The sequence below is a fragment of the Accipiter gentilis genome, chromosome 34, assembly GCF_929443795.1.
Source record: "Accipiter gentilis chromosome 34, bAccGen1.1, whole genome shotgun sequence".
NCBI classification, from domain to species: Eukaryota; Metazoa; Chordata; class Aves; order Accipitriformes; family Accipitridae; genus Astur; species Astur gentilis.
In genome coordinates this window covers 3,445,822-3,517,314 of record NC_064913.1, presented here as the reverse complement: position 1 = coordinate 3,517,314, position 71,493 = coordinate 3,445,822, and the positions used below count along the sequence as shown (strand labels likewise).

General features: G+C 38.7%; 2 protein-coding genes across 7 annotated transcripts in view; one reads left to right on the top strand and one right to left on the bottom strand.

The window, feature by feature from the left end:
- The window catches only part of TMEM19 (transmembrane protein 19), an 18,093-nt gene extending 9,795 nt beyond the window's left edge, over positions 1–8,298 (bottom strand). The window contains exons 1-2 of one of the 3 annotated variants that reach the window (XM_049792065.1): positions 8,189–8,298; positions 5,108–5,258 (exon numbers count right to left, since the gene is read on the bottom strand). In XM_049792065.1, coding sequence (XP_049648022.1) covers positions 5,108–5,258; positions 8,189–8,191 — 154 coding nt within the window. In that variant the 5' untranslated portion in view covers positions 8,192–8,298. Of the gene's footprint in view, positions 1–5,107; positions 5,572–8,188 lie in introns of those variants that run through there. The other 2 variants (XM_049792066.1, XM_049792064.1) reach the window with 2 other exon arrangements.
- A 19,370-nt stretch (positions 8,299–27,668) lies between these two features.
- On the top strand, positions 27,669–71,260 carry ZFC3H1 (zinc finger C3H1-type containing). Of its 4 annotated transcripts, XM_049792003.1 has the most exons (36): positions 28,462–29,673; positions 29,856–30,023; positions 32,288–32,728; positions 35,746–35,810; positions 36,074–36,272; positions 36,467–36,693; positions 38,310–38,433; positions 40,082–40,179; positions 40,737–40,940; positions 41,673–41,837; positions 45,578–45,715; positions 46,148–46,266; positions 46,605–46,751; positions 47,818–47,992; positions 48,176–48,304; positions 49,023–49,571; positions 49,655–49,764; positions 51,031–51,162; positions 52,242–52,363; positions 52,952–53,053; positions 53,427–53,543; positions 54,434–54,617; positions 56,414–56,600; positions 57,046–57,237; positions 59,202–59,439; positions 60,589–60,694; positions 60,770–60,968; positions 61,454–61,548; positions 62,514–62,624; positions 64,912–65,016; positions 65,115–65,280; positions 66,016–66,116; positions 67,287–67,388; positions 67,987–68,026; positions 70,221–70,283; positions 70,409–71,260. In XM_049792003.1, the coding sequence occupies exons 2-36, from the start codon at positions 30,011–30,013 to the stop codon at positions 70,544–70,546; spliced, it is 5,403 nt and encodes a 1,800-aa protein (XP_049647960.1). In that variant the 5' UTR covers positions 28,462–29,673; positions 29,856–30,010; the 3' UTR covers positions 70,547–71,260. The 4 variants fall into 4 exon arrangements, with proteins under 4 accessions (XP_049647958.1, XP_049647957.1, XP_049647960.1 ...); XM_049792001.1 differs by lacking the exons at positions 28,462–29,673; positions 29,856–30,023 and adding an exon at positions 27,669–28,421 and having other exon boundaries at positions 32,309–32,728; positions 36,077–36,272; XM_049792000.1 differs by lacking the exons at positions 28,462–29,673; positions 29,856–30,023 and adding an exon at positions 27,669–28,421 and having other exon boundaries at positions 32,309–32,728.
- Positions 71,261–71,493: the final 233 nt, after the last annotated feature.

The window sequence follows — 71,493 nt, the reverse complement described above, 5'->3', positions numbered from 1 at the left end:
TAATGCTTTTTAGCATTGTAATGGAAATAAAATTAGAACAATATATTGGAAGCTTTACCTTGTTTTTCAAGCCATCCCAAATACCAGTGTTTTTAGGAAAAGTCATTCTTGTTTATCAAAAGCTTTAGCTTGGTAACTTTTGGCCATGAAAAGCAGGCAACATTTTCATCATCTGTGTATTCTGAATTATTCCTAGGATATGTCTAATGTTGTCACTTTGTTGTCTTATGCCATCAATTAGAATCTTACACTATGTTAACAGAAGGACTGCTGGTAGTTGGCTGACAGAAGACTTCAGAAGTAGTTTCATGTTTATGTGGAGAGAAGATGTCACCACGCATATAAGCTAGCTAATGGCTGCGTTTCTATAGCTTTAGTATTACTACCCCATCTTTTTTATTCTAGTTTGGAAAACTTACATATTCTGTAGTATCTTTAAATGCTTAGTTGAGCTACAGTGATACTTGATGTCATCTAATAAAACTAGCAGGAAGTCCCATGGTTCATACATACTTTTATTTTGCACACCGACTCTGTCCTGCTGCTGGTCTGTGAACAAATCATCAGTTGAATCATAGCATCACTGATAATTTACAATGATGTGAGAAAGGAAATTTAGATGCTTGGCCTTCTTTTACAGTTTTAAAAAAGAAATACTCCTCTTTTGTTGGTATCCAAAACATTCTGATTGTTTCCACACTATACTTGGTTGAAAATATGAGAACTTCCAAACTGGATCAAGCCAAACATCTGTCTGACTCAGAATCCCATCTGGCAGTGGTGAGCTGCACATGTGCAAGAGAAGGGTATAAGGAACAGACACAGGCAGATCTTCCCTGTTTTATTGGGAACTTCTATGTTGGCATTTCTAAAATGCGCCATGTACTTGTCCAGTCCATTTTTAAAAACAGTTAAAATTTTCATCTCCACAAGCACCCACAGAACCAAATTCTCGTTTTAGATGCACTGAAAAAGGCCTTTCAAAAAGCCAAACCACAAACATCCTGCTGCCTCAAGTTTCATTGGACATCTGCTAAATTTTACGACAAGCTGAATAATGATTTCCTATTCACACTCCTCCTGCCATTCATGACCTACATAGATGTCCCCTTTTCGTGCTGAAATATCTTTACCTATTTAAGTCCTTTTCAAATGCATGCTGTTACCTGCTCTGACCATCCTTGCTGCCTTCACTGTTCCGTTCTAATTCTGCTATCGACATTCGGAAATGGGATGACCGCAAGTGCATGCAGCACTCAGAGTGGAGAGACACCAAGATTCTACAATTTCCATCAATCTACTGATTTTTTGGCTGAGTGAAAGGTGTTTCATTTCCAAAAAAAAGATTAGCTTATATTAAGTAACCCAGAGAGTGGAATTCCCCTCTGCCAACTACGTGCTTGTATTGAACCAGGCTACTTATCTCTTTAGTCACACAGTATATTAATTACAGACAGCTGTGGTGTAAAACATGCATTTGCCCTGCTGCTCCCTGTTTTTCTCATCTTTTCTTGCATTACCATCTGATCACCTTTATCCTTGGCAACCAAGCTCTTGGGCACGTCTCTCCACCATATCTCAGGGAGAATTTACATCCCTCAGGACCTGAGAACACATCCATTAGCTTTACAATGGATGTTCTTAAGACTTGATTAACCCTAAATTTTTCACCAAAAGGGCTAGTCCTAGAAACGTGCAAAGGAAACTCAGAACACTTAAAAAATTAAACTTATTTCAGCAAGCTACTGGGTTCCCAAAATCACGATTTTTAATAAAGAACAACATACACTATAAATTTTGCACTTAAGGAAGGACAGCCATGTGACATACAAGTCGGGTGTTACATAGTCTGGTTTCCACCCGAGTACTTATCCTCAAGAGAGGATAGTTATCTAGTGCAGTTCTTATCCTGTCCGTTTCTCTCACCTACAGAAAGTTTGGCTTAGCTGAGAATCACAGATGATTTAGCCTTCTTACTCTTTGCTTTGCATAGTCCCTCTCCACTGCACACGCATGCACGCATAGCCTCTTCCCAACCTGGCAGCAGTACACACAACTAACTGCACACTTCGTTCTGGAGTGTTGCAGAGACTTGTTGAAAAGCAGGCTGCATCCAACAATTTCATGTCCTCTAACACATATTTAGTCTCAGAAACTTTTTCTTCTGAGGATTCTCTAGACTAATCCTTTTCCACTTCTACGTTTCAGCACCCTCCCTGTTATTTTTTCTCAATTTTATCTAGAACTGCGCAACCAGCAGATTCAGTGACAAGAGAATGTGTTTTTGTTTGCACAACAGGTTCACGTTTTCTTTGTGGCGTGGTATATTCAGCATAGACTGAAACCACACATTTAAGCTAGGAGATACCCTTCTTCTTCTATGAGATCATGTGCCCCACATAGCAGGGGATTTCTTTCCACTGATTTTTGTTCTCTGACACCAGCTGCAACAGAAATGCCACATTACTCAAGTCTTGTCTTGTGATTTCACATGAGTATGGACCTTCGGTTTACATATTTGCTAAGTAAACAGTACATGTGAATTTAGGGATGGCAAAATTAACAAGACAGCTCTGAGCTTCCTCTTTACTTTCTCTACCGGTCAACATAATTGAATTAGTCTGAGCTTCCTGCGTTACAGCTATTCAAACAAATATTTGATTGTGGCTCATTGTTTTTCTCACAGAGCTAACAATTGCAATGCATTGCATAGTTTAAATCTATCGATCCCTTGCTTTCACATGACAGCAATTCTACATAATCAAAACTTCTGTATTTGGAAAGTATAGTGCTTTTTGGGAACTGGCAAGAAATAAATAATTTCAGGTCTAGTACTAACATCTATGCAAAAATGGCTCACCTGTTATCCTCCTTGTTATACAGAAAATAAACCCGACTCAGAATGTTTTGAAGTATTTAACTGGAAATTAGTCAAACCCAAAACTTTTTACAAGAAAGGATTGCTTTAAATTATATTCTTCACTGACAATTATTAAACTGCCAAGACAGACCATTTGAACAACTCGCAAACAAAAAAATGCTGGTTGTCAAAACTACAAATGGTTTGCTTTTACAAACAAAATTGAATACAAAAAGCAAGCTATTTTCTCATCAAAATATCTATGGAGTTTCTAAAAAGCTTTTTCTTGAATTCCCAGTTTGTTCCATTTCCTTAGTCATTCAAGTCACTATGATCTGAATTTAAACAAGCTTGCAGAACAGGGAAACAATATCCCACTCAGCTGTCATAATTCCATGCCATTCCATAAAGCACGAGTGTCCTTAGCAACTTATCTTCTAAAGCAGACAATTTATCAATGTCCTAAACATACTCGTTGCCTTCTAAAATTCCAGAGCACATACTAAAATAAAAGCAGTTAACAAAATAAAGCAGTTGTTATTGCCCAGTTAAAAAGTATATTATTTTAATCATAAAACTGACTCAATGAATTACTGCCTTAGCAGTAAGATTCTTACAGCCTTTATATTCTAACACCTCATTTTCAGTTTCAATTGGACGACAGGAATTTCACTGCAAAAGACGCCAAAAGTACACCTTATATTGAAATTTAAAAGTCTGAAGAAATTCTTCTTTAATACTATTGTTTAAAAGTCTTCCATCTTTGCAGACAGAGACAAGAAAGCTATTGATTATATCCCAAACTACACTATTTATTCTGACAGAATTTCATTACCAAAAAAATGACAAGAAAGCCAGTTTACTAGGTGAAAGTGGTGTGACTGCTTTCTGAAACATCAGCCCTTTCAATTCTTTTGAACTTGATGTAAGGCTCTCAAAAATGTACTTTAAGCTCTTGACTATCTCAGCAAGATTTTAAGTGACATTTTTTGTTTAAAAAACCCCAGAAACTTTTAAAAAGTAAAGCTAATAGTTAATGTAGCTAATAGTTAATAACTCTCTACAAAAAGGAGGATTCGTCGCAGCCTCCTCCTTTGTATCAGTCCCTATCCTGGATCACCTGGTATCAGGCCTCTCCACACTGTCAATTCTCAATCATGTGAGATAGCAAGGACTGGAATACCCTCATTAGAGGCAAAACTGAGAGCGCTATACCTATAGAGACCAGACACGCACAAATTAAGTCGTGTGTTTAAATCCAACCTGGCTAGCTCTAAATGACACAAACAAAACCTGGTTGTGAAGCATGCTTCTGCGGATCACCTATCTGCCTGGCATCGCACTACAAGCCAAAGTAGAGGTGTCCAAACAACACAGATTTAATGCTGTACCAGGACTAATACCCCGTCCTAAAACCCAGAGCACTGAAAAACACTGAGCAGAGATATCCAACTGCCACGCAGAAGTCAGCTTATACTGGTGGGATATTTATTCTAGCTTCTTCTGGATCCAAGGTGACCCTAGGCAGTTGAGGGTGTTCGTACTGCATCCCTAGGCACTCTCAGCAATGACACTGGAGCTTCTCCTGCATGAAATTGGCTGGGGTCTTAAGGACAGGTCTTCACCTGTCCCGGGAAAGCAGTTAAACTCTTCTAGGCTTGAAGTGATGCTGAAGGCAGTATTGCTGCTTTTGGACACTGCTGTGAAAATGGTCCTAGAACTGAAATGATAGACCACAAAACGCACTAGCGTCCCTGCAACTACATGCAACTACGGCACAGCCTGCCTGAAGAGAACGCAGAGCTGACTGTACACACCCATGCCAGAGACTCCATGCACACATCCCTCTCTTCTTGTACTATTTCCTCTGTGCTTTGACCAAGGAATTCATCTTGCATGCCCTGTTCAAAGGCTGCATGTGCATTCCTAAAACTGTTTTGAAGGCTGGCACGCCCCTCCCATGCTGTCACTACTTCCCCTGATAGAGGAAGACATCTAACAGCTCCCTCTTCCTTTTCACTTTTTCATTTTTATCTTATTTGCTTTCTTTTAGGGAGATAAATCACAAAGGACAATGTCTCTGGCCAGACCTGCAAAGAAGGGTACAGTGGCCGTTAACACCTTCTGAACCACTATCAGCTCCTGTCAGGACTGAGGTTTTCCCACTCTCCTGATGACAGCAGGGGTGGGCGGCTCTGTTCGCCCCTCGCCCCGCCATGCTGGCCTCTCCCGGGCCTTCGGACTCACCGTAGTACGTACTGGCAGTCATGGACACGATCCAGAACACCAGAGAAATACAAATGAGCAAGTTCAGGACGACGATATTGACCATCATCTTGAGGTACTCTTTGAAGAAATCCTCCTGGTAACAGGACATAGGAAGCCAGAGGGAGAACACCTGGCGGGGAAGCACAAGGCGCAGCGCATCAGTGACACCGCTACCTCCTCCTCCTCCTCCTCCTCCTCCTCCTCCTCTTCTTCCTCCTCCTCCTCCTCCTCCTCCCGCCCGGCCCGAGCCGCGGCCCGGCCCGGCCCGCACCGCCCCCGCGGCCGCCTCTCGCCCCCGGCACCTCGGGGCGCTTCCAGGAGCCACCAAAGCCTTCATGGGTGAGGCGGCTGCGCCCACCCGCCGACCCCGGCCCACCCGGGGCTGGGCCGCGCCGGCTGCCTGCCTGCTCCTTCCCGCCGGGCAACCGCCACCGCCCCGCTCCCCCGGCTCGCCGCCGCTCCGCGCATGCTCCGCCCGGCCCCCGGGCCTGCGTCTCCGTCGGCGGGAAAGGGAGAGGGGAGGAGGCCGGGCCTGGGCCGGAGCCCGTCGGGCTGAGGAGGTCGGCCGGGCTGTGCTCTCTCCTCCCCGCCGCAGGGACGCTCCCGCGCTGGTTTCCCCACACACGCAACGGAGACTTTTCCCCCTCTCCGGCCCTGGGATGGGCCCACAGCGTCGGCTCCCCCATCCCCCGAACCGAGCCGGCCGGGCTCCCTCCCCAGCCGACAGGGCCGTGCCCTCCGCCCCGAGCCGAGGGGGCTCCCGAGGGACCAACGCCGCTCCTCCGAACCGGCCTCTCCCCGCGGGAGAGCCAGGCCGAGGCGCCGGGCCCTGCAGGCTCATCGTCTTCCCACAGGGCCTCAGTCCCCAGCCCAGAGCCCTTCCCAGGCCCGGGTGGGCTCCCCGGGAGCAGCCCTTGGTGAGATCAGGGTTTGCCCTTGGCAAAACCCCACAGTGTAAGCCTGTGTCTTCTGTGGCAAGCCGCCGTGGCCGAGGCAGCTGTCACCGTGCCGGGCTGGTGGGCCCATGGCTGCCGGCCTGTACACCAGAGCGTTCAGCGCTCGACGCGGTGGGCTCGAACGGCAGCAAGTGGCGTACGTGCCGAAGGACGTAACACGGGTTACATACAAATCCCATCTGCAAAACAAGGTACGTGAAGTAAAAATGGGAATGGCGCCACTGGGAAAAGTATGAAATGGGTTGATAACTTAGCGATACCGATGAGTATCTGTATGAGGTCTGAAGCTTGTCGGAACACTGCGAGGTTCATGAGCGCCAGAAGAAAGAGACTTGAAACATTGCTGAAAGTTAACTTGGGATGAAAAGAAGCCAAACCTGCCTGGTAGCTTTTCTTCTGGCATGCCAGAATTGCTCTCAAAACACCCGACTGTAAATAAAGATGCTAACGTGAGTTACTAGAAGGACTCCACGGCTCCCACTTCCACATACCAGAGGCTTTTGTCAACAAAGCACAGGAAAACATGTAACTCCCCAACTTTTCAAAGACCCTACCTTCATTTTGAGGCAGCTGCCTATGAAATCAACAACACTTTAGGCATCACAGAAGGTAATTTTGAAGTAGCGTCTATCTATTCAACATTTGTTCAGTGGAAGGTAGACCAAAAATCTTCACGTTTACCATATGGTACAAATGAGTCACCTCATGAACATCAGTAACCTCGGGTGCTTGTTTTCATGGACTTGAAGCAGCAGCAGAATAGAATATTTATTTAAGTATTCAGTGAGAGGCAGAGTAGTAGTAAAAAGTGAATTAAAAGATCTTTTACATACAACAAAAGTAGTTTTTAAGCTCAAAAATTCAAGTGAGTAATCTTGCTGTAAGAGCTGATAATTTCCCTACTGAATTTAAGACTAGTTCTGGCTTGTTGGCACCCATTCATCTTTGAGGCACGTTCTATTATTTTTCATTCAGCATCTGGATTAAGTTTCTAACAGGATGTGAACACAGTCCAGGTTGTGGATTCTTTTGCAACAGAAACTTAGATATATTTTTGTGTTGTTGTGAAAGAAATACTCAGTTATCACTCAGAGCTGCTTCTTCAGATGTTGTCTAAACTAGGGATCACAGTCTGCAAAGATTTACGGGCACTTGGTTTTAGCTGAAGACAGTAGGCCTATTCCAGAGGTTGACATTAACACTTGGGTGTTTACAATGTATTGGCTCCAGGCAGTGGGAGCCAAAATTTGGACCAGGTGCTTTAGACAGCGGTGTATTTTCTGGTATATTTATAGATAATAAAGACTGGGAACACCCAAATTCTCTCTCAACTAGAGATCCCCAAAACATTAATACTAATGTAGCAGGACTGACTTGAGCCTATATCTGGTCTTCATTCTTACTTCCCAAATTTTCATTAAACCTTCAGCTGACATCTGGATTTGAAATCTAAAAATCAGGGGCTCAGTAGCTGGGCTGCATTGTAAGAACAGGATACCTTTCAAAGGATAACACCGATATGACACTGCTTAGATGCTCCTGCCAAAATCTTAAGTAACTGAATTTTTCAACCAGAACAAGATCAACTCTACTTAGACTGGTGGCTGAACAAGCAGCTGCTTGTTCAGGTGTAACCAACCCCCATAATTTATTCATTCAAATACACCCTTAACTGCAATAGGTTGCTTTATTTAATTTATGGCTTACTTTTTGTTTTCTAAACTATAACAAATTGATACTGGAATTTCTGGTGGAGAAACAAAGGTTTCTGCAGGAGTCATACAGCCCTAGCCGATATCTGTGGGACTGTGATTAATGGTAACGCGCAAGCTGGTGTGAAGAGGGGGCAGGTTTGCAGAGCTCTAAAGGACCCTTCAGCTTCCTTCATAGATCCCATACCTCTCTTAAGTAGCACTTGTGCCAATTCAGAGACATGCCAGACTATTGCACTGGCTTATCTACAGACCTTGCATCTTGCCTTAAAGCCACAGATGCTGATGCTGATGCTGGAGTTGCAAGCTTACGTGAGCAAGAAAAGCAAAAGAGTACTGCTCTCAACACCTGGCGTGAGAAAGGTGGTTCTAGTCCTGAAATCTGTACTAACCATTGCATGAATAATGTTGTCTTTGACTCCTCTTTCAGCTCCAAGTCTTTCGTTAAATGTGGCTTCATACGTCCCTCTTCCAATGTTTTCGGTTCTATGAAACCAACAAATTTTCCTGCAGTTGCTTGGTACTCAAGTAGATTAGAAAATGAAAAAGAAAGGAACCCAAAGTTAGACTTCTTTCTATGTTTAGAAACTGAAAGAAGTAGCCACATTTTTGAAAGTAATGTCTACAGCAGTTGCTGTCATTGGCCCAAATATTATGTTTCAGGTCCTCTTTTCTAGGTGTTGCCCTTTGTTTTTACTAGGTCCTGCAATAATAAAAAAAATCATAACACTTTTAATGGGCAAAACTGATTTTTTTAAAATTTAAATGTCCATCTAGGTGTTTACAATATTGTGAATTTAGAATTCATGTACTTAAAATGCCATCTTGACTTAAAATGCCATCTTGATTCAGTAAAAAGAGTATTATGCATATTTAATACATGCAATAGATACATTGCATAAACAATTTTTACTTTTAAAAAACACATTTCCTCATTCACACCTAATAATATTGATAATTAAAAAAATGGCAAGTAACAGTTGCTTGAGACAAAAAGACCCAACAGCTTTTCCCCACAATTTCCCATACAAATACATACTTGAAATAAGAAAAATCTGAGAAGTTTAAATAAAAAAATAATTGTTAGAATTATAAGCTGCCCAGTATTTAGTAGAAGAGTTTCTTCTTACCTTTTACCTAGATCTGTAAGATGCAAAGCACGACCAGCGCAGAGTCTAGAAGTAATAATACATATGATTTAATAGGAGACAGGAATGTGAGATAATTAAAGGCAGTGTGACAAACTGAAGATAATAGCATGTTACTGTACATAGCATGCTAATCACTCTTGTACATTCATTCTTTCCCTAGGAATACATTAGAGTGTAGTAGATTTGCCATAATATAGCATCAAAGTTCCAATTTTTCATTATTTTAGAAGCAGACTTTCTGTTCTGCTTTGCTTTTCTGCCTCTCTTTTTTGTATCTCTGAGATAGTACTCTCCATTTCCCTTCACTGCTTAAAACATTTTTCAGGTTTGTAAGAAGTCTGTTTTCGTTATACTATTCATTTTTCTTAGTGGTATAAAATTAATAGGAAATGCTGATCTGACCATGGAAGAATCCATTTCACCTCCCTCCGTAGTCTTTTTTACAGGGTAAGAAATACTGTTTATAGTAGAGGAAAAAAGAAGGATAAAGGGAGGTGGCCATAGGTTTTTAAAAACAGATGAAGCTATTAAAATTGTCTTTGGAGACAAGTACTGTTTGTCTTACAGTTAATACAACAATGAAGGATAAAGAACCCCTTTGACGATCTTGATTTTTACTATTTTTTTTTACTTGGTTATTACAGGAGAAAACACCATACTTGGACATGAACTTTTATGCTGTATTTTCTTTGTAACACTCCACAAAAATTTATATATAGACATATATTTACTTAAGGGAATAGTCCTGCTTTTTATCAGTTGCCTTTATAGTTTTTGTGCTTGATAGAATGCACTATGAATAATATAGCTTGAAACTTAATACTAATTTAAACATTTTTTATTCTTCATTGTTAAACTTGGCTTTTCAATGATCAAAAACCAATTGAAGATCAAATACTGTTAAATACATGAAATTAAAAATCTGCAAACATTGTTAACACTGTACTAAGTATAGCTACTCACAAGGGCCTTGAATAATATTCACACTTGTAGAAAAGACAAAATAGTAACACTGTAAAATTCTATGCTGATAGTGTCATTAGGTAGTCTACAGAAAACATAAGGAAAAGCATAATGCTGAAGAGAAATATCCATCTTAAGTAGAGCACCCAAAATTAGTAGTCATCTGTGAAAATACCAACCAAATTGCTAACAATCCTTTTCATACCACAAGAGTTGCTATACAGATGAATTAGTAAAATTTTTGAGGCAGTCAAAAATGTCAGTGTTTAACACTATAGGAAAAACATTCATAGCAGGATTTGGACTGTGGACTATAAAGCAACAAATAATGAAGAGTAAAGTAAATATCCAGCTGCCTCACTGTAAAGAACATAACACAGAATGGTTGAGTTACATACATTTTTAGCCTGTGAAGACACATGCCCTTCCACGTCTGCCTCAACACAAGTGGGTGTAACTTGTCATACATAATGAATCAAATTAGCAGTTTGACCTGTTTAGGCAGACTGAGGAGAAGTGATCAACTATGCGCATATATATTTTTTTCTACATAGATCACAGTTAAATTTTAGGATTTTCAGAAAAAGAACTACACCACATTTAGCTTTAGGGTATTTAGCATAATTGGACAATTCTGGTAAATACTGCAAAAGATTTAAGATGACTAATTTTTTACTGCGTTTAAAATAATTTGTAAGAGATACTGGGGGGGGGGGGGGGGGGTGAACCAAAGCTAAATCTAGATATGGAATAAAGTCTTAATAAAAAATATAATCCTCCAGGTTATTAGTGAGTACGCCTGGATTCTTACAGGTTTGCCAAGCTCCTATTGTTTAGTCAGAAGTGGGTGCCCAAATATCCGTGAAGACATAAGCTGTAGTTCTTTAAAAGGAAAATACTTGGAAATGCAGTCCAGAGGAAGGACAGATGGGAGCGATGAAATTTTTCAGCTGGGGCTTCATATAAAAGAAGATCGGTGGCTTCAGGATAAAAAAAAAATAAAATTAAAAAAAGTCTAGGGCCAAAATGAGGATTGCAAAGAAAAGAAGGGCAGGCAGAATGCCTGGGAAACACTTGTGGAGATAGGCTGGAACGTGGGAAGAACCCTCAGGCAGAACAAGAGGTAGAAAAAGCTTTGCTGAATGACGCCAGCAAGAAGAAACACACAGGTAGGAAAACAGAAGTGGTAACGTAATGGCTGGATGCACAAGTGCAAAGTGGGTGCTCCAGCACATCTCGACACCAATTTTCAGACGTAAATGCGAACAGAGGAAATCCCTTTTTTTTGTCTTCTTGTCAGCAAGATCAAATGAACAGAGCTTGGAAAGAGATTTTTGGCTGCAGACATGACAGTTTCATAAAAAAAAATAATAATAGAGTGCATTCACCTTCAAATGATTTAGTGGCTTGGAAATCACTGGGCATGTAGAAGACCAACGTTTACTGTTCTTTACTTGTCTTCACAGAACTAAGCAGAACAAGGATTGAAATTGGGTTTACTATTTTTAACTGGCTACTCCAACCATCACACTACTGGATTTTCTAAGGGATGTCCGTATTATAAGAGTTTTGTCCACATTCTGTCCTGACTTTCAGAGCTTTCCAACAAAAATATAGTCAAAACTAGTGTGTTTTGATTTTAGCACAACAGCACGTCCCAAAAGGAAAAAAAAAGTTTGTAAAATTCTTAAGCATTTCTTCCTGATAGAGAAACCATGCCAGTGGGCTATCAAATCCCACTATTTGTTGACTTTATGTTTCATTGTAGAGGTTCAAAAAGTGGACCACTCTCTAAGCCATTGGAAGATGACGAGCTACAGGGAAATACATGACTCACATTTCAAAAATAATCTCCTTAATAGGACGGTAAACTATGCCTTCCTTGAGCAGTGCCTCAAGTACCTAAATGCTGTGTCTGTGTCAATAGCTTTTAACTAAGACTTTTCAAGCAGTTGCTCATCATGTCTTCATCTGCATCTGAAATAAAACAGCATTGAACTACGCAATGCCTGTTTGCAGGGGTAACTCCACCAGTGTAATCAACACGTGGTCGTGTTTCACCTGCCAGGTCTCCGGTCAGGGCATGACTTCGTATCTCCTCCTACTCCCTTTTTCCAACATTTTTTCAGTTGCTCGAAGCTATAGTGACTCCAGTTCTCGGTCTTTTCCATGTGAAGGAGGGCGGGATGGTTTTGTAACAAAACAGATTTAACATAAATTCTGGGATGAACCTTTTGTGGCCACACAAGTCAGTGAAGATGTGGTGATACAATGTGTAGATCTGACCCTAAACCTCAAGGCAGATGCTGTTAATACCATCAAATGGATGTGTTTTCTTACTAATTAGTATTTCAAAAGCAGACTTACAGTGAGAAATGCTTTTTATTAAAGGAGAGATTGGTTCTTAAATACCACTTAAATGCATTTATTTTCTTGTCTCTACTTTTTTGCTGCTTGTTCCTTATTAAATTTCCACTTGACAATTTTTTTTAATTGCTTCTGAGAAATAAATACAGGAAGTGGTATTTTTTATTACTGACAAATATTTTCAGAGTGGTGAATCACAAAATGCCTGGGCTTTGGGTTACCTCTGCCTTGTAGATATATCTCCTTTAAACCAGCAGAAGAATTATGCTCAGGAACTCACTAGACAGCAAAGCTATGGGCCACAACAGCAGCCTTTGCTGAGCTGATAAAGAGAGATGACAGCGAAGAACAGATGATGAAGGCACTGTCTCTACTAGTGTATTTTGCTTTAGTTGCCTAAGCCATTACAGTTTGGACTGATATTGGACGCATGGATGAAAGTCATACAATTCATATTTCCAGTGATAAGTGCGTTCATTTCAGTTGAATTGTATGATGAATACTGATGTGCTCCTGGGAGTTCTGATAGAAGAAATAAAGTAGTCATCACTTCATCCATTATTGAATGTAGTCTTCATTTGTATTTGTTTCAGTTGATTGAGATTAGAGGCACAATAGAGGTTACTGCATATGTACTAAATTCAGGTCTGACTAAGTATAGAAAAATTGCTTTCACAATTCTTTTCTGCAGTTATATATTCTTACCTTAAATTTATAATCCATTATATAAAATCTAGTGAAGCATGTAAAACACCTCTTAAATCAACTTCAAAGCAACTTTATTTCACTTTTTTAGGTTACTAAAAGCATGGGATAGCTGAAAGTTAAGTATGAAAAACAATGTGAATTTTAAACTGAATGAATTGTGGTGTGAAGGCACTATTAGCATAATATTATGGCTATGGTTATATGCAACTGAGAGGCAGGAGCATCAGTTTTGAAGACAGAGTTTAAGTACTGAGGGTATTCTGTCTCTCTGAATTAGTAACACATACTTTGCATTTCTATAAAAGTTCAATCATAAGAGGTTAAAAAAACTTCACAAACATTACATTTTGGTGAAGTTTAAGGAAGGGAAATGATATTGGTAAATGTCTTGTTCCAGATTCCATGGGAAACTTAATCAAGAACATAAAACCAGATGATCTGAAATGTTATATTAAACATTAAACGTTTGTAAAAGATGCTGTGAGCCCTAAGCAGAGTCTCTGGGTCCTGTAATAAAATAAATGATAAAATCATCCTTCAGTGCTTATCTGTATAACTACCAAAGAAACTGTAAGGGAAGTTCATGAAGGAATTATCCAGCTGAGGGGTGTACCGGAGTTCAAATCCACAGCATTATGGGACCTTCCACACATTTCATACATTGTAAAAGCGTTGTATTGGTTTGGTCTCAGAACACAGAAAACCCTACACATTAGTAGTAGCCTATTAAAAACTAGTACAGACAGCAGTGGTGTCTCATGTATTTTTCAAGAGGATTATTTTTCTTACCTACACTGCAACATTATTATAAAGATATAAAGTTTATAATAGAAATTAAAAACCATAATTCTTAGATTTACAGTAGATTGTACGTATGTACCTGTACGATTGTATCTGAAAAGTTATATGTTGCATAGTACCTGGACAGATGTTCAGTTTTCTGTTAAACCACATAAATATTATTTCCTTGGAGAGATATATATTAGAGGATAACACACTTGTTAAATGCACTACAGATTTAGCTACATTTTGCAGGTAGATGAAAGCAGCAAGTTTTCTGTGGCCAGCAAACTGGATTTCAGGAGATTTGCTTTTTACTAAAGAACAATTTTTGTATCATTAAATACCTTACTCATGCAAATACAATACTTTTGATTTTGGCAATACAGAATTTTAGTCCTGGTTCACCCAGGACAAACAGCTGCACATCTAACTTCAAACACTGCTAAGGAGCTGAAGACTTTTTCACTTTAGAAACTGGATAATTAAGTACAAAATGTGAAGAATTAAGTATGAAATGTGAAGACATCCTGGAAAACTAAAACTACAGAGTAAGGAAGGAAAGTTTTACCTAGAAGAGGTGGCTATAACAATGTGTGCTCAAAAGTTAAGCAGAAATATCCCTTACCTTTCAAGACTTCTGTCTGGTCCAGATTCAGTAGAACTGGCGCAGAAGAAATATTTCAAAAGCAAGATGAGTTTAAGTCCTATGATGAAGGATTGCAGATTCCCAACGTTTTCAGCAACTGGAGTTTCTCATCAGAACGAATATTTAACTGCCTATTCTGCTGCTTTGCCGTGACAATTTATTCCTGTTCTTGCAGTCACAAACAGTAAAGTGATGCCAAAGCAAATCATCTGGTCATAAAGCAGATGAAAAATGGAGCAATCAAGACGCTAACAAACAGGGTGGAGCCCAATCCACTCTCCTCATGCCAAGACAGTGTCAATTAAAGATTTCTTTTCTTGTTCTCCTGACTTCAGAGATCCACCCAGTGTCATAAATTGGTATTGAAGTTGCAGAGCACCCTATCACTGTACACAACACTCTAAGGTACCACTGTTTTAGTCTCAGAAAAGATTGGTTTTTTGACTAGCTGTGAAAAAAAGAAAAAAGATGCATTCTCAATCTGTGAAAGGAGTCTGTATTTACTCCCTAGAATGGTAATAACAAAAATAAATAAAAATTGGTGCTCTGCTTTTCCACATAAATCTGAGATACTTCAGTTTTAGGAAGTCTAGGACATCACTGTAACAACAGGAGATTATCTCACAGCTGCCACATCTTGCTACATTCGATATTTTTTCTTGATGACATAGGCATTGGGTAATATGAATGCAGAAAGGAGAATAACTTGGATTCAAACAAAATCTCAAGAGAAATCTGAAGACATAAATAAAAAGTTAATATTTTTAACATCCATGACTATTTTAGTAGAATGGATCATGATTTTTTGATATATTTTGCATTATTTTGTCTTGAGACTTCACTCAGCCTGCTTTTATGTTAATTATTCAAGCCTCCCACCTGTAAGTCTATTCAGCTCTCTGGAATTCATCTTAGATGTTTAATTTCTCTTATGTCAGCCACTGATTTAGTTGTAAGCCTTAGGCACACTGGAACTGTTCCAGTCTTTGTGAGCAAAGTATTTGCATTAAAAAAAACAGCTTTTTTGCCTAAAGATTCAAACCCCAAAGAACTTTTGTTAAAGGCTTTAGATTTGTGTCTTGCAAATGAGGAACTCAGGAACTCTTCCAGAGTAAGTACTGCTCACATCCAAAATATAGCTAGTAAGGAAAAGTTCTCTATACAATAATCAGGCCACTAGTAGCTGCTGGCTGATGTAAGGTACTGAAACTTTTGCAGAAATGTCTCATGGTATGATGTTCAAGGATTCGTTGTCTTAGGACACCTGTGTTGTATATATAAAAGTTAAGTTCAGCCTATGGAAGCCACTGTCCTCCTATTAATTAACACAAGGAGATTTCTGCAATGTCCGCCCCCCGCCCCCCACCCCCAAGTCATTTGACATTAGGTGAACTAAAACAACCAGTAAAGAAATTTTTATTTCTCCATTAACTAAGAGAGAAGACCGACGATAAATTTATACTGCTAAATAAATAAATAGCACCTGTGTGTAGCTTAAGCACTGACCTCCCCGTAATGGACACTGCTTAATTGTAAACTTACTCTCCAGCTGTATTTTGACTGCTCCAACAAGCTGTTTCCAGGAGGTCCCTAGAGAGTGGGCTAGTCCTAAGGACCAGTTGGCCTTGAGGTCAGGGATTGGACCCGAGCCCACTTATTTAGCAGCACAGGCAAAGTCAAACATTAGCCTTCTGTGCTTTAAATTGGGGCTTTTGTGAATATCATCCCCTTCCACTTCTGTTTTGTTGCCAAGTTAAGATTCCTGAGCTTTCCTGAAGATAGTATTAAAAAAAGATGTCTGCAGCTGGACAAAACACTTCAGATTCTTTAATTCTTCTATATATTAATAGTTCAGATTAAGTTGAAGAATAACCGTAAAGTGCTGCAAGAAAAGCTGAAAAAATTTTCCTGGCACTGAGGGTCACGTCACACCTCTTTACATATTTTAATTCTCCAGGACTGCAATCCCAACACTTATCACAGCTACCAGCTGAGAAGTAACATGCATACTTTTTTTTTTTAATTTAACTTTTATAAGGCATTCATTTTGGAAAGTCTGGCTCCCTTGTTGATATGTTTAATAGTATAAATAATCAGACAACTTAGTGGCCCAGGTCCAATGGGATGTCTTTTTCAGCTGGCACGGCAAAACATCCAATGGAGAAAACAAAACCCAGACAAAAGAAATCACACAAAGTCACTGCTGCGGGTTTTTTGATTAAAAAAAACCAACCAGATACTCTGGTCCTGAGTCATCCCTTAACTGTTGCTGTTCCCCACCCTGTTGCAGCCCCCCTTTTAAAAGGGAAAAGCCAGCGTATTTCCAACTTGCAGAAACATATTTTCTAATGAAAATGACTCCTGTCAGCAGCCAACATTTCTCTTGCTGTTCTGTCCTTAACCCTGCAGCATTACGTCCTGCCCCTGCCTATGGAGACCGCCACGACCATCTCTGTCACAGATCAACCCTTAGCACCCCTCCATGACATCAGAGATGTTCCCCAGCAGAAGCCAGACATGATCCTTTTTGTAGATGGGTCCTGTCCCCGTGGCTCCACAGGGCATCCAGCTTCAGGGCGTGCTGTCTGTACTTCCACCAAAGCTCTAGAAGCTTATCCATTGCCAAACATCTCTTCAGTACAAATTGCAGAACTTGCTGTCCCGCGTTGCACCTCTGCGCTTGCACAAGAGCAATCAGCTCCCCTGCGCAATGTGTGTTTACACCGATTCCTGATACGCCTTTGGGGCTGTGCACGACTGTAGGCAACTTTGAAAACAACTCAGCTTCTTGACATCACCTGGCACTCCTATTTGAAATGGCTGCTATGTCGAAGCTCTTTTAGCAATAGTACAATGCTAAACTCATGTTTTTCCTTGCGATGATACCATGCAAGAAAATGCCTTAACAGATCAATCAGCAAGGACAGTCAGCCTTCCTGGCCGGGACACTCTTGACCGTGCTCTCATCAGCCTTTCCAGAGAGCGGTCACCACCTGCTTCTCATTCAGAACTGTCTATTTTACAGGACCCAGCCCCAGGAGATGAAAATGCTGCCCGGCTGCCAGTTACACCTTGATTCCTTGAGGCACTCCCCTGACGGCCGCCTTGCTGCACCTCAGGTGTGATACCAGCAAGCGGAGGGCGATTGCAACCGTAAAACAAGATTGGTTTGCCTCAGATTTCTCTGTAAGAGCACAAGAATACTGCAGCACTTGTCCTGTTTGGTCCATAACATCAGATGAAGGGTCAAAACCAAAGTTGAAGCACACCCAAACCCATGGGTTTCCTTTGTAAATTTGCGAATGGATTTTATACGGATGCTCAAATGCTGTAACTACAAATACATTTCTGTAATCGTAAACATTTTCTCAGGATGGGTAGAGGCCTGCCCATGTAGAAATGCAGATGCTGTTACTGTCACCAAGCAACTTTTGAGAGAATGCCTCATTTTGGAATACCCCTTATACTACACAGCATCTGGGGGACTCAGTTCACAGGACAAGTTGTCCAGGGGGTCTGTAAACCCCTAGGAATCCAACAGCATTTACACTGGGGAGCTGTTGAAAGGAAGATTTCTGTTTAAGAAATATATGGGCCAAAATTTGTAAAGAAACTGTCCTAAAATGGCCAAATGCTTTACCTTTGGCCCTAATATACATCAAGAGCACTGTGAATATAAAGCACGCATGTCCTGGTTTCGGCTAGGATGGAGTTAATTTTCTTTCTAGTACTTGGTATAGTGTTGCGTTTTGGATTCAGTATGAGAAGAATGTTGATAACACACTGATGTTTTCAGTTGCTGCTCAGTAGGGTTTGTACGAAGTGAAGGACTTTTCAGCTTCTCATGCCCAGCCAGCAAGACGGCTGGAGGGGCACAAGGAGTTGGGAGGCGACACAGCCAGGACAGCCGACCCCAACTGGCCAAAGAGGTATTCCATACCATGGGACGTCATGTCCAGTATATAAACTGGGGGGGGGGGGGGGGGGGGGAGGGGGGGGGTTGGTCTGGGGGGGATCGCTACTCGGGAACTAACTGGGCATTTGTCAGTGGGTGGTGAGCAATTGCATTGTGCATCACTTGTTTTGTATATTTCAATCCTTTTATTATTATTATTATTATCATTTTATTATTATCATTATTATTAATTATTATTATTAGTTTCTTCCTTTCTGTTCTATTAAGCTGTTCTTATCTCAACCCATGAGTTTTACTTTTTTTTTCCTCCCAGTTCTCTCCCCCATCACACTGGTTGGGGGGGTAGTGAGCAAGCAGCTGTGTGGTGCTTGGTTGCTGGCTGGGGTTAAACCATGACAAAACACCTATCCCCATAGGTAATTGGTAAACCCATAAGGTTACTGCATACCCCACCTAAGCCACTACATAGATCTAAGCTATAGATGACTGATGATGTTATGTTCAATTACTGCAAGGCTCTAATGAACTACATGAGGACTATTCACTCACAGGTAAAAAAAAACCTTCCAGAACGTGCCTCTGAACGTGCCACTGTTGAGAACCTGTAGACTTGGGTCTACACTGAGGTGACACACAGATGACTCGAGATCAACAGAATGGAACCCGTAAAGATGCTCTGTCTTCTAAGAGTTGAAAGTCTTTATATCTTCACATAAACTATTAAAATACCTTTCTTCAGTTGCCCTACCATTATGCTAAAGATTTAGATGTTTCAAAATGTTGGGTGTGTTCCTGTACCACTTGTCACTCTAGTGAAGGTGTCACCATGCTTCCCATAGCATGTAATTTGTCAGTAAAAAGACTAGTCTGGAATCCCCAGAGGGCAGAAATTCCTTCTCCAAGGTCATCCCCACTGACAACAAATGGGAACTGATCGAAGTTGATCCAATACAGATGTGCATGAAGCTCCAACTCCTACCCACCACCTGGGATTAGTTGCCCATGGGAACACGTGTTCCTTGGAAGGAAATGCAATATGCTACATGGAACAGAGTAATTGCACCAAAACTATTAATTGTCAGAATGATACTAGATGTTTATTTGATAACTCACAAAAGTGTGAGCTGACATCATCTTCTATACATACTTCCTTGGGACCCTATTTAATTTGGTACATTAGCATGCCTGTGGCTCTCACAGGACTGTTTTGGATCATGTTATATCGGGTATATGAGACCAGCTGTTCCGTATTTGTCATCTGTCCCCTCTGAATATTCTCAGAAAAGGCAAGCTATCTCAGAGCCTGAAAAATTGGGGACTGTTATGCTTCCCATGTATGAGGTAGCACGAGACACTAAAAAAATTATTAGCTATTATTTAAAGCAAATTGGTAATAACCCTGCAGATTCTTCTTACCAAATGACGACTGAAATGACCACTATCTGTACAGTCACCCTTCAAAACAGGTTAACACTTGACTTTATGCTGGCTCATAAGGGTAAAATATCCACCTTAATTGGAAAATAATGTCTTATCTCTATCCCAGACCATTCCGAAATCATTCGTGATTTGAGTGAACACATTAAAAAAGAGGCAGCCAAAGCAAAACAACCCAGTAACTGGAACTCTTTCTTAAATATGTTTATCACAGAGGTGCTACCAACATCGCTCAGCTTTGGCCAGTGGTGGGTCCATCTCGGAGCTGGCTGGCACTGGCTCTGTCGGACGTGGGGACAGCTTCTGGCATCTTCTCACAGGAGCCACCCCTGCAGCCCCCTTCCCGCAACCAAAACCTTGCCACGTAAACCCAACACCACACAACACCAGTGAAACTGGTTTACTTGAAAAGCATTTTGTCAAAATAAGCAAGAAGTGGGGTAATATATTCTATAGTATTTGCACCTGAAAAATTACTATTTAAGTAGTATGTTGAAATCACAGAAAGTGAGATGGCAAGTCATTTATTTCCTAGCTAACAAAATGCAGTCTCAGTCATCCAGAAATACAATTCCGAAGGGCAGGTTAAGATGAAGAAAACTTAACTGTCTTTCCTAGTCAAAAAGGAGGAGTTATTACTGTTACACTCTGTGTCTCCAACAGCCCAAATCTTCACTTGTGACAAGTACAAATAAACAAGCACCCTCTTGTAATCCTTCATTCTCCCCATCCAAAAACATGTTTAATAAAGGCTCCTTTTATTGTTGCAACAACTAACCTGTGACTTCTGTCCAAGACCAATTTCGTTATCCTCTGCTCTGAGTATATGCTACAGGAAATACTACTTTAAAAATGTTTATATTGAGGAATTTTAAGAACTCGGAAAAACTGCAGGACATGATAGGATATTGCTTCTGTATGTTTCTAAAGTGCTTTTAACAAAAAGAAAGGTATTGTACCTTGATATAGATGAAAATGCTATAGTACATTTTCACCTACCTCATCAGGGAAAAAAAAAAAAAGTCTTGTGAAATTAATGTGAGGTTTATTTTTTCACTTCTTTCTCCTTCCAACATTCTGTGTGCAACCCCTCCCATGGCAATATTTACCTGTCACAAATTGCTTATATTATTTTAAATCATGCTAATTTGAGCCCTTAGTTTCAGATTTTCTGTTTTAAAAAATCTTTGAAGTATTTAAAAAGCATTTAGGAAAACCATGAAAATACCAAAATAATGGAAAGTTTTGCACTTAATCATCTATATATGTACTGACATACCTATCAAAGTCTAAAAAGTGACCACAGACATTTGAACTGTTAAATATCTCTAACATAAAATTGGCTGTAGCATCCACATACTATAAATCACGACTCTCTTAATCTTTTATCTGAAGAGGAATTAAACGCCAAGATGTTTTTGATTAGCAAGAATATATGCATATGGTAGAATGGGAAATGAAAGGAAAACACTACAACATCTTTCTAGTCCCTTATTTTGATCAACGATGTACACAAGTTGGAAGAATTAAGGAACAGCAATCATCCCATCTGTATTGGTTTTGTTTGGCAAGGTTTTGGTAGCGGGGGGGGGTTACAGGGGTGGCTTCTGTAAGAAGCTGCTGGAAGCTTCCCCTGTGTTCGAGAGAGAGCGAGCCCATACCAGCCGGCTCGGAGACGGACCCGCCGCTGGCCAAGGCCGAGCCAATCAGTGATAGTGGTAACGCCTCTGTGATAACATTTTTAAGAAGGGAAAAAAAGTTGGGACGGGGAAAAACTGCCGCCGGAGTGAGGAGTGAGAACATGTAAGAGAAACAAGCCTGCGGACACCAAGGTCAGTGAAGAAGGAGGGGGAGGAGATGCTCCAGGCACCGGAGCGAAGATTCCCCTGCAGCCCGTGGTGAAGACCCTGGTGAGGCAGGCTGTCCCCCTGCAGCCCAGGGAGGTCCACGGTGGAGCAGATCTCCACCTGTAGCCCGTGGAGGACCCCACGCCGGAGCAGGTGGGTTCCCGAAGGAGGCTGTGACCCCGTGGGAACCCCGCGCTGGAGCAGGCTCCTGGCAGGACCTGCGGATCTGTGGAGAGAGGAGCCCACGGAGCAGGTTTTCTGGCAGGACTTGTGACCCCGTGGGGGACCCGCGCTGGAGCAGTGTGCTCCTGAAGGACTGCACCCCGTGGAATGGACCCATGCTGGAGCAGTTCGTGAAGAACTGCAGCCCGTGGGAATGGCCCACGTTGGAGGAGTTCGTGGAGGACTGTCTCCCGTGGGTGGGACCCCACGCTGGAGCAGGGGAAGAGTGTGATCAGCCCTCGTCCTGAGGAGGTGAAGCGGCAGAAAATAACGTGTGATGACCATAAACCCCATCCCTGTCCCCCTGTGCCGCTGGGGGGGCTTGGTGGTGAAATCCGGGAGGGTAGTTGTGCCCGGGAAGAAGGGAGGGGTGGTGGGAAGGTGTTCTGAGATTTCATTTTATTTCTCATTACCTTGCTCTGGTTGATTTGTAATAAATTGAGTTAATTTTGCAAACTGAGTCTGTTTTGCCCGTGACAGTAATAGTGAATGATCTCTCCTGTCCTTATCTCGACCCGCAAGCCTTTTGTTATATTTTCTCTCCCCTATCCAGCTGAGGATGGGGGAGTGATAGAACGGCTTTGGTGGGCACCTGGTGTTCAGCCAGGGTCAACCCATCACACCATCAAAGGGCAAAAAAAGCATTACGCACTCCCCACAGTCTTTGGGGTTAACCTTGGGCTAGATGTACAAGTACAAGCTTCAACTACAATACAAACCCAACAGAAAAAGCCTACAGTCTTTGCCTTAAAGAGGGCACGAGTTCTATGGTTCGGTTTCTGACCTTGCTCGCTTACTTCTCCTCAATGTGCCACTCATTCTATGAGTCCTTACAGAAAGGCTTGTGTAGAGTCTCAAGTACCAGGGAAGGATCCTCAGTTGTAAATCTTTGGGGAAAAAGGAAGTTTCCCTAGAGGAAACTGCCATTCTTTTTAGAACCTTCTAACAGAGGGAAGTTAACTGCTACTTGAGTAAGGGTATTCCATCTGAAGTTATCTGCAGTGATCATTTTATGTTCCTAAAAATAAGGCCTCTTCCAGAAGAAAAAGCTTGTACGCACTTTGGGAAAGACAGAACTGACAAAACCAGCTCTTCCATCAGATGCTATTATTACCTGAGGTGAAAGCCTAAAATCACATTTTAACGTCTCCCAGATTTTAAAGAAGTCTTCATTAGTAACTGATAGGTACTGAATAATTAAACAGTCATAAAAAGGAGATTTTTCTCATCACTGAGTATCTGAGAGCATATCAATGTGACTGATTAATATTTTAGCATTAACTCACCATAAATACCAAACTAAAGATTACAGACTACTTTTTGATTTGAAAAGCTTTTAAAAATAGTCTTCTGCAAAATACCTCATTTTCATCTCCTATCTCATATAAATATCTCATATTTATGTCTTGCATTTTTAACTCACCCAAGGGAAGATTCCTTAAGGCATTTAATGTAATTTGCTCAGACGTATCTCTTGGTGAAATATTATTTGATTGGTGTGGAAGATCCCTTTGGCCGGTTTGGGTCAGCTGTCCGGGCTGTGTCCCCTCCCCATCTCCTGCCCACCCCCAGCCCACTCACGGGGGCACGGGCAGAGTGGAAAAAGGAGCGAGCCTCGAGGCTGTGCCGGCAGGGATCAGCTGCAGCCGAAACACTGGTCCGTTATCTACACTCTTAGCCACGGACCCGAAACACAGCACCATACGGGCTGCGATGAAGAAACTCCATCCCAGCCAGACCAAATAAATCAATACAAGTTTCAATTTAATGTAAAGTGAATTAAGCTTAAACTTGGCTAGGCTAAATCTTGTATTGGTATCGGACAGTCATAACTGACACTTAGAAAACAGGAACGGAACAAAAATAACCATATAGTTAGCCTCAGCCAAACATTATAGTACCAAAAGATACTGAATGCCTTTTATGTTCTGAAATGTGGCCCAGTCCTTAAAGCTCAGATTGTGCTTCTGAAAAAGAAGATTCCACTTTACTTGTAATAATTTAATTTATGTGGTAAACATGTTACTAATTTTCTGGCTCAAACTTTGAAAATTTTATTTTTCTCATGTTTTGTGGATGAGAAATTAGGTCAGCTCAAGCAAAAACGTTATTGAGACCACTAACTCCAGTATTGTTTTTCAGCTCTGGATAAAGAGCTTGAGACGCATATTATGAGCAAATAAGACTATGGTAATTTTTTGTGTCAGGGATATTTAAAACCTTAACAGAAATAATACTGCTAGGATTAGGATAGCTGCACTAATGGTTATAGTTCACATTTGTAAAATACGTAAATGAGTCTTAGTTGCAGTAAAGGTGTGTAACCACCCTGTGACCTTTGGTATTTAAGTACAAACTTGTTACCAACTGCATGAGGTGAGTAACAGGAAGAGATCTTGAAGATATCTTTTAATTCCGTCTTAGCTGCTTATGTACACAAATATCAGTAACTCAAATACATCTTCACAAACATGCTATTTCTCCAGTGCTTTTTTGCCCATGTCTAGAGGTGCAGGTAATATTCAGGGAACATGATAAAGAATAAATCAAATTCTGCATTCCAGTATTAAGATGTATGCTTTCCTGTAATTTAAATTATTCCATTTGTACTTCACTGAAAACATATTCAGTATTTAACACACAAATTTGTTCTCCAGCAGCAGTATCATCTATTTCAAAGGCAGGAAGTCAAATGCAGCTAAGATAAAATTTCTTTTATTTTTTGTCTTTGTCTTATATTTACCCACTGCAGTGAAACCTCACAAAAAAATTCTTCATCTACTACCTGTGCCATAAGCAAGGAAGTTTCTTAATGTCTTCTCTTTGAATGGCAGCTCCCTCGCAGTTTTCAAATGTTTATGGCCTCTTGTTCAAATGTGTAGATACCAAAACCATCAGATCAACACATTCTTTTTACACATGCCATTTTATTCCCTTTACAGAACAGAATTTAACACTAGCAATTTCCCTGTTTATTAACAGTGATGAATACAGTTAATGAATCTGCTTCTTCCTGAAAATTTAGACATAAAATTACTTGCCTGATAACCCTAGATGAGAGAAAAAAGCAGGCAGTATCAGATAACTGAAATAAAAGAAGGGAACATGATAACATAGGATACACAAAACCACTGGAAGATTCTCAGCATCTTCTTTTTCAGATGGTTAAGTATCTCAGCTAGAAATTTATAATACAGCTCATACAGCATTGTTGAATAAATTCAGCACACTTGTTGGATGAACTGTAGGCAAACATACAGTAACAATCAATAGAGTGGGAATACGCACATCAGGTTATTTTCCCATAGAGTTGCTGCTTTTTTGCCAATACCTTACATTGCTATAAACATTTTCCTTCCCACTAATAATACTGATTTCTAATTTCCTACTGGTGTATGAAAACACTTAGAAATAAAGGTAACTGTACAAAGGAAACTGGAACCAGATATATGCATAGCTCTGGGATGCCCAAGTAAGCAAACATCTGCTGGGAGGGAAATTTCTGCAGCTGAGATGCAGTGATATTGAAACTTCTCTGTAACTACAGTGGATCAGGTTTCAGACACAGACGTAGGCACCTAGCACCTGTTTAAGAAAACTGCCTGACCTCCAGCTGCTACTTCAGAAAGTTTTCAGTAGGTCCTGTGTCATATTTGTGGATGTTTTTAGTAATGTGGGATAAGTAAAATAGTATAAGACACCAGTGAAGCATGATTTCTAGAGATAACATCTATTTGAATAGAAGAACTGACACAAACAACACACTACTGTAGTATGATGGACACCTGTAAAAAAAAAAAAAAAGGCAAACTTTTAACTTGCTTCATTCTTCCTTATAAATATCTTAATAGAATCCACAGTTTTAAATAGAAGAAATTAAAGAAATCTGGCACGATAGACACATTCCATTACTCTGAGTTTTGTATGAAGTCAAGTCACTGGAATGGTATCTATTCTAAGTCATGTAGTTTGTCCACTTAGGCCAAAACAAGAGGATGCAAAGTGTTTTGAGCAAAGAAAATAAGTTTTTTTGGCACAACATTTTGGACTTTACAAAGCATATGCATTATCCACTCTCCCTATTCTTGTGGGATCTAAAGAAAATCTAGAGAGAAAGGCAAAGAAGAAAAATAAATAGTAACATGATACTGAATTTTATTTTTGATACTTGTGCTTTTGTAGCACATTATTCACTGAAAAAAACAAACCCCTTCATAATTCACCCTCAGGAAAAGCACAAAAAGGCAGCAGTCTATCTCCAAGTTTGGGAACTATGGGAGGTCTGCAAAGACATTTAGCATGCATGATCATGGCAAAGGAGCTCTCGGGGACTGTGATATTAGTTTTGAAAGTCAAGTTTTGTGAGTTTTCCAGGAGATGCCAATTTGACTTAGAGAGGCTGAAAAGCTTTATTTAAAATAGGGTTTCTCCTTCTGCCCAAGAAAGCCATCACTGCTCACCTGACAGCACCCTGTTAGTGTTGTCCCACAAGTGAGGCTGTTTACCTGGTGCACATGCGCAAAACGCCAATTACACACCACGCAGAGGTATCTTATTCCAATTCATATTTGCGCAAAGATGGGGGCTAGGTGGTAATCCACATACAGTTCAGTTATACATATTCCATTTCCAAGTTCTTCCCTAAAACTGTTACTGGGAGTCACTTATCTAGTACGGTTTCTATTGGGTTAGTTTCCCTGATTCAAATTAAAGGTAGTGTTCTTTTTTTCCACAGCGCAAGCGTTTTGGTCTTCAATTGAGTCGGTGGTTGTGATCTCCCCCTGCCGCCTTTACCTTTCCTCCAGTTATCAAAGATGTTGGCTGACTTCATGCCTATTAGCAATTTTTCAACTTCTCTGCACCTCCTGGGGTAGGATGTTCCTTTCTTATCAGTCTTTGAGTTCTCCTTCAGGGGCTCAGTCGTTAGCAAGGCATGCCTTGTATATACAAAGGATATCTTATTTCACAAGACCTTTGTGGTCTTCTTAAGTAAATCACTCTGTAAGTGTATCACTTCTCAAGTACATCTTTTCTTAGGTACATCAGTAGGATGCCAAGCCCCTGAAACAGATGAGGTAGTACCAGAACACTCAGAGAAGTGAAATTAAAAGAAATTACTTAAGGAGTTTATGCAACCGCTTTACCCTCTCCGATGCTCACTTTCCATTACATTCACAGAAGCCATTAGGGCCCATCTGAACTTCAAGGCAATTACAGGTCAGGCGGGCTACCCTGAAAACTCCTTCTTAAAAATTTTAACAGCAGTTGAGCTACTGGGAGGGAGCTGGCGGGTTACCAATGCCTACCAGGGTGCCGGGCACTGCCAGAACGCCCGCTGCTTTTCCTTCTTTAGAAGCTTGTGCACCGTTTGGGGGGCCGCACTACACGGGCCCCACTGACAAGAGAAAGGGTCTGCGGCTCGGGGGAACGAGCACCCGGGAGGACCCGCGCCGTAGTCGGCGCTGCCCCGGACAGTGCTACGGGAAGTTGCCATTGACAGTCTTGTAGCGGAGACGAAGAGCACGGCAGCCCGCCGCTGCCGCCACCACCACCCTCCACCACACAACCCGCCTCCCTTCAACAAGATGGCGGCCCTTCCCACTCGCCTCCTTTACCAACATGGCGGCTCGAACCCCCATTGGCTCCCGCCCCCCGCCACCGCCCCGCTATAGGCTGAGCCACCGGCTTTCCCCCACCCCCTTCACTGACGCGGCCTCGCCCCGAGTTGGGAACTACGCTACCCAGGATACCCCGCGCCGATCTCGCGAGAGTTCCCGACGGGCCGGGGCGGGGCAGGGCAGAGGCGGGCGGGCGGGCAGCGGGGAAGGGGCGAGGCGCGGCGCCGGGCCGCCCTGCGCAGGAAACGAAACCGCCCGAGCGGCTGAGGGGCCGGGCCGCGCTGTGCCTTGGCCGGAGACCGTTCGGTCCTGGGCCCCATGGCGGCCGCGGAGGCGGCGGCTGCCGCTGCTGCTGCGCCTGCGGAGGCGGCGGCGGCGGCGGCGGTGCTGGATCCTAGCGGGCTTTCCCCGAAGGAGGAAGGGGAGCTGGAAGACGGCGAAATCAGCGACGATGACAACAACGGCTTCGGGCCCTGTGGCGGCGGCGGCGGTGGTGGCGGCGAGCCCGGCGGCGGCCTCGTCAGCAGCAGGCCCTACTCGAGGCGCAGGCCGCCTCCCGGCCTCCGCGGGGGCATCTCCCTCTCCTCCTCCTCTTCCTCCTCCTCCTCCGGCCGGCCCTTCCCCCGCTCGCGGCACCAGCCCCCGCCGGAGATGGGGCACCTGCACGGCCACGGCGGGTATCGGCCCAAGGACTCGTTCCGCTCCCACCCGCCGCCCATGCCGGCGCCGCGGATGCCGTCGGGTTCGCATTCCGAGACGGGCCCCCGGCTCTCATTTTGGGAACGCAGTCACAGTGCCTTGGATCGATTCCGCTTCCGAGGCCGGCCCTACAGGGGAGGAGGGCGCTGGGGTAGGAGCCGAGGCAGCGGCGATCGGGGAGGCAACCCTCCGGGGAGGCCGCCCGGAGGGGGAGGAGGCGCCGGATTCGGTGGCAGCCAGGGCTGGAGGGAGCCCTCGCCTCGAAAATGTATCCTTGAGACGTGAGAGGGAGGGGAGGGCGGGGAGGCCGTGCTGCTGGGGTGGGCCTGGGGGTGTTGGTGCCGAAAGCCCCGGGAAGGGCCGGTTTTCCTTCCCGTCCCGGTAGCAGGACTCCCGTAGGGGTAACGGGACGGGGACGGGGCTCCCCTTCCAGGCCCAGGATCTGGCTGGGGCAGCAGGCCCTGCTTCTCGAGGAGAGGCTGCTGGGAAGCCGGATTTACTGCCGTGACCTGGCTTGCGACCTGGCCGATCAGTCCCTTCTAGGGAAAAAGTGTAGCCTGAAACAAAGCCTTAGTCGATTGGATCCCAGGTGGCTGCTTTTCTAGCCCGAAGTGCGAATCTTGTGAAGCGGGGTCAGTCTTTGGTGCGGCAGTTTTAATGTATATAATTAAACCGTCACAGTTGTTAAGCTAAAACCCTAAGCTTGTTAATTTCCCTTATTGGGCAACGAAGGATCCACTGTTTTTTCATTTTCGCTTCCAGCCCTTCAGAGGCTCTTACACATAGCTAAAGCTAACTTTAAAGCTAAACCTAAGTTGAACTGGGACTGTGTGCACAGAATGTGGTTTATACTGAAGTTTGAATAACATAGGAAAGCTCTATTTCTCTATAAAGCCATACCCAGCATTCCTTGTAGGATGTTCTCCACTGATCGCTCTTAGAGTTGCTTAGGTGGCTTTTAATAGTGTTCTAATATTTCTTCCTTTTAGGAGTAGGAACTGCAAAAGTGGTGGAACAAGCTCCTCTCAGTGTAACTTAGGGGCTGCCTGGTACTGAAACTTGATGTAACTGTGCTGTTGCCTCACTGAAAATGAAGACGAGTGTAAAAAAAAAAAACAACACAAACCCTGAGCCAGAGAACTAGTGGTTAAAACCTATTCTCCAGAATCTTACAGTGTTTTGTTGTCCTCCATACCAATGGCCAAAGGATGTGTGTTCCTTGCTTGACTCTGCTGGTTGATCCCAGGAACAGGAATTTTTCCTATTTGTGCCAGTACTTAAGGCTTTGAAAGCTACTCATTGGATCCTTGTGTTACTTTAGATACAATATTATTTATCAGTGTCATTACATTTTTTTTTTTAGTGTGGATGGAGTGTGTAAACTAGTGATAAAGAGATGCTTTTATTTAATCTGATCTGGTAAAGTTACAGTGTCACTGAAGTCTTCATAAGAAATCTTCGTTCAAGGATCTTATTTTGAGAGGCAGTGAGTGAAGGTGTGATTTGCCCAAGGTTGCACGGTAAGACTGTTCTAGTGCTGAAAATAGATTTTAAATCTCTTAATTTGCGGTGTTGCTCCGAGTACCAGAAAACGGTCACTTTCTGTGTAATGAGTAATTTGCAGGGCAAACTTATTGATCATCCTAAACAGACCTTGCAATGCTTGTTAATACCGATACAGTCTCCTTCTCCCTTTTAATAGAGCATTCAGAAACAGATAATCCCATTTTCAAACGAAAAGCAGAAAATGAGCAAGTCTTCTCCCCTCCCCCAATACCTAAGATGCACTCTTCTGTTTAAACATGACAGAGAAGGTTCTAATACTGTTGCTGTTTAATAAGTGACATTCAGTTGTTCATGGATCATACAGGTAAGGAAGGCCCATGATTTTCTCTCAATCGAAGTTATTTTCTGTATTTTTCATATCCTTGCCACCTAAAGGAGTCAATATTACAGTATTCCTAAATATTACAGTACCTCCATGTTGCTAATATTAATGGAGTAGGGGTGTAGTTCATGGGCGTGTGACTTCAGAAGAGACCTTCACATCAACTGGTACAAGGAGGCTTGTGCCGTGGAGTGGTATTTGGAGTTCCCCCAGGAAAGTGAAATGTTTTAAGCGTCTGCTGAGAGAGAGAGAGATGGCTTTTTCTTCTTTATCTTTGGAACTAGTACTTTGCACAGTGCTTGTAGGAGTGTATGTGTAAATGGAGTAAATGACACGGTGGAATACTTCAAGAGTTCTTCTTACTTTTCTTTGGGTATTAGCTTTTAATATGCTTTTCTCTTAATTCCCAGCAACTTTGAGCATGAAGCTGTTGCATAGTCATTCTGCAGAAGTTCTTGCATGGAGAATTGTGGAATTTTGAGTCTGAAATACAAGACCAAATTATTACTTCCTGTTTCCATTGAATTCTGAGCCCTTCACAGTGTACATTTTTCTTCACTTCTAACCCCCCAGTTTCTTCAGTTGGTCTGTTGTTGTTGTTGTAGGATGAGGTCTCTTGGATTGATTGAAGAATAACTGTTGTTTTAACGTATATGTGCCTGTCTCTTTCATAGCATTCCATGTAGTCTTGCATTCTGTGTGTAGATCCATGTATAAAAAAATTTTCTATGTATGTGAAACACAGAATTTCTGTTTAATACTGTTGTGGGAGCTCTAGCAATTGTGTTATCCTGAGCACAAAAAAAATCTCAAAGCTTTGTCTTGTTACCCAACTCTAGATGACTCTACAAGCTATTGAAGTATTTCAATATCAAATAATAGTTAGACTTATTTTCATAAGTGATGTTAAATCTCTTAATTAGCTTCATACTTTCCTGTGACTCACAAAATCACTAATGTAGTTGTCTTTTTGGACGTAGAAATGTGTTGGAAGTGAATTTGGCAAATACACTTCTTACATAATTTGGTGCTATACTGCACACAGCTCTTAGTATTTTTAGCATATTTATAGATTGTTTGATTGCCTGCTGGGATTTTATGTAGTTTATCTTTACTAGTTTCTGCTTTTTGTGCTGATGCTTAAGAAAGCATTGTATAGCAGAATATTTCCTGATACTACACAAGTTGCTTTTGTAGGATACATACCAAGCTTCTTCATACTTACATTAGAAGTTAACATAGTGAAGCATCCGAGTTGTTAATGCACATTGTAAGCAGAAGACAAATACAAAGTTATCTTCCTCTGGATTCAGTATGCCTGCATTCAGAGGACACCTATTTTAACTTTTAGTTTTACTCAATTTATTGTTTTAAGAGATGACATTGATGAAAAAGCATTTCGCAGAACCGGGTGTGAGTCAGCTGTTATCGCAGCAGGGTTGATACTGAAAGTCAAATGAGTCAAACCTGACTCGGTATCCAAAAAGATTTCCCCTCGAGCGTGATTATTTTACAGGATAGTTTAGCTTTTCAAGTGTCAGGTTAAGGTAAGAGGAAGTGAACCTTTAATAATGAGAACTTTTATTCAGGATACTATTGCCTAAGAATATTTCCATTGCCTGCCTTGGACAACATGTTGTCAAGAAAATCTATCCCTTGGGCATGCATAGACAACCTTTTCTGAGTAATTAGTAATTCCCAATCCTCTTTTAGCATTTTTTGAATGTTTTGATTGCAAGGCTTTAGTCACTTTTTTTATTCCCTTCAGTAGTTGATTATTCTCTGCCTTACCTCATTTGTTGAGTTACAGTTACTGCAGTGTATAATTGTATTGTGGCTAGACTTAGAATTTTATGAAAGGATAAAATGAGTGAGAATTAATTTAACCTATCTTCAATACTTGAGTTATGAACTTTGTAAGTCTGATTGTGATAGGGAACCTTTTTCAGCTGTTGTTTCTGGGAGGATGGTGCGAGCAAGAGACAAGACTTCTCAGCAATTCGTGAAATTCTTGTCATAAGTAGGATTTTTTAAATTGCTGGTTTCAGAAAATGTTTATTTAAGCTGTTAATATATAATAATGGCTACATCTTTTGCATGCTGCTTGTATTTATAAGGGATATTTTTCAAGGTAGCCTTAAGGTAAAATGAAAATATATGAGAATGATCTTAAGTCTGCTTGTCATAATTTAGTCTTCAGTGGTAATATCGCCACTGTTTTAAGGTTATACATGTTCTTGTCTTAGTTTTCTTGACCAGTAATTCAGCCAAAACTTTTGGAAGGTCTCCGTCTAGAAAGCAGAACTACTCTTCTAAAAATGAAAACTCTGTAGAAGAAAGTTTTGAGGACCTGCTCTTGAAGTATAAGCAGATACAATTAGAGCTTGAATACATTAATAAAGATGAACGACTGGCTTTGAGCAACAGGGAAGAAAATGAACAACAAGATGATGATAAAACAGCAGACACTGAGGACCAAATAACTGTAGAAAATGACAGTATTACAACGGATGCTATAAAAGAAGTATCTCCTGAGGAGAAAAATCCGGTTATAGCCTTTCAGGCATTTGAACTGAAACCTCTCAGACAAAAACTGCCTACTCCAGCTGAGAGGAGCAGGTTAAAAAAAGGCAAAGAAGGAACGAAACAGTCATCGCAAAAATCTGAAGTCACAGAATCTGGCCAAGGTAAATACTTGTAAAGTTGTTTTAGCTTGTAAAGTTCTTTTTGCTTGCCATTATCTGTCATATTTATTAGGTGCGGGGGAAAACTTTACTTCAATTAAAATACTTATTTTAATTAAAATGTTAAATGTTTTAAGTTACAGAATGAATGTACTTAACTCCTGTTTTTATGTAATTCCTTGAATTGCATAAACATGCTTGAAAGCCTGTTTTTGTTTTTTTTTAATTAATGTGTTTTCTTAGACTAACTGATAGTTAAGCATGAGGACAAGACTTGAAGGTTTTAGTTGCTGTTCACAGCAGAAATCATTGGCTTTCACTGAAAGTTTTTCTTCTGTTTTTCCCATGTTCTTTTTGCAGAAGCAAAATGTGGGGTTTTTTTAGCTGAAAAGATAACATTTAGAGACATCTTTTTCTGCATTTCATCTTTATGTGCTTCCTTCAGTGTAACAAGCCTTTATGAGATATTTTCACCAGAATTAATTTGGTCGTTATTGATATTCATGAATAGTGAAGAAATCATGGGCCAGAAATAGAAAGGATTTGTAGAAGAAATGTAACAGAAGGGTAGAATAAGTTTCTTGTCCAGGTAGTTCTGGACTGCAAGCCAAAGAGCATAATTGCTCAGATGCATGAACTAGTTAGTGAGAAACAAGTTATCATGTCCAGCTGACCTGTGATAAAAGTCCTTGAGCTTACTTCTAAGTCTGCAGCAAAATAAGGCAGCTAGCTTAAGCTTCCTGTTCTGAGGCTTCATCTAGTTCTAATAAGTATTTGCTGTGGTTGAGGGTGTGCTTGTGGATATCACTTGTCATCTTATGTTAGCTAATTTGTCAATGTGTGTGAACTATCAATTTGAGTGGGAAGAGACAAAGTAGTAAATGGATGGGTTAAGACTACAGGTGAGTAATTAGTAGGACTATGAAGAAAGGTAGGACTAGAGCAGTGAAAGTCAGAATGATTTATATGTAACTTCAGAATAAGAATTTAGAAGACAAAGCCTGTAAATAAACCAAAAGAGAAAACTGATAATTAGTAGTTAAACCACCTCATTCTAGGTATTTTTTCCCCTTGTCTTTCCCATTAATAAAAAAAAAAAGGGAAAAAATAGATTGTGATATTCTTTACGAGGTAATGCAGTTTTTAATGGGAGACATGAGGAAAAACAACAGATCTGACCATAGAAGAAAAACCAGTAGCCTGCAGGAAGAGAACATGGCAAGGCAGGAGTAAAAGAGCTATTTAAAAAGCAAAACAGTTTAAAAAAAAACACCAACCAACTTCAAAACTTAGGGGCACTGAAGTTGAAAATACAGTTCATATGATAGTAAAAAGAAATGCTATAGTATACACATTAAAAGCATCTTAATTTTTGCACACCACTTAAACATATGACATAAGAATGGTCTGAAAGCAAACAGATTATGTGTGAGAGTGACCATTCATGACAAGGTAATACAGGCTTCCAAAGTGGAAAAACCCAGCTGATTTGAGTTACTGCAGATTCATGTATATCAAGTGAATGTATACTACTTGATTATGCATATATTAGAAAATTAGCAAAATTTGGTTTTCCCATTATTTTTATTTTCAAATGGTGTACTGGATGTTTCTCCAGACTTGTTGAAGTTGAGGAACTTAAAGCTCAGGGAAGTCTGTGTCTCTTTCAAGAATTAATTCTTCATGGTTCTGCTGTTCTGACAGGAGCTTTACAGTATTGCCTGCTTTCCTTCCCTCCTTGCCCATTAGTCTGTTCTGCCTGTATTGTCCCCTTCTGGTTTGAAAGAGCATTTTAGTTTGTGTAGTATGTCCCTGCATATGTCTGTCTGCATCACAGAAACTACTGTACCATCCGTGTCTCCCTACTTCCATCCTGTGGACTGAAATTTTAGGATCTTTTCTTAGTGTAATAACCTTTTTGAATTTTCTTTTAGAATATGTATGTGTATTAGATATTATTTTTCTTTGTCTTGTATGTGTGCTTTTAAAAAATGCATGCATGTGCAAGCAGGAAGACCTTTAGTGTTTGCTACATGCCATTTTCATTTAGGTATAAGGTCTTGGTATGTTTTAAACTGTGCCTTTCTGAATGTGACTTTTTGTAAAATTCTAGGAAGATTAAAAGCTGTATGGAGTGGAAACTTATTTTCTACCAATTTGAATTGTGGGAAGGAATCTCTTTGAAGAAAGGCTAATAATGGAAAATATGTCCAAGCTTCTCTCTAAATGTTTATTTCCTCCTCTGATGCAGATAAATGTATATATGTGTGGTTATATATAAATTATATAGTTATAATTTTGCTATCAATTATATTAATAGTTATTAGCTATAATCTTTAAATTATGTAATGGTATAATATACAGCATTATGTATATTATGTAATAATGTGTATCCGTATAAACTATACAATAAATACAGCTTTTGGGCAGTCCAGCAAATTAGTATGTCAACATCTTGATGTTTAGCAGAAAAGTATTACTATTCACTATTCATTTCCATAGCATAACTCTTTTCTGTTTTCCTTTGGCATGAAATGGAGCAAGTGTGTTCTTACTGCAGCTTTGGGCCTTTATATTTAATTCTGCAAAAGACTGACCAGTTACCCAAAATAGCTGCCAGTGGAATCTGAGATGCTAAGGACAGCAGCTGACGTGACATGTTAGCATAAAATAGATGGCAAGAAGCCTTCTTTTCCCCTTGTCTCCAAATCTTTTTGTCTCTGAAGTTTTTCTCTGCTTCTTGGGGAAGTACGTGTCAACCCTAAGACAGAGAATTATTAAAAAATGACAAATCTTGCCTTAGGCTTATGCCATCTTGATGATGTGGACTTCATGAGACATGCCAAGTTTATATTAATGTTTGTTAATGTGATCTTATACGTACAACTGCCTATTCTGTTTTACACTATATACCAATGATACTGATAAAATATGTTTGTATGGATTAAATTCTGCACTTCATTCTAAAGTATTTCTGTCTCATGAGAAACAACTCAAATACGGTATTTTTCTTTTGGCAGGTACAGAAGACAAAGAACAAACATCAGTGCGAAAGCTTAGCAGTTCAGATGTTACATCTGAAAAGGTGAGAAAGTATTCCTCCATAGATGAGGCATAATTGCATTATGATACTCTGATGGCTTTTCCAAATTGCAGTCCTGAAACGTTTCAGTAATAGAAGCAGTCCAGTCTTAAAGAATGACACTTAAGAGTACAGTAGGATTTTTAAGCTTTCTCGTGGTATAAATTTTGGCACAGACTTCAAAACACTTTTTCAAAATAGATTTAGCTATTAAATGATGTTTCTTGACTTTTTGTCTTACCCTTTCTTCTCTTTTTTTTCTCAAGAAGCTGCTTGATGATGAGGAGGAGATGTCTGAATTGCAACTTAGGCTTCTTGCACTTCAGTCTGCTAGTAAAAAATGGCAGCAAAAAGAACAACAGGTGATGAAGGAAAGCAAGGAAAAATTAACAAAAACGAAAAGTGTAACACAGAAAGTCAAAGCCAGTACAAAAGCACATTCAACAAAAAAACCTAGTGCTACAGGTAATAAGTTTAATGTTACTGAAATGGCTATCAATGGCATGACCTCTGAAATGAAAAAAAAAAAGTATGTTTTGTGAAACATTGGGCAATGAGCCTTTAATCCTTCTAAAACCCCATACATCTACTCAAAGCTCTAGGATTAGGGGGAACCATTTAGGTAAGGTGCAGTTAATCATGTATCTTTTTATTTAAAGCCAAGCAGGCTTTGAGGAAACAACAGACGAAGACGTCAAAAAAGATGCAGCAGCAAAAGGAACAAGACAGGCGTCAGAAAGAGGAAGACCAGAGGAAACAAGAAGAGGAAGAGGAGAGAAGAAAGAGAGAAGAAGAAATCAGAAAAATTAGGGACCTCTCAAATCAAGAAGAGCAGTACAATCGATTTATGAAGCTAGTTGGAGGAAAGAGGAGATCAAGAAGCAGGGTAACAAATTTGTTATATGCTGTTCAAGTGTTATATTTGAGATTCATGAGTGATTTCTGTCTTGCCCCTCCTGCTTCTATGTCCCTTCTGTCTCCCCTTAAAAAAAAAAAAAAAAAAGAGAGAGAAAAGCTCAGCATACTTCAGTGCTTCCAGTGTTTCAATCCTGTGCTAGACAGGGATTCCCTTTGGGTTTGGTAAGATCAGTTTTGTATGATTTGTACATTTGCAAGTCAGTGGTAAAGCATTTTCATCCTAAAGATATTTTGAATGTTGTGATCAAAGAGCAGTCTGTAATTTGACGCAAACCAGTCCATCAAACTTTCTTGGCTTTCTTCTCTTAGATTGCAGTTTTTTCTCCATCTTCAAACTTTTTGTGTCAATAAAAGTGGCCAACTTCAGTGGCCTGCTTCTTTCAAAATACCAGCTGAGGGTTGGTTTCTTTTTAGTATTCTTTAATTTGTCAAGGTACAGAATATGCTCAGACACAAAAGAGTTACTTCAGCCTCGTTACAGGATGGCAGTTGTATCAAATTTGTGAAGGAATAGAGTTACTGCAGTGGTCATCATGCTACACTTGTAGACTGTCTTCATTCTCTCATCTTGAGATTAGCAAAAGGCACTTGAATCACTAATGTTCTGTCTCTAAAACATTGATACACTACAGAAAAAATGACTTCATTAATTTTTTCATCATGGAAGCAGTACAGCTGCTGCAGCTAGATGCTTCAAGTGCTTGGAGCTACTGATGCTGTAAGGAGAAATGAAACTGCAACAAAGGGAATTGGGACTCCCTATCTGAGGTCATGTTACAGAAGAGTCCCATTTATAATAGTAATAATGAGTGGAAAGTTGAGGCTGAAAGTGTTTAACTGTAAACAGTAGAAATTCTAAAAGCTACAAAATGTCTATTGCATGCCTTTGAAAGATACAAATTGAGTCTAAGAAGTCATATTTACCTGTTCTGTATATTTTCAGTGTTCACTGAACATTGTTTAAAGAATGCCTTAAACTATATGGATGCCAATCAATCTGATTTATTAGTTGACAGTCTCTGGGGATATTTCAGTGTGGTATGTGGCTTTTTTGGGACAATAAAAGGATTCTGCATCTGAGACATCAGTCTTGGAACAATCAGAATGTGTTTCACCTAAACACACCTTTGTCATGATGAAGATGATCCTAGTGCAATTTTGTGGTGTTTGTAACAAGGGTAGTTCAAGTGCTCTTGGTAATTGCCCTGGCAGATTAACAGAAATAATAAAGCATTTAATTCTCTTCAGGTGTTTCAGCAATATATAACCATGGCAATTTACTAGATGCATAATGACCTAATAGGTGTTTAAAAATTTGCTTCTATGTATCATGACAACCCCCCACCCCCAAAGAGATCCAGTTTTAAAACTGCCTGTTAATTTGTGAAGTCACTACCTGCAATGGATTTGATTAAAAGGTAATCTTCAGTTTGCTCTTTTTGTATAAGCTAAATAAATTGCATTTATAAAGCAATTAGAAGTCAAAATTATGAGGGCCTGTTTCTAAAATTTACTTTTAATTGGTTTGCTCTAAAAGAATAACATAAGACCCACTAAATAAAATTCACTTTTTTGTGTGTTTAGTCTTCAGATACGGACTTGAGATGGTCTTTGGATAAGCAGTCTACAGATAGTGCAGGAGGCATATATCAGTATGATAATTATGATGAAGTTGCTATGGATACAGATAGTGAAACTAACTCTCCAGGTAAGACTTATTTACAGTTTTCTTATATGGCAATTGGTAAAAATAGTTAAGAAGTAAGAAATGAGCTATCATTTTAGAAGGAAAGTCTGTCTTTTGAGATGTGGCAGTCATAGAACTAACATTTTAAGGTGAGCTAATTTTGTCTTGTTTTAACGCTGACTCTTTCTTCTCTATCTCTGCTGTAGTGGTGTTTTGAAGGTCTTCAAGGTTATACTGTTCTCGTTGCAGTACTGTAGAGTTTGTTCTTTTACATTCCGAAGCAGCTGTGTAGAAAGTAAGGGCCCCAGGGTGTTGACTGGATAGACAGCAGCTTTGCAAAAAAGGGCCTGGGAGTCCCAGTGAACATTAGGTGAAATGTGAGTCAGCAGTGTGGCTTTGGGTGATAAAGAGGAACTGCAGCCTGGGTTGTAGCACTGTGACTATAATGAGTGGGTGGTTGGAGGGGGCTGTTAAACACTGACGAGACTGCATCAGTTTTCTGGTTTCACGGTAGGAGAAGGATAGTGATGTACTAGAAGGAGTCTAGCAAAGGACCTTTTGGACTAAGGGAGACTTTCAGGCCTGTTTTTCATGAAGTTTGTTGGGGGCTGGAGCACTTGATTTATGGAAGGAGACTGGGAGAGCTGAGTTTGTGTTGAGAAGAGAAGGCTAAGGAAGGCTTTTGCTGCTGTCTTCAACTACGTAGTAGGCATAGATAAGACAGAGCCAAACTCTCTTGCAGAATGTGCAACAGAAGGACAAGAGGCAACGGTTACATTGTAACAAAATAAATTCTGGTTAGATATTATAGAAAACTTTCACACAGGTTGGTTAAACCCTAGAACAGATTAACTGGAAATGTTGTGGAATCTCCATCCTGAGGTATATTTGGAACTTGACTTGACAAGGCCTTTAGCAGCCTGGCTTTGGGGCAGCCCTGCTTTGAGCACCTGTGCTGGAGCATATGCCTTCCAGAGGTCTCTTCTAGCCTAAGTCATTTATTGACTCTGAGTTTGAGGTGCATTTAAGGTACTCATCTTGTTCCATCTCAACATGTGCAGTGTTGAGAAAGCTTCATTAGGCATACTATTTTATTGGCCATTTTTATTATCTTGCTTTTCATCTTCCATCCTTTTTTTTATCCTTTCTTGTCTGCCTTCCTTATAAATCAGTTTGCTAAAATACTGCATGTGGTGTTTTGGACATGTAAGCTACATGAATCTTCTCGATGAAGCATCTCAAGCTCTAGTTTTATGTTTTATAATTCAGTACCAGCTGTGCATTTGGTCTGCTTCTGTCCTAGTTTGTATTGTATTTTTGGTAGCCAGTAATCAGGACACTCCGAGATACATAGTTTAAGAAGGTTGATTCCTGCAAATTAAATCAAATATGAGGGCTGAACCATTTGGAATCATTACCTTAGTAGTACTATTTGGCTGTACTTGCATTTTGTATGTAAAATAGAAAAAGGACAGGTAACTACTCTTTTTCTGTACATATATGTAAGAGGTAAATGCACTGTGTGTCTGGTGTGTTACCTTTCAAATTGGTGCATAGTAAAAACATTTGTTGTCTCCTTCTGCTGCATTAAATCTGAAGTATAAGCATGAGTTGGTCTTTAGTAATTACCTGCCAGATTTCTTATACTCGCTAATTTTTTTAATTACAGCTGCTTCTCCAGTGCAACCTCCTTTCTTTGAGTGTCCAATAGGATATTTCCCACCTCCAGTACCACCAATTTCCTTGCCACTGCCACCTCCGATTCCAGTAAGTAACCTTGAAAGGAGTGCGTTTTTGAAAATGTTGATAATTCTCGTTTGTATCTTATTTCTAATGCTAAAGTTAGGATTAAATTTAGATTCTGGTTTTGATACAATTCTTTATTTGGTGATTCCCTTGAACTACCTGATAGACTTGTGGTTGCTTTTCTAAAACTGTTTATTTCAGCTATTTTTTTGCTGATCCAATTCCTGTTTAATTGAAATTCTCTCTATTTTGTCTTCATTGTTAGAGCTATGCTGTTCCCTAATAGAAAGTAAAAATTATCTGAAGCACATAAGGAAAAATAATGATTTGGAATTGTTAGTGCAAGGCAACTTTGCCTCTTATCTCTAGGCCATGTATGTAGATATGCTTATTCTCTGACTTACTACCTAGAGGGGTGTCCTGGTTTCAGCTGGGATAGACTTTCTAGTAGCTGGTACAGGATTCATGAAATAATTTAGATCTCAACCTCTGCTAAATAATTTAGGTCTCAACCTCTGTTAAATAATCATTAGTAGTGATTTTCACATTTCAAACCCTTGTTTTCCTTTTTCTCTTAGCCTGTACCGTCTTTGAGCCAACTTTATGTAGAGGGTATTTCTTGTGTTTCGCTTGAGCCGCCTCCACCTCTTCCACCTCTTCCCCCTGAAGAGCCTGAACAGCCACCAAAACCTCCATTTGCCGATGAGGAAGAGGAAGAGGAGATGCTGTTAAGAGAAGAATTACTCAAGTCTTTAGCCAACAAACGAGCTTTCAGATCTGAGGTATTCCATTGGTTTTTGAATGTAAACCTCTAGATGGCAATCTTGACCAAAACTTAAATGTGACCTGCTAAGTGAGGATTACAGGCTTTTTAATGCTGCCTTTCTGGTGACTTAAAAAAAAAAATAAAAAAATTAAAAAAATTCTCTGAATTTCCATCACCCACTGCCCCCCCAAAAAAACGAGACAAAAGCCAGTCTGGAACACCCTTTGAATTGTAAATTGCAGCTTTGCTTTTATTTCTGAAGGAATTACGAGACTTCAAGGTACTGAACATTGAGTATATTCAGGTGAATGGGCATTTTATTTTCTGCAAAAAAATGTTTATTATTTATTAGCTGTCAGTTAGAAAACGAGACACTTAACTTTGTTTCAACCTTCTAGCAAAAAGAGTTAGGAGACGTTAACTGTGTGGGTTTTTTTTGTTTTTTTTTTTTTGTTTTTTTGGAGTGAGAAGCGAAGTTTGTGGTTTTGAAAATTTGGATTGTTTTTGACCTCATTAAAAGTTTGCGAATCTTTTGTGATTGACCTGTGAATGACAGGCATATTCTTGTGTGCCTTTTTGATACTATTGCAGAATTATGAGATTTGCCTAATACATTTGGATAGTTTGCCTAAATCACAATTCCATGTTCCAAAACATGTATGGAACAATCTCATTTATGGTTATGTCTTTTAAAATAGCTGTGTGTAGTGTGTATTCTTATGACCGTATTTTTGTTTTATTTTGTTAGGAAACTTCAAGTAACAGTGGTCCACCTTCCCCTCCTGTTCCAGATAATTTGCACTCTGTGCCAAGAAGCAATCTGTCCGCTGTCAGTATTAATACTGTGTCTCAGCCACGGGTACAAAATACAAAGTTTGTCAGAGTACCAAGGCCTCCACGAGCAGTGATCACAGTAAGGAAATATTGGTGCTTTCTATTTATAAGACTATGAGTTGAAGTTGTCTTCAGTTCAAGTGAACAGCGGACTTAAGGTTTTTTAGTGATACAGCACAGAATGGTGGAGCTTCAGTTAAACATTTGAATTACTAGTAACTTTGATAATCCATATGCTTCTCTAGAAAGAATTTGACGCTGAAGTAAGAATTTACATCTTAAGAGAGCACCAAAACGTGCCAGCACTCATCTGAACTAAAAGAGACTGTAAATATAGTTCAATTAATTTCTTTGCTAGATTAGCACAGACTAAAGGGTGCTGTTCAGTGGTAGCTGAGCCAATCTGATCGCTGTTTGTTGTCAAAATAGAGGTGGTCTTGCTCTTTCTCCTGCTCCTGGCTGAATGACATCTCACTTCTTTTAAACTGGGGTCTGGAGCATCGGTCCTGTTGCTTAACTTATTTAACGTGCTAAACTGGTTAGAAAACTAACATTGGGGAGAAAAAAAAGGTACTTTTCCTTCTAGGGGGAGTTGAATTTTTTCAGTGAACAGTGTGTGGGCATCAGAGCTAGCGCAAAAGTGGTGGCAGATGGCATGTCTGTGGGGTGGAAGACAGAGGAGAGAGTATTCTCTTTAGGCAGCAGACTTTGTTATGTTAGCTGAAGCCATATTCTGTAACTTGACCTTCATTTGAATGGTCACAGGAGGTATGTGAATCCAGCATTTGATTTGTGATGTCTGCAATCTCCTTGGATTGCTGGAAATGTGTTATAAAAACATACTTGCCTGTGTTATGCCAGACTGGAAGCCCATATAATCTACTGTTCTATTTATGGCAGTGAACCGTACAAGGTGGATAGTTTGTGATTATTTTAACAACGCATCTTCGAGAGCTGGTTTTGTTGTACCTCTTTCCCGTGCAGATTCTCTAATGAATAGTGTGATTGAGGCCATACCTTTGCCTTTCTGTCAGTGGAGGATGTCTCTAATAAACTAATTTTTTTTTTTCTTTACTAAATTTGGAAGAATATATAGTATCTTTGAGACTATTACATCACTATCAAATCTAGCTGTAGCTGGCCAACGGCTTTCTTGCTTATAAATACAGGCTGTATGATCACTTGGTCACCGTGGCCATAATGGGAGGAAAAAAAAAAAAAGCTTAAGATGGTAGAGACCTGAATGTTCCTTTTTTGGTCATTTTAAGGCCTACTTCCCTTTCCGTAGCAAAATTGTGTTCTTAAACTTAAAGTGGATTTATTTTTTTCTTTCTGTATCCATATTCACAATCTACTTTAAATTCTAGATGTAACCAGAGTAATGGTTCACTTTGGGCAGACTTACATCCTTTCTATAATAATTTCACATTTACTTAAATTTTTGAGTGTTCTTATGTTTAAATACTAGATCTCTTCTGAAAAAAACCCCCTTAAATTAACACATATTCTATTGTCCTGAGACTTCATTAACTGCTGTTCCATAAATGAGGGAGGACATGTTACTAGGGAGCTGTTTGTTTGTTTTAGTAACATGATAAATGTCTCTTTATCAGCTGTGCTGTTGAAAGGCATTATGTAAATGTTAAAAAACCTGCAGCTGAAGTTCAGTGCCTGTTGCTAATGATGGTTAGCTTAGTTAAAGCTGACAGATAATACCTTGTATTCAAATCAGCTAGCTTGGCTAGTGTCTTTTTTACAAAAATGATTATAGAAACAAAGCATTTTGCATTCGTTAATAATCTTTTTAAATAGGTTGGGATATAGAGTATTTATATAAAAAATAGCTGTGTGTTTTAAAGAACTTGCTGCCAAATACTGTTCACAGGAGACTAGTCACAAGGTATTTCTGTCCTCTGTGAAAACAAATCAATATAAAAACAATATCAATTACTCCTGTTAGTTTAAGCTTTTGAAAACAATTTGTATTGAATGCTTATGATTTGTTTAAACTTTTGTAGTATTTGGTATTTCTCAGTAGAGCCTAAAAAAAAAAAATTAACTCATGAGAGCTTAATTTTGACCTTAAAAACTGATAGTTTTTCTGTGAGCATTGCTGTATATATCCAGAAATTAAGAAAGGTATAGAAAATACAAATTCTTCAGGCTTTTGAAATCTAATTTCATAGTTTTGGGGGCTTGGTAGCTTTTGAACGTTCTGAGTATGCTGTACCATATTTCGGAAGAGGTTTTAAATTTACAGAACTTGGGATTTCTTCTGTTGAGGACCTCTGCATAGTGAAATAGCCTACAGATATTGGTTTGCTTTTTCAGTGACATCTTGTAATCCTTTTTCAAAGTAGTCATGGACACTCAGGGTTCTGTTCACTACAGACTGAAAATATGTCTTGAATATTATGGAGAGATCCTGCATTACAGCTGCAGTTGAAGCTAATTTACTGAAGGCAGTGTGATGGTAGTTGCCTGGTGTTACTTTACTGGTTGTTAAATGTTTTGTTGAACCACAACTGAAAATAACACTTGGGGAAAAAACACCTGGAGAAAAGCTGAGTTTGACTCTCCCCACTATCAGCTTTTTCCTTAGAAGAAAAATGGGAAGACAGTTAGAGAAAGTTTACCCTGCACAACTGTGCCAAAAGCAGCTTGGCACCAAGAGCCAGTGACAGGTAAGGGGTGTATTGGGCATCTGAAGATGAGGAGATGGGTGGGGTGTTGCCTGACTAATTCAGGTTTCCATAGAGCTATAGCCAGAGAATATTTGTAAGGAGAGGACCAATGCTTTGTTCCATTTTCTTGCACCAATATAAGTGGGATTTTCACCTACCTGTACTATGGCAGTGTAAAAATGATGCAGCTGCAGTACATACAGAAGTATGATCTTTATTTTAAGAACTGTCCAGAAAGAGAATATAAAAAAGAAATGATTGTAGAAATTGTGTATCTTTCATTTTAAAAAGTGGGGGGGTTTTGTGGGGTGTGTGCTTTAAAAGGCACTTATAGCTTTGAAGAGGTCCTGTCCTGAGGTAAAGGTTAAATGTATTACTGTAGTTGTTGAGACTTGGAAGAGGGGAAGAGCAGTCCTGGAAATGTGAACCGAGTTGCTTCTTTTCAAGCTGTAACTCCAGAGCATTTGGGGTTAATCTAAATTGTCTGCTTGTTTCTGCATCTTTCTTTGTGCTGGAATTGGCAGTCATCTGATCTTCAGTGAGCTGTTTCAGTTAGTGATGGTGGCAAAAAGTGATTAATTTTGTTCCGTTTGTTCTTTATTTACTGTTGGTTTTCTGCCACTTTAACTGCCTGAGCAGCTCACTGTAAAGTCAGCTAAGTGTAACTGTGGGACAAGAGGCATCACAACTGTGTGGCAGAAAGATGAGGGAGTTCTGGTATGTCTGGCACACCATTTCTAATGCAGGCTTGATTGATTGTTACCTCTCAGTTACTTAGAATTGCTTGCAAATGGAGGAAGATAATTTTCATTACAATTCAAATAATTTATGAAGGGGAGGAGTCAAAGGTTTGAGATCTGTGTGCTATGAGCATGGAAATGTAAACATGCTGCAGATACTTGGGAACAGGTTGAAAAAGTTGGAGTACCTTTCATGTTACAGTATCAAGAATGGGTACAGTGTCTTGTAGTGGAGATGCACCAATGCTTAGGGTTTTTTTTCTTACAATGTGGAATTCATGTGCCATGATAAGAAAAGAAGTTAACCTCCCTCTTCTTTTCTAGTAAATATCTACTCAGCTGTATCTGTCTCTAACTTTTTCTTCTTGTATAAAACTTCTTTCATTCTCCAACAGCTTCCAAAACACAAGTCTGTTGTGGTTACATTAAATGACTCGGATGATAGTGAGTCTGATGGAGAGCCATCTAACTCAACTAGCAGTGTGTTTGGAGGACTAGAATCTATGATAAAAGAAGCAAGGAGAAATGTTGAGGTAAACGCTATCAGCATTTAATAGGTTTATTTTGTAATGATTTTGCTTTGTATATGGAATTTAAACTTTAGAATTTGGTCAAGAAATACTGGATTACATCAGAAATGGGCAAGAGTGGGTACATTACTCCTGTCTGGACCATTACATTGTAATTTGAATTGGACAAGCTAATTAAAATGATTTTTTTTTGGTTAAGGTGGCATCCTGAAGATAGAATTTGTAATATATTTTGGTTTCATTTTTTCAAATAAAATTCAATACATCTTTAATTACTAGCAAAAATAACATTGGCTTAAAAGATCTTATTAGCCTTGAACAGCTTTAAGTTTCTGCTGAAATGCCTCTTAAAAATAGGAGTCAATAGCTGTATTTAGTTAAATGCTGTATTTTAAACTAGCGTGACTAGTATTGACTTGAACCTCGTTGTAACAGGCCTCAAAAATCAAAGCCCCTCCAAAATCAGAAAAAGAAAATGATCCAATGAGAACTCCAGAGGCTCTACCAGAAGATAAGAAGATAGAATACAGGCTCTTAAAAGAAGAGATTGCCAGGTACAACTGAGCTTAATAGTTAATGTAAAATGTATATTCTTTGTAGTCCTTTTACTAGTCTATTTTTGTAACTGGAAGGAAAAATCTGAGTTTGAAAACCTTGCCATTAACTTCAGGTTCCCCCCCCATTCAATTTTTAGTAAGGCAACATAGGAGGCTAAAAGTCCTTGGATTTGAGCTGGCTTGCAGTAGTTGATTGCAGTTGTGGAAAGTTGTTTTTCTTTTAACTTGAAATCTTGCCCTGCTACTCTTTTGAAGATTTTAAAATTATTGGGAGTACCCATTGAAATGAATGCTGAAGCTACTGAACATCTTTGCTTTTAACATCTCCGTTTTAGTCGTGAGAAGCAACGCTTAATTAGGTCTGATCCACTGAGGAACAATTCATCACCTGCAAATTCTGATGGTGAAGTTGATGGAATTGGGAGAATAGCAGTAGTGACAAAACAAGTCACAGAAGCAGAAGCAAAGCTTAAGAAAAACAGGTACATATTTTGCTGTTGTAAGTCCTACGTTGTTTACTTAGGATGAAACTAGTAAATCTTTTTGAATGTGTAGCATTTAAGGTACAGCAAATTATTGGTTTTCTGTTGTCTTGAACTATTCAGTCTTGAATTCTATTGCTGTATAAAAGGAATTGTGTTGTAGTGCGAGTGTGGTGGTTTGTAACTTTGAAGTATGATTGTCATGCTAGCTGTTCTCAGCTGTGTTTATGTTGAGTGACTTGAACATCAGCTGTGCCACCTAATAACTCTGAAATACAAAAAAAGAGTGTGCTTTTCACTACTTAGTACACTCTGAGGGTAGCATGTTGCAATGGGATATGCCTGATACATGTAAATGAATGAGTGCTTCTGCAGAATAAGTATGCTGTTTGAAGCTTTTCCTGTATGCCTTCTCTCTTAGCATTCCTCTTCCATGTTTCTTGCCCTTCTTCTGTGTTATTGTGGAAAATTTAAGTGCTTTGCATCCTTCTTTTCTGCTTCCGTTGCCACTTGATTATTTCTTTGTGGTCTTGTGAACAAACTGGTTTGTGGTCAGACATTAACTGAAGCATGTTTTTCCCTCCTCCCGTTATTCGCACCTGTCTAAGTCTTTACCTTGCTTCCTTTAATGCATAGCTTTTTATATTTAATTGCTCTGCTGTTGTGCCCTAATACTATGGCTTGTAGCCTGCTAATGGGTTTACGCACCCTAAGGAAGAATTGGGTTGTTACTTGGCAGAAAGCAAGAACATGTGTGTTTTGCATGTCTTAATGCTAAAAACAGTATTAAAGATATGCCACTTGCTTACTTTCCCCATCCTCATAACTAGAGTGTTTTAATCTGCCTTTATACTGACATGCTGAACTTTGGTTACTGAAATTTGCTGTATGTACTACCAGTATTTATTGTCTCATGGATGTTAAGGCTGTCTGGAGAACCTTAAAATGTTGTTTGTTGATAAGTGAAAAAGAGCTGGGTTCTTAAATAACTAGGGTTTCAGAGGAGCAGCAATAGCTCTGAGAAATGTTTGGAAAAAATTGTGTTCCATGGCTTTTCTACTTTTAGACTTCTATTGATGAAGGATGAATCTGTCTTGAAACATTTGTTGCAACAAGAGGCCAAGAAGAGAGAAAATGTTCGAATTGCTGAAAATAAAATTAACAAACTGGCTGAACAGCTACAAGCAACAGAGAAGATCTTGAATGCTAATAAGATGTTTCTCAAGAAGCTTCAGGAACAAGTAACTTTAATTTTGAAATATTTGTTTCCTTGGGCTGGAAGTCTTGAAATGGGTAGCCTGATATTAGGAGGCAGTAGGCTTTCTTTGAATTAATTATTAATTACCATGTCTTTTCTGATTATATTTTATTATGTGGTCATATCTGAAAATTTGCATCTTACTGCAGTATTTTTTTCTTTTCAGATTCATAAAGTTCAACAACGAGTTACAGTAAAAAAAGCTCTGGCATTAAAATATGGGGAAGAACTTGCTCGAGCAAAAGCAGTAGCAAGTAAGGAAATTGGGAAACGAAAACTGGAGCAAGATCATCTTGTAAGTCTGTTGCATGCTTTTAAACCATGCTGTACTTGAAAAGCAGCAGCGGTTTTGATTAGGAAACTTTAGTTCAAATGGGATTTCAGGAAAATAGGAAACCATTTCAAAAGCACTGTAGGAATCTTCCTATTGGTTTCCAGTATTTTAGAGAATTCAACAGAAAAAGCATTAAGTATTTAAAAAAGAAAACTGTTCAAAGCCTACATTTCTGTGTCAGGGAAATGTCACTAATAGATAAATAATAAGAGGAGCTATATGGCTGTGAAGGAAGAAAATGCTTTACTGTCTGTATACGTCACTGATCTTGTTAAAACCATCCAGCGAAGACACTGAAAAAGGGATCTGATCTTGTTTTGAGAAACAAAATATAGAAAAACAAGGCTAAAATATTTTTGTAAATTCTTCTTTTTGTGCACCCCCCACCCGACCCCTGTATACTTGTTTTATAGCTCACCTTTTAAATGTGGCCAGAACTTTTGTTGAAGCCCCGTACATGATGCAGGATAATTTTTATCAAAAAAACCTGCAAACCTGCCAGTTGAATTGTGGCAAACTTTTTTTGTGGTTTTTCTGCTGTTTGTTGAAAATTTTCTGGCAAGAGTTTAAAATGTTTTCATAAACTCTGAATTAAATATCTTGCCCGTGTTTCATTTTACCTCCTGTCAATAGATCAGTAAATGTGAAAATGAAATAAAGGGAGTTTTTTTCTTTTCAGCCAAGCAAAATGTTGAAATTGGAGAACTCCCCTGCATCAAGTCCAAAAAAGCATTCAGCAGAATTGATTGCACTAGAGAAAAAACGACTACAGCAACTAGAATATGAATATGCTCTAAAGATTCAGAAATTGAAAGAGGCCCGCGCACTTCAAACCAAGGAACAATCAAATATTGCACCTCATGCAGAAGAGGAATCTGAATTTGCATTACCCCAGCCATCACTTCATGATCTTACACAGGATAAATTGTCTTTGGACAGTGAAGAAAACTACTTCGATGATGAAGTTCTGTCTAATTCAAACCGAGAACGAAGGAGATCTTTCAGAGAATCTAATTCTTTCACTAAACCAAATCTTAAGCACATGGACACTCCAAAACAAGAAACTGTAAACAAACTTTCTAAAAAGGCATCAGAGGAGCCTGAGCTGTTCCTTGGGTTGAATATTGATGAACTGAAAAAACTTTATGCTAAAGCTGACAGCTTGAAAGAGCTGCTAGTGAAAAGTACTGCCTTTATAGTACCTAAGGAAGATCTGGTGTGTGGTCAGGTAAATGCTTTAAAACTAAGTATGAAGGTTGTCTTTACTAGGTGGTATTGCAATTGCTGTATATCTGTTTATCTGTTTCCTAGGAAATTTCAGTTGATGTGGATTTTGTTACATCGCAAAATAAACAAACTGATGTGAAACCATTTCCATTTGGACCGTATCATAGTCCTCTTCTAGTATTTAAATCCTACAGGTATGAAGACTCTAGTAGCTCTCTGACTTCTGTGTATATGTGTTTTTATTCAAGTATTCTTCACTGCTCTTGATACCTAGGCGTGCACAGAAAGACAAGTTGCAGTGAGAAACTTGACTATTGTGAAACACTTTTATCTAGTTTAGGGAACTTAAGGATTTTAGTTACTTTTTTCTGCTACGCAGGAGTCCCTTGCTTTTGTGCAGTACCCTTTGCATTGTATTGCATGCTGTTCCCTGCAACTGGGTTGTTGTTTAGTATAACTGGATTAAAAAATAATAGTTAAACATTTGAAAACAGGATTTTTATATCCAATATGAAGTGATCTAAAATCCAGGAAAAAAATAACAAGTGTATTTCGATTATGCAATCTTTAAACTTGGCTAGGTTTTACATTGTTTGAGTAAGATTGAACCAATACCTGTTTCTTGCATTCCTGCTCAGTGGAAAGAGGCATGATGACAGTGATTGATTCATCTTGACTTAGAATAGACACCTGCAAGTGAAATCAATTTGACACATCCGTCTTTTGACTAAAGAGAGCTTTGTTCCTACATATTACATTTTAGAAAACAAAAGTCTGGAATTTAAACTGGAACAGTTGAATCCTACCATGTGCTTCAGGTTTTTTATTTCTGTAGTCTTAAGTAGCAAAAGGTGGAGGATGCTATCTTTGCAGGAGTATTCATTTTAACTTCTTATAGGTTATGGCTTCAGTTCCTTAAGGAGCTAGAAATCCCAAAATTGACATAGTCAAATGTTAGCTAAAGACTTAAAACAAGCATTAGTATGCTCAGCTCAGACTGGTTTTTGTTGGTTTACACTTTATAAAATCTGATGTGGATTTTTTCACTGTTTTTTCATATTAATTTTTCATGGTTCTCTTTATACTTGACACTGATCTTATGCTGACTAGAGCATGAGTGCATTTTTTTTTCCTAGAACTAAACTGAAATTCAGTTTCACTAGTTTGCTTTCCCTACTGGGTCATTACTACGCTTCCTGTTTTTATATGAACTAAGTTCTGCACCTAAGGGAGAAGAGAATTCTGGAACAGAATCAGTTTAGATTGAGAAGTACTGTTTTGTTCCCTCCCTCTCACTGTTTTCACCTTCTTAACTCATGTGTTAGCGATGCTTCTGATTAGTAGCAGGGTTTTGGAAATGAGATTTAATACAGAAAAAGTGATTATTTTTTAAAAGGTTTTCGTAAAACTGATGTCTTACCTTGCACACTTTGTCACAATAATTCACTGTTTCATTTTAGGTTCAGTCCGTATTTTCGAACCAAGGAAAAACTGTACCTCAGTTCAGTAACATATAGCAATATGATTGAGCCAAAACAGTGTTTCTGCCGTTTTGATTTAACAGGCACATGCAATGATGATGACTGTCAGTGGTGAGTTCTTTTTAATTTTGTTTATTTGAACTGAACTTCTCTTGTAGATGTCTGACTGAAAGACCAAAATAGGCATGTTTTTCATTTCTTTAAAAGGTCTGGATTTATCCTATGCGCAAGTTCTAGATAAGAAAGTTTTTTTTAATACCCTGTTGCAGATACTTGGTTGGCAGGAAAAAAACCCTTTCGTCTAAGCCATGAAGAGAGGAGGTTCTTTAGATGTAAATTTAGAAAAGCAGTATGGACTGTTAGAGAATATTTCACCTTTTGGTTGCCTTGTAATTCAGATGGGACTCCTCTTGCTTTATAGCTTCAGCATAACTTCAGACCACCATGGAACCTCAGGTAGTGGTTGATACTGTTAAGCACACTAGAGTTATATCGTGCTGCTAACCAAAATAAAGCATGTGCCAAATACTATGTGATGATGTAAAAAAACCCCCTACTGAAGTAGTGGAATTCCAGTTTTCTGGGAAAATACTGGCTATGTTTTTTTCTTTGAAGCCTGGTGTTATATTAAAAATAGTTTGTTAAACAAGTTGCGCAGTAGATTTTTAAAAGTTCATACAAGAGCAAATGGATATGAATTGGTCAGGAATAAACTCAATTTGGAAACTTCTAACTACTGGAAAAATACAATAGGAGTGGACTTCAGCTCTCTTTTTTTGCCCTTTTTGGTGGCAGATAGCTTTTTGGATCAGCCTTTGGCTGTTACTGTCAAACCATAGTTTGAATCTTTTAAACACAAAGTGATACCTAATTCTTAAAACTACCTTGTTTGAACTGGAAAGTTCTAAATACTGTGGTTTTGTGTTAGTGCGAAGCAAGTGGGTAGAGGTTTATTTTAAAGAGTAAGGCTATAGTGAAGTAATGAAGACTAGGATTAAGTTACTGATGCAGGTTTAAGTTTAGAGAAGACCCAGGCATATTTAACAGAAATTCCAAAGTAGGCTACAGTGTTTTCTGTGGGTATGATTTTCTTTATGCCTCACCCTCCTGTCTAAAACCAACTTTCTAGTTATAAGGCTTATTAAATTCTTGCTGTGATAATATATTAATTGCTTATTTGTTTGTTTTAGGCAGCACATGAAGGATTGCACTCTTAGCCGTAAGCAGCTGTTTCAGGATATTCTGTCTTACAATTTAGAACTGATTGGCTGTTCAGAAAAAAGCACTGATGAGGAAATCAGCACTGCCACAGGTTCTTAAGAGTCTTTTGCTCACTTTTCTATACAAAGATTCATTTCTGAAAGGAGTGGCTTTTGTTAAAAGCTCTGGGTGCAAGGACTTTGATGTAAAACACTATATAAGATACAGCTATATGAAAAGATAGGTTTCTGCAGTTGTTCAGTTCAGTCCTTTGTAGTGGGTAGTTACCTTGGTGTCTTTACAGAAAGAAAAAAATCATTGATCTGTGGAACATTTCACTTGGAAAAATAAAGTATCACTGGGATTCTGGGAATGGGGGAGCAATGGGCATGGAAGCTTTCCCTCTCCCCTTCCTCACTTCTGGAGGTCTGGTCTGTTTGTTTACACTTTATACAGTCCAGGCTGGACTGGTCTGTTTCAGTGGGACTGGAATTTTATAACAACGCTGTTGCCATATAGGCAAGTTGCTGAACAGAACTTTTTTCAGTTTTTAATTTCTTTGTTTTAGTATGTTAAGTTACCATACCTCTTGAAGCAGTCATATTTCATGAATTCAGCATAGGTTGTGCTAAATTGCTGTTAAGGTACGTATCCATTTTCATTTATGTGTTTACTTAAGATACAAATATTCTTGTTTCAGAAAAATATGTTGAAAAACTTTTTGGTATAAACAGAGACCGTATGTCAGTGGATCAGATGGCTGTTCTTCTGGCCAGCAATGTCAATGAGAGTAAAAGTCACAGTAAGTACCTTGGTAGATTAAATACAATATAAACTTTTAAAAATGTATATATAAAATCATAAGTACTTTGATGATTTTGTAGAAGAATAATTTTTTTGTTGTTGCTTAGTTTATCTCAGTGTTATAAATTATGCTTGTGGTAAAATAAAGGCAGCAGAGTTTGTTTTAAGGCAATAATATAATAGTTTTGGAGTCCAATTTGGAAAAGTAACTTACAAACTTGAGCACAATAGATTTTAAATAAGTAGTGTTGAAACTTACACACTTGTGTTGCACTCACAGAATGTTGCTATCTAAAATCTTTATTAGCAAAGATGTTTTAAGCTTGAATACAGAAAAGTAAAAGAATTTCTACCGCTTTGCTTGTTTACAGCACCTCCATTTACAACATGGAAAGATAAAAGGAAATGGAGACCGAAGTACTGGAGGAAACCTCTGTTAGATAGTAGCAGCAGTGAAGAGGAACAGTTCGTTGGACCTATTAAATATGGTAATCTGGATGTGTGGCATCCATTGAAAAAGAGTACTGGGGGAAAATACCTGCCAACCTCTTCTCAACACCTAATTTTTGAAGTGGTTCTTAAGAAAACCAGTGCTTTCAATAGCTCTTGACCTCGTATTTCCTGCATTCAAACTTTACCCAGAAATTTATGCAAAATAAAGTTAGAACTGAATTTGTTGTATTTAAGGAATAAAAAAGTATAACGTGTGACTGGAAGTTAAGGTAGAATTTCTACTTATCTGTTCTTAAAAGTAATATAAGGAACTATTTCCCTAGAATGTTTCAGCTTTGCCCATAGACCATTAGGATTTTTTTAATTTTTATTTTTCCCTCCCAGAACTGTAAGTAGTAAAACTTACAGTTTTACTTAAACTTGTACAGAGATAGTATTTGGTGTTGAGGTCAAGAGTTAAAAAAAAGCTGCTGTTAAACAGCATTTGAGACTTGGAAGCTTGCTAGAGCATCAGTACCCTGACAGTGTTTCACATGTGACTCATTCAAGTGGGAGCTTTAGGATTTGTTAGCAAATCCTGTAAAAAGGATTTTTAGAGACTCAGAATTGCGATAATTTTTTTGTCAGATGTGTCTGTTTCCTAATGCTGCCTAATGAACTGCCTAATGAACTGCCTTAATTGGTGTCTGTTGATCAAAGCAGCCTTTTACTACTATTTATTTCTTGCCTTTGCATTTGAAATATAACCAGTTTTCTACAGACTACACAGTTCTAAGTTTTAGGGGATATTGAAATAACTGTGTTTTGCTCTGGTCAATGGCTACACTTGAAATATATAAATGCCACCCCTTGTATGATTTCTAATTTTACAGGTCACTTCTGTTTTGAAAAGAAACATTTTTTTTAACCTTTTTTTAATTTGTAGCCCATCCCACAGAACATAAAAAAAGAGTTCCAGCTCTTGATGCTGTGGTGACTCCAGATGATGTCCGGTATTTTACAAGTGAGACTGATGACATTTCCAACTTGGAGGCAAGTGTCCAAGAAAACCCCTGTGATGTACAGCTTTGGATTAAACTTGCATATAAATACTTGAATCAAAATGAAGGGTAAGTCTGATACGTTTTAGACTTCATTTTGTGCTTTACCCATGCTGCTATGATCAAGTTTCCTTTCTGATGTTAAAGAACTTTCTTCAACAATGCCACAAATAATTTGTTACTTAAAAGCAGGTTAAAAAATAGATTAGATTTCCTACTGTATGCACTATAGTATGTGAGTAATAAATTACACTGACGGTTTATCTTTAGGTAGATTCTGATTCAGAACGGAAGTTGATGGAAAATAGTGTGGGAGAAATAATTGTTTGTGTTTGAAAAGTGCACAGCCTAATGTATTTCCAAGATTACAGTGGAATGTTGTACTTCCAGTGATAAAGCAGCGGACCAATAAACTCCAATCAGTTTCTTCTTTACAGAGTGAATGATTGTAATACTGTTTGAAATTACTTTTATCAGAAAGAGTTTCTTATGAGAACAGCTCTGCTATATGGTTTTATCCCTGTAGAAGCGGTCTGGTTAACACTGGCTTTCTTATTTTATAATTTTTTAACTTTTGGATTTCTAAGTTTCTCTAGTTTCTGTTCTCTTAAATTATTCTGCAGCATACCATGTTCTTATTGGCAATCAGATAATTTCAGTAAGAGTTCTGTCATGATGGTTTCATATTAGAGATTGACTTCAATTTCAGTAGTGAGGTACTGGCTTAAGCAGCTGCAGCAGGGAGGAAAGGGAATGGGGAGGAGCAGCTCTGTCTTAAAAGTCTTGTGTAAACTGTGGGTAATGGAAAATGTAGCAGAAGATCAGTTTAACTGTATTTGATAGCTGCCTGAACACTAGAAGGGATAGAACTGGAAAGGCCAGTACTCAAAGAAAGCGCTACCAGCAAGTGGCAGGGTGAAAAGAGCACACTTTCTAAATATAAGTGTGCCTGGAAAAAGACCAAGAAAAGAAGGGAGAAAACCTAATGGAAGACAATGCATCCTTTTCTTAAAACAGACACCTCCCCCATTCCCCCCGTGTCTCCCACCCGCCTCACTACTCTGAGGAAACCGAGTGGTTTAGTAGGTGGCAGTGGTGATAGAAGGGGTTGGGAAGGCTTCAGACTTATCCACGGTTAACTGTGTTAGTTTTGTTTTGGGACATGTGTTTTTCCTCTCATAAAAGTCTATGTAAAGTAACTTCTAAAGATGTTTTCAGAATAAATGCAACCTCAGAAGCTTTCTGTGGTTTTATGGAAGTTTGTTTATGAATTAAAGCTCAGCTCTGTGGTTTGCAATATAATCAGTTATTTGAGCTACTCTTTTATCACTTTGCTGGTATCATCTCATGATAGTTATCTCAAAAAGTAAAATCTCCTTTTTTTTTTTTTTTAAATGGTTTAGAGGCAGAGAAAACCCCAATGATATGCATAGTAACCTGAAATAATGGCTTGTATTTGACTGTAGAAAGTAAACTATGTAAAAAAAATATTCTTACTTCACTAAGCTTTTGAAATTTCTACTTAAGTTTTCAAGTCTCTATGATGTTAATGCCTTTATATGATTGCAGCTCGAGACTTCTGCTTACAGATGAATCTTACCCATTTTCCATTTAATTGGACTCTTACTTGAATTGGCACTCTTTTCCTAGGAAACTTCTTTTTCCATGCACTGTGATAATTGCACCTAATAATAACAACCTTTGAAGGATGAAAACTTACTGAAACTTTGAAATTTTTGTAGTAAAGGACAGCACATGTTAAAAAAATGGCTGACTGTGTGTCACTTTAATAAGCATCCATTTTCATATTTGATATTAAGTCATAATACTAACACAGTTGATGTGTGTTTTTTTAATTTTTACAGCTCATCATCTGAGTGTTTAGATTCTACTTTAAATGTTTTGGCTCGAGCTCTTGAGAACAACAAAGAAAATCCTGAAATTTGGTGTCATTACCTCAGACTCTTCTCAAAAAGAGGAACCAAGGAGGAGATACAGGAAATGTGTGAAACAGCAGTGGAATATGCTCCCTCTTATCAAATCTGGTGGACAGTAAGTAAAAAAAAAAGTTTTATGTGAAATGTTCATGTAAGTGTGCATTTTCTACTGTAGAAAACCAGTACATATGACAGGGAAAATGTGAAACGAAAAATACTACAACTTTTTGAAAACTCAAAAGTCGCTCAGAAAATGAAGCGATTCGAAGTTCTGTTTGAAAGATATTTGTAGAAATCATCACTTGTCCTCAGGTAATAAAAGTTATTTAAAATCAAGATTTTAATTTGTTATTTTTTGTTACTTAAGCTTAAAAAAATTAACTTTGACTATTTGATCTTTAATACTTAAACAGTATTTTTTTTTAGTTTTAATGTGAAAATATGGTTTGAGGGAGGGAAATATGGTTCATGGTAAAAGACATTATCTGAAGTTTGTGCTTCATGTGATTTTAAACTTTAACCTAGAAGCTTTACTATTATTATTAATTATTTCTCTCTAGTTTCTGAATTTGGAGAATTCCTTTGATGGAAAAGACTATGTTTGTGGGAGGATGCTACAGTTCCTAATGGAAGTGACAGGGGGAGAAGAAAATCCAAATCTCTTGTCCTTTCAGCTGCTGGAGACTCTCCTGTATAGGGTTCAATTAAGCCTATTTACAGGAAGACATCAGAATGCTCTTGTTCTGCTGCAGGTAACTTCCAGGTTACGACCCCAGGAATTGTCTTGGTACCTTCAGCTTTCTAATGCCTGTGACTGTCATAGTGCCAACTTTTGAAGAACTGTTCCTTTATTTTCTGAAGGAATTCTCCTAGAGACATTTGTTCTGAGATACGATGCCGTTGTAAAATTTGGGTATACCTTTGGGTTTTTATCTATTTTGCTTTGCTTGTGTAGCTAGTAACCTAGACTGCTACGTCTCAAAATAATTCCCAGGGAATTGCTTTACTACTTTATTTCTTGTAAGCCATAGAACGCTTTTTCTGCAGTTAAGGGCCTGTGAGTAATGTATTGCCTCAGGTACTGAAATGTTTATTGCTGCAGAAATTATCAAACTAGTAGTTCTTGGGAAAGAACATAGCATGATGTTACCCAACAGCACTGCCCTGCTCCAAACTTTGGAGACTTTTTAAATCAGACTTCATTAGTCCCATGAACTCCAAAGTCATAGAGTTTTCTCAGGCTTTTATTGTGACTGCAGAAAGAATTTAGGTCACTGTAACTGTTCTGTAGACAACAGAAATGGTGGTTGAAGGTGAGAAATAGTCTGGCTGGAGGTGGGAGCTGCTTGTAGTTTTCGGTAGCAAGTTCTTTCATTCCTACCAGCAGATGGCACCTCTTGCTTGCTACACCATAAAACATGGCTCGGCTCCGTGGTTTAAGGCTGTAATGCGTTTTTTTTTATGTAGCTCCAGTTTAAATAGAAAAGTGTAATGCTGTGTTGACTTCCTCCAAACGCTATTCTAAACACAGCAGTACTGATAAATGTAACTGAATGTTTGACTGAATGAACAAAGAACAGAGGGAGAAAAAACTGTGTCAAATTGAGATGGAAGTCCAGTGTGTATGGGAGAACAACATGGGTTGGTTTCCCTTACCTTTCCCCAAAGCATCGCAAAACCAAATGGTTTTTGTTTTTTATATTCATCTGAAGTGTGTAGTTGAACAGAATGTCTTGGGGAAAGATTATTTAACCATATTTAAGAGAAGATAATTTCTAAGTAAATGCTACTTCAGAGTAAGTAGCAATGTGTCTCTTTGAAACTTGAAAGCAAATTTTCTGACGTAAATATTTTGAAGGGTGAATAAGTGAAATGTTTTTGAAACTTAAGTTTTTACCTATTACAGGAGAAGTGTCTGCTGAATTATGCCTAAATTTGCAAGTACTTTCATTCCCTTGAAAGTGCCTTCTACTGTCCTGCATTTATCCCGAAAAATGTTGGCGCATCACTAGCCACGAGATTCTGTTCTGTTTTAGGAGCAATTGTGTTTAGACTTTGTCTAATTGCATGCTCTAATGATTTTATTTGGGATCTGCCAATTTAACTGGGCTATTCTAGTTTTGCATATGACTGGTAGGGAAATTTGAAGCAGTATCCTTGTTCTCAGTAATGTTTCCAGCACATTTTTTTAAACAATGTCTAGAGATGTTGGTGCTTTCAGTAGACTTGGATAGCTGTAACTTAGTAGCTATAGAACTACACTTAATAAAAAAAACAAACCACCAAACCAATGAACAAACAAAAGAACCCCGTAAACCACAAAACCTGGTAGAATATAAGAAGCTGAATTCAACTTCTAGATGAGTTGTCTCTAGAGCTAATATATTATTTCTATGCAACTGGAATTAATTGTCCAAGAATTAAGCAGAAAAATGGAACACATGTTGGGAGATGCATGTTTTCAAAGTCTATCTCTGTTCACTCTTCAAAATAATGATCTTCTTCAGTTTTTCTAAACCTGTTACTAGAAATTAGTGCTTTGAATACAGTCACGCATTCACATAAGCTAAATATAATCATGACTGATAAAGAATTAGTTCCGGTCTCTTCTATGGAAAAGATTCTAGAATATTAAAATTTGTTCTTCCTATTTCCTTTTCTCGTTCTTAGATCTTAAAGATTTTATGGTTGAAATACATTATATTTCTTTTAACAGAATGCTTTAAAATCAGCAAATGAAAAGATAATATCAGAACGCCTTACTGTAAGTGACCGTTGCTTGGCTTGGCTGGCTTACATACATCTAACTGAATTTGGCATTCTCCCAGTCAAGTTCTATGATCCAGCTAATGTCAGTCCTTCAAGGGTCGTGAACAAAGAGCCATTTTTAATACCATGGCAAACAGTTCAAGATGTGAAGACTGATCCTGATACACTGTTAGCTATGTTTGAAGGTAAGATTAAGGAGGTAAACTACTTAATACATTACTCGCTGCTTATAAATCAGGAAGTATTCTCCAGCTTTTAGAATTTCAAGGCAGTGCAGTATTGCTGATGACTGTTAAGCCATTGGGATTAATCCAGTGAATATTTCATCTTGATTTGAACAGAGCAGTGAGGAAAGTCAGTGTTCTTGGGTACTTAACACACACTGAGTGTTTTATCTGTGGTTCAAAGCTATAGCTTTTTCTCTGAACTATGATATTCTATCAAGATAAAGACGAGTGGCTTGTGACAGTATGACATTGCTAGTTTTCTTGGGCTTCTGTTGTCATTCTCTCTCCTACCCTCCCCCTGCTTAATGGGATTTGTCTATTGCAAAGTTACTTTCCTGGAAGATTAGTGTGTTTCCTTAGAAGAGGCAGAGCAATGCATGTGTTTGTCTTCGTTAAAAGTTTAAGTAAATGGAATAATTTTTTTAAAAGATGTAAAATGAAGATACTAGAAGAAATTGAGTTCTTGACTTGTGGTGCTGCCAGAGGTAGACTTTATAATAGCATTGTATAAATGTCAGTACTTAGCGTGTTAGCCAGCAGTGATATTGAAGTGCCACTGAGAAGATATCTATGCTGCAGCTGGTAATGCAGTGTGGAAATACTCAAGGATAGATTGAGTATCCCAGCTGTGGGAGTGAAGGCAGTCTAGCCATGATAATGGGGTGTTCATTATGGGGTGTTCATTGTTGGGTAACTTTTTATTACGCTGAGAGGAAAAATAATATCCTGTATTAGCTTTTGTCTCAATAGCTTTCAGCAGCTATGCTGGAAATCCTGGCATGTAGTTTTAAGTATAGTGATAGACTGCTATCTGTAATGTGGGTTCAATATTTCATTGGTAGGATGTTTCCTGTTTTTAAATGAATGAAGGATGAAACTTCTGAAAGACTTGTTTTTACACTGTGGTGATAAGCGTTAAGAAAGCTTTTCCAAAGATGGTCATCTTCCTTTTTTTAAGAACTTGCAAAAGCAGCATGCTCAGAAATACCTTTCCGCATTTACATATTTTCATTATGTTAAATGAGACTTTTTATTATGTTAAGGCTTCAAATAACTTTGACATTGCTTGAGGTCTAAAGGCTTGATTTTATACTTTTTGTTTTGAAGATGCGGTCCAAACATGTACTGATGAAAGCCTTGAGGCTGACAAAAGAATAGCTATCTGCTTTCCTCTCTACAGAAACATGATAGCTTTGCTGAAACTTCTGGAAAGGTAAGTTATTTCAAGACATTTTTAGTTGGAGTACTCCTCTGCTTTTTTGAAAGCTTACCCTTATTTCTCTTTAAGGTGGGAGTCTGCTGCAGAACTTTGTAAATCTTTATTGGAGCTCTGCCCTAACAACTGTCAGCTCTTGGAGAGTTTGGCCACCTTGTATGTGCAGATGGAGCAGAGTGACAATGCCTACAAAGTGTGGACTGGAGCTTTTGAGAAGTATCCTCAGAATGCAGAAATTTTTTATCAGTTGTGTAAATTCCTTGTTTCACAGGTAATACTCCACTCAAACTCATTTTGTTGGTCTGCTGGCTTTCCAAAGTTTGAGTTTTGTGTGTTGTTTCAAACACTTACTAAATTGATTAATCTTCATGATATTTTTGTAATGTCTCGTACTCCTTTATATATATATAGGTGGGAAAGATAGAGTTGGCAAGATTAGTGACATGATTGAAGAAAATCAAAGGAATTACATAAAATCATTAACTTGTAGTTCAGATTTTTCTAATCCGGTGCTAATAACCTTAAGAAGGAATAACAGAAATTAACAGTAAACTCTGTAATAATGTTTTCAGCTTTTTTTCTGCTACTTTTTGACTGACCCAGTTAAACTTCATTCTTGAAAGAATGAAGATAATGGAGTGTTGCAGGGATAGACAAACCACTTGTTTTTTATTGTGCTTAACTTGTTCTCGTCATTTTCAGGTTTATGTCTGATTTTAATTTTTTTTATTTTTAAAAAATAAAACCCCAAAACAGGAAAGGTCAAGCAGTATTCTTCCGCTGTTGCAAGATTTTGTGGCAGCTTTCTTTGAGGATACATGCCAACAGCATGGTCCCATGGATCTCTTAAGGTACATTTAGAATGTTTTTTCTACTTAAATTTCAGTAATGTTGACATTTTCTTGAAAAACAAGACAGTCTAGAACTTCTAAACTTCTCTGTTTTTAGCTTGGCATGTTTTGCTAAAACTTCAGTGGATTATGATTTGGTAGTTTATAAAGTTTATAGTTCTTGTTTGTGCCTATATGCTAGATTGTAAAACCACAGGCATTTAAAGATAAAACAGCCAGCAAGTTTAATGTCTGGATTTGGGGAATGAAAATCAATCATGTGTATGCCACAGTTTCTTGTGGTTCCACCCCCCCCCACCCCTCCCCAGCCCAAAGCTAGGAGCTTAAAATTGCATACCTAAAATACTATATTTACACACCCACAAAAGACGTCAGTTCAGAGGTCCAGCATGCTATTAATCAGCAGATTATTGTTGCTGAAAAGGCACAGGCTCATATCTAGCCTGCTGATTTTTCCACTTGAATTATAGCACCTAATTGAGAGACTTACTGAAGTTTTGAAGTCAAAATAGATGCCTCTGAAGGCCTTCAAAGGAAGACCTTCTGTGCTAAAGCTTATGCAGATGAGGCTTTGAAATGTTTGTGTCTCCAGGTTAGGTGTTAGATTTTATTCCTGCTTAAATTTGTTAATATTAAATTGAGTACTGGCAATGCAGCTTAGCTGACTATGTAGATGATTGTACCTTACGTGATGTATTTTATGTGGGGAGGGAGAAATCTGAGATATAAAGCAATATTTAACTTTGTACATAATGAGGGAGTAAATGCTTCCTATATTAACTATTTCTATATTTCTGTGTAATGCTTTCTGTATAAATTTTATCTGGATAGAGTTAAACTAAAATCTAGGAAAAGTGCATCTTTTTTTAATGACCCATGAACTGGATTTCGGAACTAAATGTTACATCCACATAGGACTCTTCCATGTAGAGGGTTATTCTCACTGCTACTTTTTTCTCTTGCAGATACCTCTTGAATTTTCCAATGCCAATTGAATTTACATCACCTCTCTATAAAGAGCATCTTACAGATGATGTTGTAAACCAGCAAATCCCATATCTGTGGCAGATCTACTGGTGAGACTTTTGTGAAGTATTTCTGAGAAACAGCTATTGAGTCTCAGTAAATTGCGTTTTCAAAAGCAGAACATTCATTATTTGCCTAAGGGTATATCACTTTGGGTTCTTTCAATAAATGATCTACCAGTCCTTAGAGAACCTACCTGCCTGCTGCACAACAGAGACAATTTTATGGAACTGTGAACTGCACATCAACTTAAATTCTCCACTTGAGAAATCTTTCAGAAATTCTGCCCTATGTGAACAGTAACGGGTGTGTTCATCTCACAAGACAATTTTTTTTTGGTTTACTTTTGGTTTAGGTTGCTACTGCTAGTAGTGTTGTTCTTCTGGTTCAGTTGTCTCCCTTTTATTTTATGATAGTTCCCCCACTCCGTTTAACCCTGGTCTCCCCACCTTCCTTGACCCACTGTTTCAGCTGTTTATGGAGCTACTATCAACAGACTATAAAGTTGGAACTAGCTACAGATGCTCCTCCGTAGCAAAGTAATTTAGCTAAGTGACCTTTTCCTCTGCAAGAGATTGCAAAGGTGACAGAACTTTGTCATGTATACACAATCTTTTGTTTGTTTGTTTCTTCCAGCATTCCTTTTGATAGCAGCAATATCCAGGATTGGCAAGCACCAAAGTATTAGCCATCTCTATAACTTACACTAGTATAACTGTGATTACTGAAATGCTGACTTAAGCTGTTCAAGAAGTTTACCGCTTCATGGTCTGGGTTTGTCAATCTTCACAAGTAGCTATTTGGGTTTTCAGATAAGTAAAGGGGGCAAAGACGATAATGTTTCACGTACTGAGTGAGGACTCCTCAGAACTCCTTCAACACTGTTGCTTGTAGTTTTTAATTGGTGGGCAACTTACAAACAGGTAAAATGTATGGTTTTCAAGAAAGCCTTTATGTAAGGTGTAGATTGTTATCTTGATGTTTTCTTTTTATATTGTCCATTAATACCAGTTTAAATAATTCTTTTTTTGAAAATACTTACCTCTTTGCAAGTTCAGTTTTAAGTTTGGTACTTGCACAGTAGAAACGTTGTTAGAAAGACGCTCGAGGTCACTGTTTCGCCTAGTCGTTAGGGACCTTAACTTCAGCTCAGATACTACTGTATTTTAGCACCTGCTTCTAAGAGGAAAATTAGTGCTCTTGAAGTAGGTACCTCAGTTACTTTCAGAGCTAGTAATTGAGTGTTTCTGTGGTTGAGTTTTGCTACAGTAAGTGCCTAGGTATTTGGGCCTATGTATCTGTCTTTCCTGGTTTTAGGTACAGAGGACAAAAGACAGAAAAGTTCGCTTGTACCAAGTGAAAATAGTCAGATTGAAATCAGCAAAGCCTCAAAGCTCCAGGCACAATGTTTTTACTTTGAAAGATCATTGTGTGTACAGATGAGTATGTGTGTGCACAAACATATACACACACTTTTTTAGGAAGAGTGGCAAATTGGTGATTTAGTTGTAGTACTTGGGGAAAGCAGGAGTAGAATCAGGCACTCTGATTATGTGACCCCAGTCAAAAGTGTTCTATAGCAAGGTAGCAACATCAGCCCTATCTTTTTTGCATTTCTGTAGCCTTCCTCTTCATGAGTAGTTTTTTTCCCTCTTATGACTTACTGAAAGTCTTACCTTTTTTTTTCCTGTTACTTTACACTTTGAAATAAGGATTGTTTGCTGAATAGTAGTCAAAAAATGTGTCTACTTCTGTCTTTGGTGAGGCCATATATGGTGGTCTGACCATGAGTTTCTTTGAGCTGTGGAACAAAATTAAGGGTTTTTTTGACTATTCTTGTCAGGGTTTTTTTTTCTGACATGATCAGCATATTTCTACCCCAGATCCCCAGTAGAATTTGTTTTAGAACACTAATTTTGTTGCCACAGTCTGATACCATTTCTCAAGTGGTTTTAATATGACTGAAATTTATTGTTCTGGAGCTTTCCGGACAAACTCAAGACTTGTCTCCATTCTGTAGCAGTCAGAGCATCCCTATTAAAAGGATTAGTAAAAGGGTACTTTACAAGAGTAGAAGACAATTCATAATATTTCATTTTTATTTAAGAGTAGCATTCTAAACTGCATGGTTTCTGTATTATTCTTTATTATCTGCAGTTGAGACTTAGGCATTTTAATAAGTTGACTGATAAATTAGTCCACAATGCTGCTGAACTGAAAATGCTGATTTTTCTTGCATCTCAGAATGGGAAGTTCTTCATTGTTTCTTACTCTTAAATATGTAAGAACATGCATTGTTTATGACATACAGCACTTTTTAACTTTTAATATAAACAGTTTGTGCCAGTCTCTTCATGTGAGTGTTGGTGAAGCACTGGATGCTTATGAAGCAGCTCTGGGGGCAGTGATGCAGCAGGAAACTGTTCAGAACATCTGGCTGGAGTAAGTTCTTAAGGGAGGAAAGTAAATTAATCTCAAAACTATTAAGTGAAGGCTACCAGAACCATCTTTTTCCTTTTTTTCTTTTTTTTTCCTTCCAGTTACCTTGTTTTTATCAATAGCAAAGTTGTTGGATCCAACAACAAAGTTCAAGAATTCAAGCTTTTTACTGACCTAGTGAACAGATGTCTGGTTACGGTCCCCACACGATACCCAATTCCTTTTAGTACTGCTGATTATTGGACCAATTATGAGTTTCATAATAAGGTAAAAATGTGTCTGTGGACGGTTTTAATTCAACAAAGAGACTGATGACCTTTTAGCAGGTACCTGTAATTTACTTGTTCAAATACAGCACCAGTAGCATGTGAACACCAAGAGCTAGGAATTAGTAGAAAAAGAAATAAGTATCTGAAGAGAGTGGTGTTCTGAGCAGAAGACGATCTAGCAGTGATCTTTTGAATAAAGGGTGTGTAAGGCAAAGAGAAACTTCATTATGGCATGCTTTAATAATGTGAATACAGCTGTTAATGACAAGCTATTCTTTCCTAGAGAAAAGAGAAAATGCGTAAGGGAGGAAAGAGATGGTTGAGCAAGAAGGGTCTGCAGAACTGTAATGCTGGCAGATGGAAACAGTATTTAAGCTGTCAGTTTTGATCATAGAAATTACAGTGGTCAAGAAACAGAAGAAATGAAGTAGGAATAAAAACAAGTTGAGCACTTAGGCAGAATAAAACTTATAGAAATCCTGGGTCCCATTTTGCTAACATCCAGTGCATTTCTCTTTACTTGCTAAATGCAGGCTAGAAGGACTGAAATATGTGGTGTTAGCAACTTGACACTAACTTTTTATTATACAAATTGATTTCTGTACCCTGGAGGGATAAGGATTGTAGGTGGTAACTCACTTTAGTCATAATGTTCGTAGTTTCTCATTCCATTATTCGTAGCAAAATTAGACAGCTATAAAGTGGATTAATGTTTATAATTCAAATTCTACAGGTAATTCTTTTTTATTTGAGCTGCATTCCAAAATCTCAACATTCCAAAGCCTTGGAACGGTTTTGTTCTACCATGCCTGCTAATCCTGGACTTGCACTGAGGTATGTAAAAATACTTGTAATCAAGACAAACAGCTGGTTAACATAACTACTGTTTTTTTGTGCAAGACATGCTTGATTTGCTTTCTACTATAGAAGTAAAACTCTTCCTCTATTATTGCATGTTGCTTGAGGCATATTGAGCCTTCTGACATCATCTCAATCTTTCTTGTATTTGGCAGGGTTCTGTTCTATCTACAGAAAGTTTATAGTTATACAGGAATTAACTCTGCATTGTACGTGATGAGTACAAGTGGTCAAAATTTCAAGTGTGTAGAGAAATGTCAGATACATATTAAAATCTTGTTGCTACTTAGTGATCTATTAAAAGTATAGTTCCAGCATGGAACAAATAAAAATGGATATGCCAGTGTGTAACAGTGCTACCTTAAGGCTTAACTTGACGTTTATTTAACAAACATAAGCAATTCTTAATTTTGAAAAAAAAAATCTTAAGGGAAACAAAACCTGTTAATGTAAACATCACACTGATTCTTACTTGAACAGTATTTCAAAATGTTCTCTTCCGGGATTAGAGAGTCCATGCTTTACTGTATTCAGCTGCAGTGAACTCCTGAACATTTGGTTGAATAATTTCGAAAAGTCTCCAAGCACTTACTGTTTGTCATCAACAGTGAGCCCAAAGAATTCAAAGCAAGACTTGAAATAAGTGTGTGTGGTTGGGGGCATGGGGAGAGTATGACATGCCTGCCTTTGGCACACGAAGTTGAATGGCTGCATTTTTAACCAAGTTGTGATTATGTCTAGAAGAAACTTGCAGTTTCCTTAGACAATGTTGATACTACATGAAATGGGTGAGCAGAACTGACTGAACAGTTTCTCCTAGCCATATGACTGTAAAACTGATCAGCCTCCTTTCAAACACACAGTTACCTTGCACATGCTAAAAATTGATCTTGTAATGTGCCAAGATCATATTTTCTCTCCAATCTCACTCTTCTTCATTATTCTCTGAAAGTGTATCTTCACTTTTTTGTTTGGAGAGCGTGTTCAGTCAATATTGTATATGGTGGCTTGGGGTTTTTTTCCTGCTTGCAACTCTTGGCTCAGATTAGGTATAATGTATTTTGTGTAATGTGTTTGTATCTTTGGATTGCTTTTCTGTTCCCAGTGATTAAAGCAGTGTTTCTTTCTCATTAATGCCTTTTACAGACTGCTTCTGCGATACTGGGAGGAGAGCAATGTTCAAATTCTGAAACTGCAAGCCAAGATGTTTACATATAATATCCCAACATGCCTGGCCATCTGGAAAATGTAATGCAACAGTCATACATCTGTTTTCATAGATATTGCTTTTGTTTATAAGGTTTACATCACAAAGGTAAATCTGAAACGTCCTTCCAATTGGGCTTGTACTGGAAGTCTCTCTTTCATTAGCTTATTATGTAAACAGTAACTGTTTGTTACAACAGACAGAGATACTGTCAATGCTTTTAAAATGAGAAATGGAACTTCCCTTTTGGGGAGGCTTATGTGAATGGATATTATGCAGATAAATATGAATGATGTATTTACAAGTTGCCTTTTTAATTCAACTATTGACTTCTGTCTCCCCCTCTCTACCCTCCCCTTTATATATCACAATAGCAGTAATCTCCATTATCCAGTGATGCTGAACTGATCTTTTTCTTCAGTGTTTGTTCATAATGGGGAACCACTGAAATGTCTTGCTCATGTAAGGTTGTTTTTAAAAAATGGCTATTTTTATCTTTTCACTGTAGATTAACATCTTTGGAAGTTAGTCAGTTTCTTCTCAAGAAATTTTTAATTCCATTCCACAGTCAGTATTCTGCCACTAATGGCATTTAAAATGTTTCAAGAATAAATATTTTTATATATTTCTTTTCCTCAGAGCCATTGCTGCCGAATGCTTTCTAATGGGACAAAGAGAAGTAAGTCAACACAGCTTACTAAAATGAGTAATTACAAAATTCTGTAAAAATTTTCATACCTTGGCTTTATCCAAAGCAATGGTCATCTCTTAAACCCAGGATTTCTAGATAGTTGAAATATTCTATGTATAAACACTGAAACATTTGCCTCAAGTGAGAGAAATATCTTTGCCAATCAAGGTAGAATGGATTATATCATGAGTACTTGTGCATACTGTTTGTATGTATCTTTCCCTTACTTGGGGGGGGAGCTGTATTCTCCCACTTTGGGTTTGGGTTTTTTTTTGGGGGGGAGGGGTACCTGGAGGAGATTGCTAGTACTTAAAATACAGTAGAGGGAAGGAAGGGTTGTTGTGCTGGAAGATGCTAACAACTATCTTTCCAAGTAGTTGGAAGGGTGGGTCTGCCAAGCCAATGTACATAGAGAGTTTGAGTAGTTCCCGCCCCCACCAAAGACATCAGTTCTTTTTCTCCAAAAAACCCCAAGTTTACTTATTGGTACTTTGGGGGGGACTTTTTTTATCACTCTATATACAAATACAAAAGGTTTTTCGCACAGCAACTGAGTCACTTTTCAGTTCAAACAGAATGGGTCTTCCTGGTATTGTTGCTGTCACCTTCAAAATATTCTTCTGCTTGTGGAAAGATGCTGTGTATTTTGGGGATCCAGAGGCCCTGGGTTTGTGACTCACCACTTGCTTGTGGTGTTTCCGAGCTACTTCTCTGCTGTATCTTCTTCTGTGTCATTTTTGTAGTGGCTGCTTCTCAGCATCCTTCTTTTCTGTCAGTAGTCTTTCTTTTGAGACAGTATTAAAGCTAACTGATCCATAATGGGTAGCATGGCTATTGTTAGACTCACATATGAAATCTTTTCTTTCCTTTTTTACTGTCTCCTAGAATGTTTAAAAAGAACACCCCCCAAGCAGACAGTTATTTGGTTTGTAAGATCAAATAGTTCAAAGTCAGGAGATATCAAAGGCATGGTTGCCTATTCAACCTTAATTCTGTCTCCATGTTGATGGTTTGGTGTAATCTGTAATTAGTCACAGATCCCTGCTTCAGTCATTGTATTAGGTGGACTACATTTTAAGGCGCTGCCTATAGTGAGGCTGGTGACTTAAAAGATCCCTGCTTTGTTTGGTTAGAAAGTTAGAAAAATATATTTCAAATCTTTCAAAAAGAGGGTCCTTAAAGAAAATGAACCAATTAGAATGAAGGCATAAGTAAAACACTGTAGCTGGATTACACCCACAAGAAATCTTGCAATTTTCTTCTGCAACCACCTGACTAACTATACAGTGTGGAGTGAAATCACTTAAGTAGGCACACCCAGTGCAGTTAGGGTTTTGTTTTGGTTTTTGTTGGTTTGGGGTTTTTTTGGTTTTTTGGGGGGGTGTGGGGGGGTGGGGCTTACTTTGGGATGTAGTGAGCACTTGCAACTGTTTATGCAAATCAGTGACTGTTCCAGATAACTGGGTTTTCTAGTAAACAAGTAGGATATTGTTTTAAAATTGAATTGTGATTCAGATTCTGGATTTCTTATTCCTGGAGAACATTTATTCCCTTCAGAGGTCATGTAAAGGTTTGCTAAAAGAATATAAAAATGGGTACGAGTATTTAAAATGCCAACAAATACCTCCCCTAATGACTCTCTGATTAAAGTTGGTACTTTAGATACCAGTAGTTGAAGGAGACTTGAGTAACTACTTGCATTAAACATTTGGGTCCTGTATTTGCAACCATAAAACGGTAAAACCATTTTTCCTTTAGAGAGAGTTGCAAAGATGATTGTTAAAGCACAGATAGATAAATGATGAAGGAAAAAAACCCCTATGAAACAGTTATTTTCATTGCAGCATTGAGATGGTATGTAATAAGCAAGACCTTGAGACTACGTATTGTGTGGTGAGAAATATGCAGTAAAGCTGTTTCATCCCCTCAGCGTGTTCCATCCTGTGCAATGAATGAGGCAAGAATCTTGTGAAGAAAAATAGAATGTCCTCATGTAATTAATCATGTGCATACAAGGGTCAGAATTAAGGTCAGACATAAACTTGCCTTTGCTTTTAGTAGCAATTATAATGCTGGACTTGGAAACTTTTTTGAAAACAGATTTTAAAAATTATTGCTTCAGATCACTCATTTTGAGCGCATGAAATTGCGCTGACTTTTAATACTTGTTTTTATTTTACAGGTCCATCATTTATATCAGAGAGCCCTTCAGAAGTTACCTCTATGTGCAACACTGTGGAAAGATGTAATGTTTTCTCCTTATGATTCAGTTTGAGGTTTCATATAAATTTTCTGCATATCCCATATCCATAGATGTGGTGATGCTCAAGCTCTGGCTAAATCTTATATCTGCTTCCCCATCTCTTACAGCAACTCTTGTTTGAAGCATCAGGAGGAGGTAAAACTGATAACCTGAGAAAACTAGTTTCCAAGTGCCAAGAGGTTGGAGTCAGCCTAGATGAGCTTTTAAATTTAAACACTTACAGAACAGAAAGCAAGAATCACTGAACGCTGGGTACGGTCAGCCATAAGTCCTATTAAATGCCAAAATCAGTTGAATGATTCTTCAGGCTGATCCATGCCTAAGATCTGTGTAAGGCAGATGAGTATTGCTGAGCATATCAAGTCTCCAATCTGCTTTCCTTGAACCTGGAAACAATTAACATGACCCTCCTCTGGAAAAATGAACTCCCTGTCTGGCCTTGCTTCTGGGCCCTGCCAGATTCTCATAACGTCATCTACGTAAGTATAGTTAATCAAAATGACAGACATTATTTTTTTATGTTTTCTTTTTATTTTGTTTTCTTTGTTTTGCTGTTCCTGATTCACTTGACACTCTCACTGATGCCTGAGAGATCTGTGTTTGGGATTAATTTACTGGGCTGTGTTTACAGTAAAAAAAACCAAGTAGTCCATTTTGGGTTTTTCCTTTTTTAAACCTTTTTTGAGACTTTTTCATTACAGGATTTAAAACAAAGCAGCCGCTCTTAAGGAAAGTGTAACTGCCGTGGCCACAAGTATGCTTCTTGCACTTGAAGGCTCTAAGAGGGTTGCTTACTACCCTTTTCTGCATTGGACTCACGGCAGAGACTATTAAACTTGAAGATTAAAGAAACTATTGCAAATGCCAGTGCATCAGAACCTAAGAGTGGTCAATTATGTGCAATTTTTTGTAAAGAAATTTTAATTTATAATAAAGTTTAACAGTTTAAAGAAAGCTAATATTGATCTGATTTTGTATTGGTACTACCTTGTAGTATTACAGGTGTTTTTACAGAGATATTTTCAATACAAGCTGACCTTTAAAAAAATAAATCTGTTGTCTTTTGTTATTTTGATCAAAAGGTAGGCAAATGTGGCTGAGCTACCTATTGTGGATCTAGAATAACTACATCTCCATGGGCTCTTTCCTCCTTTTGCCTCAGCTACACTGATGTTTGTCCCAAAACAATTTA

Bases quoted from the DNA above. Each gene is read 5' to 3' on its own strand.
- ZFC3H1 (XM_049792000.1), top strand. From the start codon at position 27,773: ATGGCGGCCGCGGAGGCGGCGGCTGCCGCTGCTGCTGCGCCTGCGGAG. The intron at 52,364-52,951 runs GTTCTTAAGAGT...TTCTTGTTTCAG, and splicing joins GGAAATCAGCACTGCCACAG to AAAAATATGTTGAAAAACTT. The intron at 70,284-70,408 runs GTAATGTTTTCT...CATCTCTTACAG, and splicing joins GTGCAACACTGTGGAAAGAT to CAACTCTTGTTTGAAGCATC.